At 39.6% G+C, this 72089-nt stretch overlaps 1 protein-coding gene across 1 annotated transcript; it reads left to right on the forward strand.

Annotated features, from left to right (window-relative positions):
* The first annotated feature begins 7926 nt into the window (after nt 1–7926).
* Nucleotides 7927–49540, forward strand: LOC117971672 (secreted frizzled-related protein 1-like). The gene is made up of 3 exons (XM_059013637.1): nt 7927–8831; nt 19290–19367; nt 46578–49540. Exons 1-3 carry the CDS (start codon nt 8291–8293, stop codon nt 46901–46903), a joined length of 945 nt encoding a protein of 314 aa, XP_058869620.1. The 5' UTR covers nt 7927–8290; the 3' UTR covers nt 46904–49540.
* Nucleotides 49541–72089: the final 22549 nt, after the last annotated feature.

Here is a 72089-nt window from a genome sequence, read left to right on the forward strand (position 1 = left end):
GCGGAGACAAATGGAACTTGGTAAAGCCCTTCATTTTTAAAATGCCCCTGGTTATAAATATTTAATCTTTGTCCATTGTTAAAGTAGAACATTATCTTCTACTGAACTGAACCCCGGCCTTTAAAAGGCTATGTTCTGAATGGCCAGCATAAGCTAGATAGACATATGCTATTGTTATGGTTGTATGTGTTCCTGAGATTTATAAACATTTAAACACAGAACGTCATATGTTAGGGATCTGTGCGCACAGACTGGGATTTCCTTGCTGTGTTCCCTTGGCTTTGGAATATCACAATTGCATACAATTTGCAGAAGACTATTTCAAACACACTTCATTCTGTCCTGCTATTAGTTTGAATCCATCTGCAAAATGTTCGCCTGGCGCCTGCACTGTGGAATTAAAACACTTCTGGGCGCTCGATCTAGCACCAAATATTTGCAAACTTTGTTTTAGTAACCATATTTGACATCCTATCCATGGCACTTGATAACGATCTTGTGAGTGTGTGGGATGTGTTTTCTCATTCTTTTTTCTTTTTTTTTTAACTACATAACAATGGGAATATAATAATTCTCAATGTGGTTAGATGTTTTTGCCTTCATTATGCAGTTTCTGGAACGTCCATACCAAGTGTCACCCAAAGTGACAGAATCCAATCGTTGAATTGTTTAAATTCTGCCACACTAACTCAGTGGCCTGGTTTGCAACTGGACTCACATACTTGTTAGCAGATTAGAATTTCCACCCAGTAAAGTATACAGACAAGCCTTGGTTTGGTGTCTTTACTGCACTGAAGTATCGCTCACTCAGCACCCATGCGTTTTAATAAGGTCTACACCCCAGCTGCTGATGGTTTCAGTCACTCAGCATCAGCAGAACTGTTCTCCTCTCCTAAAGCCAATTCTTCAGAAAGAGAAACACATTAAAGTAGCATATATTATAATGGTGTAAAAGTGACGGTTTACTACAGAGATGTGTTATCGGTAGGACCTCGTTTTCAATGCGTCTTAGCATTTTAATTCAGGTTGATTTTCTGCAATCCATGGTACAGAAAACACTGCCCATATTTAGTTCTTTATTCATATACATACAAGACAGCACAATGATTTTATACATTAGACACATTTAAATTATAAACCCTGATCACACTACATGAATCATGCACGATCGATGCACATTGAAACCACATGATTGCCATTTAGTTAATTGGAAATCACATTTTTAGCATGATATGGTTGTGTAATTCTGTACAGGCATACATGTATCCATACATCCATACATACATACATACATTCCTAAAGGACACTAGCAATGGCAACACAATGGGTTTCAACAAATATTGTAGCAATGCCATTTCAATACCATGTCATGCTAAGCTTCCAAGGATGGAAATAAGACTCCCATTGCACAGCAGTTTGAGCCATTCCTGGTTTTATTAGAAGTTTAATAAGACACACCCCAGAGCGTGTTACCTATACACTGTGGCTAATAAAGCTGGTAGCAACATCTGGAATGGGTGACACTGCTTTCCAATAGGAGTCTCATTTCCATCCCTGACTGCATTTGTTTTTCAACCATGGGATTTAAAATACAAAATGCTGTAGGTAAGCCAAGTAACACGTAAAGTGAATAGAAGAGGCCGGAAGTGACAAGCTTTGGCACCCCTTTGGCACTTGCGGATGGGAATGGTCCCTCATAGTGTGAAAACTCAAGCCCATTGGGTGTTAGCTGCCCAAATGGGTGCAGAGCATGCATGCTTGATGGTGAAAGGAGCTTTTGCATTCTGCTACAAACACATCAGAGCTCCTGTGCTAAACTCAGCTTAGAACATAAGAAACGTTTGGGAATGGGAAAAGGCGTTAAGCTATTCCATGCATTTATAATTCTGTGTAAAAAGGTGCTTCTTACTGTACTTTGTGCTCTAAATTTACTTTTACTCAGCCCTTCCCTGTACCTTCTCTAGTGCAATAATGTCTTTTTTGGCAGTGCAGTGTCCACAACAGCACACAGTATTCTAGGTGGGGTCTACCTGGGGTATTGATTTGAATATTTTTTAACAGTGAAGTCCACTTCCAGCTCAGTTGAATGGCACTGACTAGTACTGCTAGTCACATGTGTCACTTCATATATTCCTATTTATACAGTGTCGACATTTAACCTTTAACCCCTGAAGGTACACAAGGAATTGAGCGGGAGTTTTCAAACGGTTTCTTCTTAAAATACATTTGACAGTGACTCAAGCATCAAAAGGAAACTGGCGATTTGGATGACCAGATCCAACCTGTCAGTACGTTTTAAACCCTGTTTCGTGCCCCTTGTTGCAAAAATAAGAAAGTTAGCATCATTTTATTTGTGGGACACAGATGTTCCTTCTACCTTAAAGGGTTAAGGCTGCTTTTCGCTAATCTTTCAAATATGTTGCAGCTTTTGAAAGAATCCTACAATTACCCTCTAAAGAACCTAGGAATGCGGTGGGGTGTTTGGTTTGCTAAAGAATTTTGTTGCAGTCAGATTTAGGAGTCTGTTGCCCCAGTGGTGCAAAGCTAACATATATTTTTTATTTCCTGAGAGGAACACTGCTAGGGATTCCAAGCTAGTTAACACTGCAGACGGCGTTAGAAGTACATGCTGACTTGTTTATTTCTAGTTCTGAAACTTAAGTAGTGTTTTATGTGCTTTAGAAATGTGCATGGGAGACAATAATTCTGTAGCGGCTTCAGATAAACAGGATTTTAAGTGGTGCAAGAAAACTGCTTAATAGATTTAATGGAACTGCATTTCCTTTGCCATTCAACCAAGAAAAAACCTACTGCTTTACAGAATATAGCAATGGTGAGATATGATCACAGTATTACTGTATTCTAGTTAAGAAAGTCCTGAAAAAAATGACTATTACACTTGTAGTCTTTCCTCCACGCTTCAGTAGTCTTTCACATTGCTTGAATGTGGTTTTTTATACTTAAAACCACAATACGCTGTCAACTTTTACAACAGAGAACAATACATGGGTGAATACATAAAGCAAATGTTATTGAAAGGGGTTACACAGAAAACTACTGCTCTGGCGACAATAAACAAGAGGGGTCTGTAACCTTTGATAGCAGTGATAGCAGATAGCATACTGTACTTCAAAACTAACCAGTGGTAATACAAAAAGGATATCCACTCATTTAAGCTGTGCCACACATTTTAAAACACTGCAGAGTTAATATTTGAAAAGCCGGATTTAAACTTGACTGTTAATTTGTTTCCACGTGCCAAATCAAACAGACAGCCGGGGTAAAGCAAACAGCTACACAATCAAGTAATTTGATGTCTACAAACGGAGATTCTGGGTTTTTCAACCAGGCTCAAACTACAAAACCCCAATCTGTGCATTGATTCAACTTCAGTGTCTTCTGTTCAATATGTGACACTTAGACCTTTTGACTTCACATTTACCTGTGTTTTTCTGCCCCATTTAAAATTCCTAATTTGGAAGTGGCGAATTATTATAAAGCAACATGGTATGGGTATGAAATATAAGCAATAGCTTGTTCTTCTTGTTGTTTATAATTAATTTGTGTAAGATTTTCTGTTTCATCCTACGGACTCTGTTTAGAGCACCCACGTGGCCTCTATAGAGCTCTCTAACACGTCTTCTTTGTAAGTACAGCTGGTACACCAGAGTGTAATCATTAGCAAACAACAAATGTGGTATTTTTTAAAGCCTTGGGGCATAGTGTTACAGGGGGGCAGGTTACTGCCAGTCGATTTGCTTCTTTTCACCCACTGAACCTAAGCAATGGGTGTTACCAAAGTACTGGAAGCAAGGGCTCAGCTTAGGCAGTTTCCACCCAGCCTGTAGTGGGTACTGAAGCGCATTGAGATGAACTAGCTCAAGCCTACTTTCCTTCCTCACCCTGCGGCAGGGCAGCCTTCCCTGCAGGCCCCCTGCCAACTTGGCACGACTGGGATTCAAAGCAAGCGTGCATGACTGACCCAAAAGGGGCAGTGCTTTTACTACGTGAGCCTCCAGGGATCCAACACTGCCTGACTCTTGTGTACCAAGTTTGTTTTGATGTTTTTATCCAAACCAAAAAAGTATGTGTAAAACATTGATTGAAATCATACATTACTTTCTCAACACAGAGCCAGCAGTTGTACTTCTCCAACAGAGCTAAATATCTGGTATGCACTGTGATGGCCCTTCGAAATCCTTCACATGTGCAACAATAAATTGTAGTATCATATAACGGGAAGAGGTTGTGCAAGGCTCCTGGGGCATTGGTCTTGAGTTGCGGTTCTCAGAAATGTTTAAAGCAGTTACACACTTGGAGAGCTATCAACAGCGTTGAAAATTATAGTTATTTTACTTAACTTTTCGCTGTAGGAAAGGAAAGAGCTGGCCTCTCCTTTGATCGATGGTATTATTTCTGACAGGTGGTATGATGTGGTCATTCATTTTGCATTTCTGTGTTTTGCACACAGATTGATGACATATAAAGTGTTCAGTTGGGTATGGTTTTTATACACAGCTGCCTGTGCGATGCAACGGGTATCCTCCACGCACTTGAAGATGAACTCCCCTCAAATACAAACACACAACTAGCTTCCAAAGAACTGTTTTTGTATCGACCATGTCTGTCCATCCATCTGTAACTCAACATTGTAAACATGGTAACTGCCGTGATTATGCACCAAAGTTCCCAAACGCTTATCAATCACTCCTAGTCTCCAGCAGAACAAACGCTCAATTTTTGTACATCTTTATACATTTTCTTTATTCTACACTCGCACGGTTTTATTCCAAAAAACAACATTACACAACAGCATTATATGTTTTTAATTATTTGATCTGCCTTTTCCTATCTGGATAACATAAATTTGCATAAATCCAGTTACTATATTTTACAGAAAAAAAAAGTAGATCATACAATTACACCATTTACAGCCTGCGGAATCAAATGCACGTTGCCAAGGAAACAAATGTGCGCAGGCCCGCTCAATATCGACTAGGCCTTTGTACGACCTTATGGATATTAAGAACCCCCAGAAATAACTAAATGGTTCCGGATTGAAGGTACGGACCTAAAGGCCAAAATGTCTGGCAAAAATGTTAGAAGTCGTAAGAGAAGGCTGAAAACTGTTATAAACAGTCTGGGGAAAAAATAAAAACGCTTATCCACACTTAACGGTCACGCTCTGCAAACTCCAAGGATAGATAGTGTTCATAGTAACAGCTGTATCTGTCAATACAGAGAAACAACGCGGCAAGGCTTTATTTTGGACACTGTGTAGTATTAATAAAGGTTACAGAACACTATATATGTTAATAATCCTTCGTGATAACTATGAAAACCCATATAACATGCATGTACTCATCACATCAGATACAACCCAATAAATGTACTCCATATAATGAGGGCATCTGGCATTAAGCTATTGTAGCCCACTTCAAATCACCCAAGTGGACCTTCGTTCCGCTGGTCAAATGTTAAAACCCACAGACCTGTGACAGTCATTATACAACCTGCAAAAATAAAACTTATATGTAAGCTCACTATTTGGGTGATGTAAAAAAAACCCTGCAGTTTGTCATTATCAACGTATGATTGTCTATGCACGTGATTGTCTGTACGCAAACGCTATCATTTTAAATGAACCAAATGTTTCTTTTTCTTCTATTGATTTCGAAATGTAATTAACGATTTAGGTCAGATGAATCGTTGCTATTACTAAACAACATCATTTCCAGTAATAACTATTCCCACACAGCCAGGCATTCTTCTGTGTAATTTATTTATTGAGTTAAAGATAAGCACTGCTGCTTTAAAAGTTGTCAGACTGTGGAATGCTTCAATCACCCTGCAAACACATTAAAACACACGCACCCTATTTTCTTCCCTGAACAATTAAATCCCTTCCTTCTTTGACTGAAGAAAGCACTTTACATAATCCCAACCCATTGCCCTCCCGCTGGTAAGGTAATTAGCGCCCCAGAATTAACACAGTATAAAAGAGGGGGGGGTGGTTCTTTAAGTGTATTACATAATATGACTAATTGTGTCAGTTTAATTAGATAACTAGTTTAATTAGATAACTAGTTCAGAAAACACAATGGGAACAAATCAATTAAAAAAACCTCACCTCTGTTTTGCAACACGCCCGAAAACGAAAGTGTAAAATTACTGATCTCCAGCTATGGGCAAAAGTTTAGCATCACCCCTATAGAATGAACTAATTTCACAGTTCACCAGTTTGTAGGTTTCCCATATACTTAACGAAAAACAGACTACTTTAAAAAATGTGACATTTCAAAATCTAACAAGAAATATACTCTACTACTATTATAGACTTTTGCAATATAATTTTGTAGTTTATTTGATTACATAGCTATATATATTTTTTCTTTTAAATGATGTCTAAATCTTAAAATTCTAGGTGGTGCTAAACTTTTGGCCATAGCTGTGTAGGCCTGTAGAAAACAAAATCTTTGTTTGTCATTTGATTAAGAAAACTATTCTTAATTAAGGCTGTAAAGCATCCATTCGCACATTCTTAATAAAAGGCTGTTTGTAAGACCTATTGGAAACCCAATTAAAAGAAGATTAAGTAAAACTTTAACAATAGTAAAACATGAAAACAATTGTAAGTCGCCCTGGATAAGGGCGTCTGCTAAGAAATAAATAATAATAATAATAATGAAAATGCAACTCCTGTTTTCTTCCTTCTTTTAGGTAACATGTTCCTCTTTGAGAAAAAAAAAAAAGTTCTGCCTCATTCAAATGAACACACATTATTCTTCATTAACTGCCTCATTAAGGTCTGAGCAGTTGGAATTCAGAAATACATCCATGCATAAACAAGGAAGTGGAGTGGGGAGAAGTGCAGCCTTTATACTGAATCCAGTTTCATTAAACACCCATCAGCTACTGATTATACGAAATTGTGTGTTAAATTTATTTGCTTTAAAAAAAAAAAACCTGATCTGTGGTTCCCAGCTTTTTCATATAGAGAATACGCTGACAAAAATCCTAATACATAGCTATACCCCCCAGGGTCGTATTTCATAGGGTTTCCTGTGCTAGTTTAGCTTGGTTACAGTAGTGAAAGTATAAGATATCAACTACTCTTTAAATGTTGATTGACATTTTCTTTAACTATATATTAGCAAAAGATAGAGATTAAAGTAGAAAAATACATATTTTCCCTGTCCTGTTTTTCATATTCATACCCATTCATATTGTAGTTACAAATTCTTTGCATCTTTTTTTTTTTTTTTTTCGGTTTTAAGATGGAAACAATTAGGTGCTCCCTGTTTTTTCAATACCTTCCAAGAAGCGGTGGTAAGTCATTTCCTTTTCATTTTGCCTCTTACCAGCCGAAACCAATCATAAGCCATTCAAAATCTCCAGGAGGTCTTTAAATCAAGGGTTATGAGTTTTAAATGTATAATGTGCAACAGAATGATACAGCTTAACAGAGCTCTTTACCATTGAATTTATAAAGTTTCTTTTAGTATTTCTATATTCAGCACTATTGAGTAATCGTTTTTGGATGTTGTAATAGTAACTAAAAAGTAATTTTGGGAGCTTTAAAGGTAATTCCCTTTAATTTTCCAGGCATTTACTTTCAATTCAGTACAGACCTGGAGAGCAAGCATGCTGCGAGTTAAGCAGCCTTGAGCCTTGTATGTATTGCTCTTAGAAGGACTTTAGGCTTGGCGCATAAGAGGAGAATGAAACAAAAGCACCTTTTAAAAAACTCACATCTCCCACAGGAATCAGGTAATTCATTTGGAAAGAAAGTAGAGTGGGTTGGAACATTATGTTGCCATTGTCAAGCCCCAACATGCCGATTGGCTAATTGAGGTTCATGATTGGCATTTGAGTGCTAAAAGGGACAGCTGTTCTCTGATTGGCTGCTCTGCACTTCACATTCTCCACTCAAACTTGAAGAGTGTGCATTCTCAGTAATGCTAGCTGGTGTGGTAGTAGTATGACTCAGTAGCAGCAGTAGCAGCAGCAGCAGCAGTGGTAAAACAGCCTTAGCTTGAATGCTATGGACTTTTAGGAAGAGTTAGTGCTAAGTGCAAAGCTGTGTATGGGAGGAAATTAGGCTATTTATATAAATTATATATCTGTATATATTCATATGAAAGTACATCAACAGAGTTCAGCAACTGGAGTCTGACCTTTTTGTTTTGGGCAACTGAAATTAATTTTATAGAGCTTTGTAACATTTAAAAAAGATAGAAGACAACTTTTCTTTTTCTAAGTTAGAAGGAAGCTGGACTTTAACCGCAGAATGAGGAGGCTGCTGTGCTTTACCCCCAGGTGCCTCTGGAGTTCCATGCCAGCACTCTTTGCTTTAACCCTCGCCCTGCTTTCTTGCTGTCGGGCCACAGAGTACGAGTACCTCAGCTGGCAGTCTGACCTGTACACCGGCGGGCGCATCTATGGCAAGCAGCCACAGTGCGTGGACATCCCAGACGACCTGAGGCTGTGCCACAACGTGGGCTACCAGCAGATGCTGCTGCCCAACCTTCTGGAGCACGAGACCATGGCTGAGGTGAGGCAGCAGGCAGGCAGCTGGGTGCCCCTGGTCCACAAGAACTGCCACCCGGGCACCCAGGTGTTCCTGTGCTCCCTGTTTGCGCCAGTCTGCCTGGATCGGCCCATCTACCCGTGCCGCTGGCTGTGCGAGGCAGTGCGAGACGGGTGCACCCCAATTATGGAGGCGTTTGGCTTCCCCTGGCCCGAGATGCTCACCTGCGAGAAGTTCCCACAGGACGACGTCTGCATCGCCATGAGCCCCGCCAATGCCACGGAGACCACCAAGACGCAAGGTACGGAAGAGTTTTTTAAATTGGAAAAAGTCAGTCAGTTTGTAATTCTGTCTTGTTTAGAGATGCAGTCAATTTCTGAGCAGTGTTTTTTTTTTACCATATTAAAGTTAACCATTTGCACAGTCATTGTGCATGCTTATACCATATTTATATTGTACTGTACATTTATCCTAATATAATTATTACAGTTAACCATTTTGCAATGATTTACCACGCTTCAGTATTTACATTGCTTGCCTGTCCAATTTTTACTATGCTTTACTACTCTTGGCTATGGTATACCTCATAAACTTTGTTATAACATTCCTGCCCTGAGTAAGCTTATAATGAATGATCAGTCCTGTGGTGGATGCGTAGTGCTGTATTGCTAAGTTGTTAGTTTTAGCACCTACATCATGATTTTTTTTAAAGCAGTTTTGAGGTCTGGTTTAGGTCAGGAACAGCATGCCTTTGGTATGTGACCACTTTTTGCCCCCTGACATGGGAGTCATTTAGTTGCCTAAATAAAGTCGTAAACCCATTTTGTAGCCAAGCTCTTGCTTTTTTTCTCTCTCTTTTACACACGCTTGAAACCTAGATACGTCTGCTTTACAGCCCAAGGCAAACAGAGTTTAAAGAGTTACCGGTATTGTTTCCAAAAGACCGTTTAAGTCCTGAGTCCGGCAATAGGTTGTCTCTTACTAAGTAGTATTAAACAAGTCCTTTCTCAACACTACCGTTAGGAAATTTAAAGCATGCATTGTCTTTAAAAAAATGACTTTAGTGTATACCCATGGAGGCTTTCTGAATCTTCTGATGTTGCATCCCTAATTTTGATCCCGTTGATACGCTCCTTGTGTTCCTTGATTAGCCTCCTGGGAGTGGTGAAAGAACCCAAGAACCACAATCCCCTCGTTGCAATCTCTTTTTACATGTTTACCAAAATGCATCACTTCTGGGGTGTTTTTTTTTCTGCCTTGGCAGCTTGCTTTTTTATTATCATTTTTTTATTTCTTGTAAAAGTAATTTTCTGTGGGCTAAAAGTCTTCGCCAAGTAAAATGATCCTGTATTGGCAACGCAACACTGCACATCAGTTTTGTATGATAAGCCTGTTCATTAGCATTGCAAACCTGGCAGAGTTTCAGTGTGTGTTTGTTTATCAATCCTAGAATAGTAATTCATTTGATTTCAATGCTGGCAGATGACCCTGTAGCAATAGCATGAATTTGGAAGATTTTTTTTTTCTTCCAGATTTTAGATGTGCATTTTTTAACAACACATTGTTAAAACGACCCAGTCCAGCTGGGAAACTTCATGTAGAAATACAGTATATTAGCTGGGAGTTAAGACTGAAGCCTAAACTCTCGTTTCAGGTATTTTACTGCATGTGGACTGGTTTAGATTAGGTTGCAATTGTGGTGGTTTAGTGTCTTATTTTTTTAGTAGTTGGCCATCTTTTTCATTTGACTGTTTACCTGTATACTGTAATCGAATTTTTATACATAACAACCACTTATTTGTTTGAACTTGAAATCCTTGCTTGTGAGAACAATAATCTACTGTTTTATTTCCAATACATGTTTGACCCCCTGCTGTAAGTGAGAGTGTACTGTAGTTTAAAATCTAAAAGGGGGTAGAGGGGATGTGGGGGAGTGTAACTGATAGGGTAGGCTGTATGTATCAGTGCAGATTGAAAGAATTAGGTTCAAACATGCATGGGTTGCATTGAATTGGAACTCGGAGATGCCTAAATCAGGGGAAAACTACTGAAGCAGAAAGCTAAACACAAAGCTGCAATTAATGCTTCCACTGTAAAGGATTTGTCACAGGTCAGAAGCTCTTAAACAGTACGTTCCGCTGTTTATCCAGGATACAACAAAAAAAAAAATAGTTGAATACGCTGCAATCGAAAATCGCTCAAACAGGATCAAGATCAGGGGAGGTTTTGTTTCAAAATCGTATCTTTTTTTCAGCAAAGGTGGAAAAATCCGGTAGATTAGCTGCGGTGGATAAGAATTTCCGTTTCTGAATCCCGGTCTGAAGAGGGTTGTTACAGTAACATTTGATTCATAAAAATATGAACAACATCTTTATCCATTGAAAGGCAGAGGAGTGTATTAACTGCCCTTAAAAAAAAAAAAAAACCCAAAAGTTGAATTACTTTAGGAGATTTAAAGATTGTCTTCCAGCTTGACTAGCAGATATTGTTACTGGAGCCAAAGGCATCTAATGAGTGCTGGCACCACACTATGGTTTCAGGTCATACCTAACTTACTTACTCACTGGTTATAAAAGAGGTGAACGAAATAGTGTATTGTAGTAAACGTGTTTGATACGCCCACTGGGGATTAACTTTTCACATGCTATTCCTGGGTTAGATTTTAGTTTGTCCAATAAAAGATGGATTTAATGCAAAATACACTATTGGGGTCTATTTTAATGATCTAAACAGTGGCAAGTCTAAATTATTATTTTATTATTATGATTTATTTCTTAGAAGACGCCCTTATCCAGGGCGACTTACAATTGTTACAAGATATCACATTATTTTTACATACAATTATCCACTTGGGTTTTTACTGGAGCAATCTAGGTAAAGCACCTTGCTCAAGGGTACAGCAGCAGTGTCCCAGACCTGGGATTGAACCCTCAACCCTCTGGTCAAGAGTACAAGAGTACAAGAGCCCTAACCACTACTCCACACTGCTGCCCAATACTGCCAACCCTAATTTGATCCTGCTGATGATTTTGTGACCCACTTATTAACATTACTTGAAAAAAAAAAGACACCAGATTTTGTAAATTTCTGGGGGAATTTGGATGGCTGTCTTAATATCTGCCTCTGTTTAGAAAAAAATAGACCCTTTTATCTTTTGACTCAAGTTTAACGTAACTTTAACATAACCATCTCAAACTGTTTAACACAACAAATGAAAGATTAAAAATATATATTTTTGTACTCGATTCCAGTCTAGTCATGTTGCCTTTTCCACTATATCTGACTCTCATTCCCGTTCAATGCCAGGAAGACTATTAAAGAGACTTTGGTACTGACAGCTAGCCTTGTGAATGTGGATGACAGCGACTAACATGCAGCTCTCATATCACAGGGCTTGGAAAAAGTACAAATCGCTGTTTCACTCCCCCTCCCTGACAGTAACAAGATCCTTTGTAAGTGAAAAGGCATACTTTTATAAATCAGGGAAGCTTCCCTTCAAGATAACCGGGGTGAAATATGGTTGACCTTTCTGCACAGACAAACAGGAGCAGTGTCAGTTCCTGACTCAAGTAGTGCTCATTTCCAGAGTCCCTCACAAGATGAGGTCTTTGCAGTTTGCATCTGTAATCCTGCCAGCAGCCACAACTCACAGCTTAATCTGTGCACTGCCATTGTGAGCTGCTGCCTGTCAGGATTGCATTTTCGCCATTTCCCAATAACTGTTATCAGTGATTAGGCAAAGGCTGGGTCTAAGTCTAGAGTTAAATCAATAGAATGAAATTACTTGGTAGCGTTTTATAAGAATCATGTTAATTTGGCCCGGTTCACATAAAGGACTCCCTGTGAACTTAGTTTGGTGCTTAAATGGAAGATTCAATTTTGTGGAAATGTGTAGCGATCTCGGTTAACGCAGGCAGGCGCATCACACAGGGCGAGGCGATCCAGACACAGGCGGAAGGCGGGCGTGAACCCGGGACCTCTCTCACTAAAGAACTGGCTCCTTTGCAAGGAGCATATATCAGGCTTATGTCTTCGTGTGTGATTATGTCACCTACAAACCCTGTTGCTGCCTTCATCCGCGCACGCTACAAATGCTGTATATTCAGGTTTTATTAAGCTTTAAAGATCTACTCTACCACAATCACAGTCAGTTTTACTGGCTCTTCCAGGGGTGCCTGTGACATTCTTCCATAGTTTAGCTGTTTCACAGGTAGATTTAGTTCAAGGGCCACAAGGACTGTCTGGCTGCATAGGTAAGATATTAAAAATAAATATTTAAAGCCATATAAATAAATAAGTAAAACATTCCATTGATTTCTATTAATAACATTTACAGGAAAGACCAAAAAACCAAACAAACAAACAAAAAACAAAACAAAACATGGATCTCTTCAAATTTCACTGTGTCACCATCTGTACCATTCTTAAGCTTGTATCCAGTACCAAGTCTGTTGATACAAAGTTCGAAAGGGGGTAGCTCTGAAATATCAATAAGGTTTGGTCCTAAAATTGTGAGAAAGGAAGTGCTGGAACTTGATGCCATTTCATGGATAGGAAAACCCCTTTTACAGGAAGAAAATCTCTCTTCTGTCTCTTAAAGCACTGTAGTAATCATATTCCAGCAGCCTTTTCCCGAGCTTTCCTGGAGATTGCCACACCGGACCGCCCGCATGCTGTCCCTGCTATCCGTTCAAACCTGTTATTGCATGTTGCTAACCATTAAAGTGAAAAAGTTTTGCCACGAGCAAAGTTCTGTCAACCGTGGAATGATAGCTTGCCCCCTCGGACCGTAAAACCACGAGCCCACCTGTGTCTGTACATCTGGAAGATTTATCCTGAAACAAGATCAGACCCTTTTTAGAACTTCTACAACTGCAGCGATGGCGAAAAGTTTTGCATCACCTAGAATTTTAGGATTGAGACATAATAATAAAATAATAATAATAATTAAATATATATAAACATAATTTAGATATTTTTTTTTAACATCATGTAATCCAAGAAACTGCAAAATGATATCGCAAAAGTCCACCGGAAGGAAGCCAAAATAGTAGTACAATATATTTCATGTTAGATTTTGAAATGCCACATTTTTCAATTTGTGTCAAGTAAATTTCGTTAAGTAAACGGAAAACTCCAAAGCGGTGTGTAGTTCAATATGTTAACGTAACATTATTCAAGCAGGTTCCATTCGACTTTATGAAGCAAAATGAGTTAATTCTATAGGGTGGTGCAAAACGTTTGGCCATCGCTGTATGTATTCAAATGATACGCTTGGAAAACATGGCTGGATATTATAAAAGCTTCAAACACATGTGCTGATTGCTAAGCTGCAGCTGAAGAAAATAATACATTTCGACTCCCCTCAAAACTGAGCGTTATTATTATTATTTATTTCTTCTTCTTCTTATTATTTATTTATTTTCAAAAGCAATTGTAGTCAACACAAGAAAACGAGAAACAGACATTCAAGCATTCGGAATTCTAAAAGGTATTGACAATGTCGACCCAGGGGATTTTTTCAACCTGAAAAAAAGAAACAAGGACCAGGGGTCACAAATGGAGATTTTCACTAAAATTAATAGATCTCTTCTGATTTCTTTTTTTTTTTCCCTTGCAAATTAAAACCAAATCAAAATCACAATTTGTATAAACCTGTCCGGACACACATAAATCAGTTGTCCAGTGCCACCAAGTCCAGGTGGATTTGTGGATTTCATGATTTCATTCCTCCTTTTCTGGAAAAGATCACACCCACTTTTTGGATTAGTGCAACAAACAAGCCGTTCTCCAGCAAAGGTTTTAAAAAAAAAAAAAAAAAATATATATATATATATATATATATATATATATATATATATATATATAGAAGCAAACCCTTTATAATGAGTGCTAGTAACTTGACTATCGCATGCTTTTTTCCTTTTAAATTATTATTTATTTCTTAGCAGACACCCTTATCCAGGGCGACTTACAATTGTTACAAGATATCACATTATTTTTACATACAATTATCCACTTGGGTTTTTACTGGAGCAATCTAGGTAAAGCACCTTGCTCAAGGGTACAGTAGCAGTGTCCCCCACCTGGGATTGAACCCATGACCCTCTGGTCAGGAATCCAGAGCCCTAACCACTACTCCACACTGCTGCCCTAAATTAATCCGTTCAGTAATTGTGGGTCCCAATTTGTAATTGGATAGTTCAAACATATGACAGTGGTAGCATATGATTATTTGATTGCTTAAGAACCTTGAGCCTTGAGCCAGCTTTATGTTGGGTCATATTCTGCAAGGTTCTTCTTTCCCACAACCATCAGCTATTAATTCCAGAGGAGTCCATATTTCAATAATAACGAGGTGAATGCCACCTAGATGAGCCTCCCTCTCCGTGATCTTCTAAAGGTATCTTGCCTCCTTTGAATTCCTTGTGTGATACCAGTAGGAAACAGTAGCATAGTAAACACATGCTTTTGAGCAACATGTTGTTCTTTCCAATGGAGAAAAAGTTGAAAACGACTGTGCCCTAACAGCGTATACCTATTGGCAGCATGCAACTGTGCAACGTGAGTATGTTTGTCTTTGTTTAAACTAGTCGAGCACATGTTAAACCTATTCATAAAACATTATGCATGTAATTGCTTGCAGCCCATGTTAAATAATAGGCTGAATTCATAATAATTTATGGCAGTGACGCTGTTGGTAAAACACAAATAAAACAGACTGACCAAGTTTTTCATAAGGAGTAATAGAACCCTTACCATCAGACAGAGGAGCCTGTCTTCGACTTGCGAGGCTGACATTGATTAATGAGATCTGGTATCAGGTAATACCAAATGAATTCATGCATTTTAAAATTCTAAGTAAATCATCCTTTATATACAATATAAACACTTATCTGTCTGAGCAGATGCCGTCATGCCAAATCACTTCAAACTGCATCTCCGTTTGATGGAATTCTTTGTTGAAATTGCCTACTAAGAATGTGTGAAGAAAAAGCCTGGGGGGGAGCAGATTAAATAACTCTCATAGAAAATGATTTTGGTTTATCACAGTTTATTGAGCTTTAAAACTCAGGCTTGAATTGCATGCTGCATACACAACGCACTATAACACATGTTTTGTTTTTGTTTTTAAAAACACAGATTGCCAGTACTACCAAGTAATTCTTTGTCATTAACTGACGTTGTATCTATTACATTGGAGGTACCAGATGAGTTAGTAAGTAATTCTCTTCTGCTGTGGTTGATCAACAGTGGTACTTCGATAACCCCGATGCCACTGTGTAGCAGCATGGGGTATAGGGCCAGCTGGGGAAATTTGGTGCTATGAACATTAATTAGCAGATTTGAGATAATTGCGAGGAAGATTGTTTTCCCGAATTATTATTATTTTTTGTACCCAAGGCATTATTTGTTTATTTTTATTTTTTGTTTTATTGATGCCTTCAATAATTATTTGTTCGTATGAACCCGTTTTAGTGCACCTGGGAGATTTTTTAACCTAAAAAAAAAACAAAAGCACAGTCAAAACTGTGTCAGTGTAAACCCGTTTCTTCAGAACCCAAGCTGACTTTGGGGGACGCTGGTAGCTGTATTTTGGTATCTCCAGACTGCAACAGGTTACTATAGAAACTTTTGTTTGGAGTTGATGGGGGGAGGGTACAACCTTTGGCAAAAAAAAAAAAACATGTTGGTTTTGTATTTTCGTGGGGGAAAGTATCAAATTTGCTTTTTCCAAAAACAGACATGGAATGAAAGCCTTAAGTTTTAACCCTTACTTACATTTGTTGTAGACAGCCGAATTGTAACTCAAGGCTACTTGGCTGAGCTGGGATTTAAAAACTGGCATCTCTTCTCTGCTTAATCCCCGGACTACAAGGACAATGTGCTCTTGCTAATGATCGTGATTGTGCCTAAATAGTTCAATTCTTTCCCTTAAAGCTTCTGATTGTTAGTTACCCACATCACAATGCAACCAGAATCCGTGACAATTACAGCCCCTAATAACCCGTTTAACAAACTCACACTGCTTGCTAAGCCCTCCATTGAACTGTAGCTCATCTCGGTATTTTACATTGTGTTTCTTTGTAAACCCTGATTGTAGGAGCCGGAGGGGGGCTAAAGGGAGGCCTCCTTTCTTTAGTCGAGTGAATCAGCTGTATCTCAGCAAGACTGGTCTGGCAATTCTCTGCAGACAGCTGTTCAGGCAAACGCCAGCATTGTAGATCCTAACCGGTTCCTCTTGGTTATATCAAAAGCATTGAAACGCGGTCACCTGCAGGGACTCAGTAAAGCATTCGCATTAAAAACTGATGCATTGCTTTCCAGCTGAATAATCAAAAAGGTTTTCTCTTTGTTTTTGAAAGATGCATTTATTTATTGGATCCTTTGCCAGAATTTATTTTTTAGATGAAGTTTGCCAAATAGTAGGCCTGAACTTGATAGAAGACAGATCTTAGGCAATGGTGCCAAATTTTCTTTTTCTCTTTTTTTAATGTTCGACATTTATTTATTTTTGATTTATTGCATTAGAGAATAATGAAACTTTATGAAACCCATTTCGGCTCTACAAAATTCTTTATCTCCCATGTTTACAGTTTAAAGTATATTTTGTGGAAACCTTGTTTACTTGTTAGGAACACAATCATCAGTAGATAGGTCTCTGCCTTGGACAGTGCAACTCTCTTACATAACATTAAGCTGCAAATTGAGAGATCAGACTTTGAAACTCCTCTCTGTACTTACTTTCTAATATTTTATTAATTTGAGGTTTGTGAGTGAAAATACCCAAACTAAATTATTTAAAAGAAACAGCTATTTTTGATTGTACACTTGTAAAATTAGTTTACAGGCTCAGTGGGGAGTCAACATTAAGAACTATAAAAACAGCATATTTGTTGGTTTTAAAAGTTATTTAAAAAAAAAAGAGAGAACCTGCAAAAAATGACACAAAAAAGTGGAGCCACATCCACAGACAATGATGGCTTGTCAAACCACCCCTCTAATCCTTCTGACAAGGGGCTTTTTCGGAGAGAAGTGTCAGGGTTATTGCAGGAGTGCGGTTCATCCCGCGAGATAAACAGAGCGTGCGCAGACCAATGGCTAACCAGCTAGACAGCATACAGCACTGTTTTATTTATTTATCGTTTTGTTTACTGTGGGCAGGAATTATAGTTAATTATAATGAACGATCAAGAAAGGCACCTTCCAGAGCAAGGTCAGGTCACAGGATCTTTGACCGTTCACACATTTATTAACGTGTATCTATGGCAATATGATTTAAAGTTCCTCTGTTTGTACAGGGAGATTTGTAAGAGCACAGGCGTGCATGGGAGGTTTGTTAACTTCATTAGGATCATTTTAAAACTGTTTTCACCTTTTTGTTTGGCTAATATGGAGTTGCTGCTTTAGCTAATTGGCAGAGTAAGGTTGGCCTGAAAACTGAGTAATGTTCCAGAACGTTGCAATATAATATTAAAATGATCACAGTATTCATTTATTGTAATCCAAAACTGCAGCAGCAATAATAAGAACTACAAATCACATACTGCAGTGTTGTGTAATGCTTAGATGTCACTGATAATAAAAACTGAAGCGACTTGCAGTACAAAACAGTTACAGTTCTCTTTGGGGGGGTCAAGGGAAAGTAATAGCAGTAAAAGTAATTTTCTTGTCGAAATTCAAACCACCATATGCTTCCACAGAAAACCTTATTATTTATTTATTTTTTTTTTTTATTTTTTTTTTTTTAAGAGTGAAGTGCTACAGTTTTGCTAGCGTTAAGCACAGCACAACCCTTTCTTAAGTGCAAGTTGACCAGGTGGCAGTCTGTCTTGTATTCGAATCTTGTTTTGGTGAGGAATGTAATTTTATTGTCAAGTTCGTAAATTATGAAACATCATGTTCCCATTTCCTTTTTTTTTCAGATTGCTTTTGATGTTAATGTGATATTGGCAACTGTGGGCAAAAAAACAAACAAAAATAAACAGTTCAAATTACTTAGGGGTTTAAGGCATTTTTGTGCATGCAGATTTAACACTTCAGCACTAGTTTGTAAACTGAATATTGAATCCTTAACTGAAAACTCAAAGAGCAAAGAAACATCTGAATAAATATGTTCCTAAAGTAGGACCCTCCTTGACAACAGTTGGTATAGCAAACGTTTAGAGGTTTATGTAACGGGCAGTGTTGTGCCAATACAGATTATGTCCAGTCCCCTGTTGGTGAGATGAGATTATTATTATTATTATTATTTATTTCTTAGCAGACGCCCTTATCCAGGGCGACTTACAATTGTTACAAGATAACACATTATTTTTACATACAATTACCCATTTATACAGTTGGGTTTTTTACTGGAGCAATCTAGGTAAAGTACCTTGCTCAAGGGTACAACAGCAGTGTCCCCGACCGGGGATTGAACCCATGACCCTCCGGTCAAGAGTCCAGAGCTCTAACCACTACTCCACACTGCTGAGATGAGGTTAAAAGCTCAAAAACTATGGCTGCAGATGAGCCCGCTCGTTTGCATTGCAGTTTAGACACACATTGTGGGTCGCTGGTTCACGCCCAGCCTCTGCCTTGTTACATTTAGATACACCAAAATACAACTTCCAGGATCGCTGACCCTGGAGGGGTTGAATTGTACCGTGTTGGGTTTCATCCAGGGATCCAGTCCCAGTGGTGTTGCACAGACCTGGGGTGGGATAACACCTGCTTCTGGTCTTTATTTTCCTAACTCTCCTCTTTCTGTTTGCAGACTCTGGCATCTGCCCGCCATGTGACAACGAAATGCAAACAGACGTCATCCTGGAGCACATGTGTGCCAGCGAGTTCGGTAAGGCAATCTCGATAAATCTTCTCATTTACTCCACTTGCATTCCACTCAGTTCTTTATTTTCAGAAGGATCCCTGGCCAGCAGTGAAATGACCTTCATATGCTGTATGATACTTGGTCACTTTTTGGCCCATATTTAAAATAACAAAGAAAAAAATATTATATACTGTATATATATATATATATATATATATATATATATATATATATATATATATATATATATATATATATATATTTATATATAAATTCCTGTCTAGGGCAGAGGCAAATACCCTAAGTTAAGCAACTACATCAAACTAATTCTTTTTTTTTTTTACACAAGAAATGTTTGTTGAAGCTTTTGGAAACCATACAAGCTATAATGGTGTACGGTTATGACTTCCATTTTTCCCTCAATGCATACTTTTATTCTGCATAACTACTTGAAACAAAAAAGGCCCCAGTTTAAAACCGAAGGGATTTAATACAATTCAAACTTTTAATGAACCTTACTTTGGCAAGAACACGATGAATTCCAGTCACATGGTCCCCATATCTGACAGCTTTGAAAAATATTGATCTGATTCGGACGAAGGAAAAATATGACTTTAAGCTGGATTTTTCTGCCTGGCACACACAACTGTGTAAAAATATTTATTTGAATTGATTTGACCGTGATTTAAACCCTTAGTGTTGCAACAGGAGAGGGGTGAACCTTGAAACACTGGGAGGATTCTGTACCGAGCTGTGATTTTTAACAGCCGGATCAAACAGAGCTTTGTTCTGAACTCCCAACACTCTCTCTTTCTCCCTCTCTTTCCCACACTTTCGTTAACCCCTGTACCTCTGGAATCGCCTATTTCCGATTCCCCCGGTATGTCCCTCCTGGATATAAAACGTACCGTTTCCGGCAACTCTTCTAAAACTTCGTTAAGAATGCAAAACTATCATTAATCTGTACGGTAAATGGTGAAGGCTTTGTAGATTGATGACATTTTGCAGTTGAGGTTTTTTTTTTTTTTTTTTTTTTTTACTGCTGGGTTCTGGGACGGACAGCGCTGCAGGGGTTAAGGGGTTAATTCCTTGTAACAGATTAATTCCAAATAGCACTTGCGGCTTTTTCCTCTTTTGAAACAGGCTGGCGATTGTTATCTGTGCACTGGGTGGCTCACGGTGGAAATGTCATTGCTCAGGTCACCAGTCTTCTCCACAGTGATTTGGTCTAAGCCCAGCTCTGGCTGTCCATTGCAACAAAAAAAGAATCATCCCAAACTAGTCCTGAAATCCAAACAGGCTAGACAGTTGCACTTGTTGACAGCTGTGTGAACGGAGAGTGTTGCTATGTGCACGGTTGGCCTACTGTAGTCTCAGCACCTTTTGACTTCTTTACTCCTTCTGTCATTTCCCAAGGCTGATAAAGCACTTTGATATGTGCTGTATTAATATGACTTTAGATTAAGTGGGAGTGTGCTTTGGTAACCCTCAGCTACAGCATGTTTTAATAATTTTTATTTTTACATTTTAACCAAATTTTTAAATTGCATTCCCTGCCTCAAGATGGCTTCACATGTACCCGCATGGACCTCTCAGAACTACATTTCCCATCATCCTCCTGCACACATGTAACCGAGAAGGATTTACCAGTGAGCAGGAGGATGATAGGAAATGTAGTTCTGAGAGGTCCATGCAGGTACATGTGAAGCCATCTTGAGGCAGGGAATTCAATTAATTTTTTTTTTTTTTTAAAAGTGGTCAAAATGTAAAAAAAATAAAATAAAACAATACACACACCTTACTTAAACAGTTGTAGCAGCACATGGGAACATGTAACACAATAAAATAAAAAGGACCTTATCTACCCTTTAATCTCAGAGAGTTGGGGAATCCACTTGCTGTGACCCGAGGCCCTGTTGTTCTTGTCACCGTCCTGAGATGTATAGCTTACAGTCCTTCCGAGAATTGAATTCTGTTTTGTGTAAATGTACTGAACAAATGTGTCCTAACTGGTTATAAATTAAGTTCTAAGGAGACATCAGTTCAGCAAAGCGGTGGTTCAGATAAGGGAATTCACTTTTAAAGACGTAAACATCAAGCATATTAGGCGCCTCCGTTACCAGACATCGTCAGTCATGTGGCTTGTATCTCATTCGATTAGCAACACGTCCAATGATCAGCTAGAACGGAGTTTATTTCTTACCTCCATCCATTCATCCCTGCTGTGTGTCTCCTCCTCCCCAGCCTCCACCTGTTTTTTGGCTTCGTCTAAGGGGGAGGGCAGGTCTCCTGCCCCCCTGCCCATGGCTTGCCTACAGTCAGCCTCTCCACTATCAGCAAAATAAATTATGGGTGAAGGGCGAGGCCAAAGATGTAATGAAAATATGTATAACGTAGTATTATCTTGTCTAAGCTTTAATAAATATCGTTCGTTCTATTGGATTAATTTTTCTGACTGAAAATCTGTCCCTTATGCGCTCCTAGACTAAACTAACTTCTAATTTTGGAACACATTGGCAGCATCCTGTTTATCTTTTCAAACCCAGCGGTATATCCTGGCCTCAAACAAGAATTTATCTTCCCTGTGCTATACTGGCGGTCTGCAGTGCTATTACAGAGATTGAAATAAGATCCCAATTGCATAGCAGTTTGATCCATTCCTGGTTTTTACTAGAAGTTTAGTAAGACACATCTGAGCTTGTTTTTTTTATCCATTTTCCATTAAAATGCCTTTAAAAACACGTCTCTCATTTGTTGTTTTAATTTATATATTGTTGTAACAGCACACTTGTTTAATTAAGACATGTGTTCTGTCTTGATTTTCTGTCATTAACACCCAGGAGCCTAAACAAATCCAGGCAGGTTTAGCTTTCTGATTCGGGTGTCCAATTCGGAGAAGCAGTCCGCGGTTATTCAGGAATCATTTTCATTATTTTTGTGATACTTAGCTGTCTTCTTTTTGCTAATGATTTTGACAAATAAAGCTCGGTTATCAGAGGCTTTTTTATTTTTTGCTTTTTTGGAAAGCGTTTCTGACCCACTTCTTAAGGATTCCGATTCGATAAGCCTTTGGCACCAGAAAGATGGTTGGCGCTTGATGCCAACAAAACCATCTTTTGCAAAACCACTGAGATTGTGGTGTACCATTTTCCAGATTCTTTCTGACAGTTTCATTGGCATCGGGCCAGAGTATCCAGCCAGCACAAGATTTAGCTCAGTGCGTACGGGTTGAAGGAACGTAGGTCTGGTACGTTTTCTTACTAAAAGGGTAAAGGGTAGAAGCAGGGTCCAAGCAGCTGTATATTCAAGGACGGGTAAACGCACAGGTCCAGAGTGGACGTGAATCTCAGACATGGCATTTCTGTTCTCCTTGCTTTCATTTTTGTTTTATACAGTATATCTTTTTTTTTTTAGATCCTATTAAACTTTCTTGACATCTGTGTACTCATGTTTTGATATTATTTTCCTGTTAGTGCACAGCATGCAGCAATACATTTACACAGTTGCAAACGCTTTTCTGCACCACAGCTGAACCCTTCATGCAAATACGAAAACCGAGAGTTTACATATTTCACATTTTTTGATGAGGTTTTAACAGCCCTTATGCAAACTGTTTCCAGAAACTTTCCAGCTTTTATTCATTTATTTCAAATGGATTTGAAGCTTGGTTGCCCAAATGTTTAAAAATGTTTCATGCAAATTTGTCAAGTGATAAGAGTGAGTAGCATAAACAGATCATTGGACTGGAAGTTACCATTTTGTGAAGAAGAAAATAAAAATGTTGTTGGGATTCAGTCTGTTTTCATGGTTTTGGATGAGGAATCGCTAAAAACAAGTTTAACTTGCGAGGGTTTAGGACAGAATCTAATGGGGGTCAATCTGGATTTGTCACCTGAATAGTCTTCTTGAACCACACTTAGTTACCAGTCTCTAATTTGTGATCATGAAAGACACCATCATTACAATATATATATATATATATAGAGAGAGAGAGAGAGAGAGAGAGAGAGAGAGAGAGAGAGAGAGAGAGAGAGAGCATACATTTTGAATGTTCATGGGGCACTGTAGTTATTCCACAGGTGAGCATGGCAAAACCAATATACACTTGTATATTTTATTAATATTTGTTTATTTAGCAGACGCCTTTCTCTAAGGCGACTTACAGAGTCTAGGGTGTGTGAACTATGCATCAGCTGCAGAGTCACGTAGAACTACGTCTCACCCGAAAGGCAGAGCACAAGTGACTTTTACAACGGGAAGCCCTTGCGTTATAACTTGCATTTCACAATCTTCATAACTTATCAAGCATCTGGCGTCCGACACGGCCTATTGACATTATCCTCTATAAAAACCATTTCAGCAGCTTTAATGCTTTAACATGTTTATATTTCTCTTGTCTAAGCTGAAATAATTTGAATGCCAGGGAAAATCTTTTGCTTTCAATTAACTTGTGGAAGCTGCAGGGTAACACATCTTGCACAGATTTAAGCTGGAAATTAATTTATTTTTCTTAAAATAACCAGCCATTTGCAGTTCAGTATAGTATCCAGTGATTTTATTTTGTTGTTGTTGTCGTTGATTAAAATGTATTTGGAGCATTCCCCTTGACCTTCTGTTAATGCCAGTTGATTTAACTGGAATTTATTTAGTGTTGTGTCTTGAAGCAGCCGTTTCTGGTGCATCTTTCTTTTGTTATAGGGATGTGGAAGCTGCTGCTCCAGTGTTGAGAGGAAATCGGAATTAAAGACACCCCACACTGAGTTAAACCATTACGTGCTTTGCACCAGCAACATGAAATGGGGTTACTTCAAAGAAAATGTCATATGCTTGTTAAAACACAATGGAGAGCTTGATTTATCAAGCTTATGTAACAGCCGCATGTCTGAAGTTACAAAAACATTTGAAACAACTTGCAGCAAGTGCAGTGGGCGCCCTGCACTCAAGGGGAAACCTGTATTCATTTCTGAAATTCATATTATTTCATGATGTGTTTACATCTTAGATCATTAGCAAAACGTGCATTCGTTTTTGTAAATTGAGACCATAGGCTAGGCACTGACAAGGCATCGCATTAGCTTATAGCTACCCCCACATTGTCCTGATTGTCCTAGAAATTAAAGCAGCTGGGAAGTAGACCAGCAGCAATGTCCAGCATATTGCTGCTAGATGGTCAGTGTCCACAAATATTTAACCCTTTAAGGTACCAGGGACATAGGTGATGTGTCCCCACAAATAAAAATGATGCAAACTTTCTTATTTTTGCAACAAGGTGTACGGAACAGGGTTTAAAATGTACTGACGGGTTAGATCTGGTCGTCCAGATTGTCCGTTTTCCTCATGTTACTTCAGCCACTCAAGTGCTAAGAAGAAACAGTTTGAACAGCTACTCAATTCCTTGTCTACCTTGAGGGGTTAAAACACACGTTGCTGTCTGGAATCTGCTCAGCTGAATAATGTGTTTGGGATTTTGATCCCTACATTTTCTTTGTTTTATTCGTGAGCGTCTTTTCTTTTGCTGAATTGTGTGAGGGCTCTCTGACACGTTGTCCTCACAGGCCGCAGAGACCACCGGGCTTGTTTTTCTCAGTCCGGAGCCAGGTTCGATGCTTAGGCAACGTGGGAGACAACAAGCGTGTAGAAATGAACAGGCAAGCTAACACGGTGTGGGGCGAGCGCGTGTTGACAGCTGCTTTACGTTGTTTTCATTTCTAGATACTGTTCCCACTCCTGTGCCTTTGGATACGTTGCAGAAACTGTCATACGTAACGGCAATATTCCTGAAGTGTTTACACTTTTGGACTGTCCGTGTCTCAGAGCAAGAGACAGCCCAGGATGTTAGAATGACATGTTATGGAAATACACTTAAGGGTCTTTACAAATGGCTGCCATACCAGTGGATTACAAGACTGTGGTTTGTTCCCTGGTTACAATACTGACCCCCCCCCCCCCCCCCCCCCCCCCCCCCCCCCCCAAACACAAGCGCAGTAACATTGAGTGATGGAGATGTGACCCTATTTAGGTAGGGAGTCCATTTGGAGAAACTCGTGGCTGCCTTCTGATTGGTTTTCAAGTTCAATGATCCTTGTATTTCAGTATTTCTGTTTTTTTGTTAATGGCAACTTGATCATTTACTATTAATACCAATCTGGCACAAACACAACAGGTGTCGTTTCTATTTGTATTTGTTTTTTTTAAGGGTAACGTCTGCCCCCAAAACTTTTTTTTTCTAAATTATACAATGTAGGAGTAAGTTTAAGAGATGACACATAGATGCGTTAAATTATTGACCACGTCTGCTTAAGAAAATGATCTTGAAGCAAGGCTGTAAAGAGGTGCAGGTTTTTATGTCCCTGCGTACTTGTTCCAAAGAAAGAGATTTAGCTGGTCTCCCTACCGTTGACCTATGTGATCTCACAGTTGAGAGATTTGTTGATACTTGTCAGTCAGACACAAGGTATTATTTTAGGCCATTTCACACACGAGATAGAGAGGTTTTCAGACAAGTGACCTTTAGGAGTTTGAGTTTAAAACCAAAAGTTATAAAAAATGTAACACAAGACCTTTTAAGACGGCAAAATGCTGCATATTGGTGCACTAACTGCTGCAAAATTAAAGTTGCAAATTGCTTGAGTGCTCGCGTCTACCTTTTTACATTTCTAAACTAGATAACTCACTGTGGGTGAACCCTCGGTTTTATCAGCTTTACAAGCACTTTGGATTCCCCACTCTCTTTAAACCACTAAAGCTGGGGTGGCTGTCTAAAGTAAATAAACAGCTAGGAGGAGAAAGTTTGTCTGGCTGGAGACTGTAGGAGTTGAAACATTTCCTCCCACCTCCATCCACAGTGGTCACTGTTTTGACAGCTTCTCCATGTTTAATCTATTTTATCAGCGGGTCGTTATTCTGGACGGTTGGGGGTCTAGCCATTTGGCTCACAGGAGGCCCAGGGCATCAAGGTCTAAAGGACAGTGGTCCTGTCACTTTTAAACATTGGGGGGGGGGGGGCTTCTGTGGTTAAGTCAGATTAATAACATCTAACGACACCCCCCTAGCTGTCCACGAATTGCCCTCCTACTGGTAAAAGTAGCAGGGGTTGAGGAGAAAATGACAGCTGGCTGTTTTTCTTGTATAAATATGCAAAAGCAGTTTGGGACGAGTTCCCAATGGGTGGTTTAAGGAAGCAAAAATCTCCTGTGTGGCATTAAAAATGTGCTTTCTACAGGTTCTGACACTGACTGTAAATGCTTATTATTGTCATTGCAGTGTGGTCCAGTGGTTAAAGGCCAGGGGTTGTAGCCAGAAAGTCACTGGTTCAAATCCCACCTCTGCCACTGACTGACTCACTGTGTGACCCTGAGCATTATTATTATTATTATTATTATTATTATTGCAGTAAATATCGGATCTGTAAAGTGACTTACAGGAGGAGCTGTACTTTATTAGCTCCCCTAAGCCTAAATCTACAACAGAGAGTATTAATGGTACAGTAATTCAAAGTGATCCCCATTTGAAATGGCATGAGTATAATTGCCAATTATTCTTATCTTAAATATCTGTATTATTATTATTATTATTCATTTCTTAGCAGACGCCCTTATCCAGGGCGACTTACAATCGTAAGCAAATACATTTCAAGTGTTACAATTCAAGTAATACAATAAGAGCAAGAAATACAATAACTTTTGTTCAAGCAAAGTACAAGTGTGACAAACCAAAATTCAATAATGCAGCATACAGTTTTTGCAATGTATGTACATTGCAAAAACAAAGCTGTAAAAGTGAATAAGCTAGCCACCCAGCCAGCACTGCAATTAATCCTCAGCATAACCACATTTGCATAAATATCTTTTGGCAAGAACAGGCTGTATCTCTTCTCCTTTTTTATGTTGCTTACATGCTCAGTACTCCCTGCATGCTGACATAGGAAATGATCTGTGTCGAGTTTGTATGAGTCAATGTGTACGAATATACAGCTATGGCAATGCAAGGATTAATTGTAAATTGATACCAAAAATAGCAGAGTGTACTTAAACTGCAGAGGAACATCATTACAGCGTGAGATATAAAGTTACTGCTGTGCCATCAAACTGCAGTGGCAGTAATGTTTTAAATCTAAATTAAATCCCTCAGAAATCTAATATTTGTCCCAGTTTGTTACAGTGTGTGTGTAGACAGCCAGATCTTGATTCCATGATACAGTTCTGTGTGTTAAGAGGCCATGAGTGTGCTACCTGGTTCTGTATTAAGTAAGCTGTCGAGGTGTGGTAAATTTGTGGCAGTGGTTTTCAACTTTTTCATCTCAAGTACCAGTGTTTCCAGCTGGGACCACCAGGTGTACCAGTAACCCTGTGCAATCTTAAACGGCTGCTGTAAAACAGAGACCTACCCCGTTACAAACCGGTTTTCTCACTGAAAATGTGACGGCATCATCTAATAATTTGACAAAAGTTGACCAGAATCAGCAACACAGAGTGCTTTGGTTCCCCATCAGTAAATTTGAAAGTTCATATCTCTCATCGTAATTTCTCATTTCTCTGTGATTCAGGGGTACAGATTGATACATTACGATTAAGGGAGTATAGGGTTGATCATATCTTCATAAAGATCTGCCAGTGTGTACCAGTTGCAAGCATGTCACGTACCAGTACTGGTACAGGTACCACAGGTTCAAATCCACTGGACTAGAGGATCTAAAACTAATATCTCTTGGCACACAGTCCTTGGCTATAACCCCTGGGACACAGTATATGCCTGCTTTGACAGAAACAAGCTTGGCTTGAAATGCCCAACATGTCTAACTTTTAATTAATTTTATGAACGTTAAATGCTTTTGGTAGTGGGTGTGTGTGTTTAACTTGACTGTATGTTTAAAAACAAAAATGAGAGAAGTACTTTTCAGAGCTTTCACGCCACACCCTTCTAATTTCTTAACTTCGGCTTCAGTGGAAGTGTCGGGAGGCAATCGGCAGCCCTTTCAGTGGCCTTGCCAGCTCTTAACGAGAGACGCCAGCGGCCTGCTGACAGAAATATGACATGCACTTCAGCTGCAGCCCATATAAACGCCAACTCAAGCCTGGGGAATAGAGAATAGGTTTCACAGCAGGTGGAGAGCGTGGGCTTGGATTGGCAGACTCTGCAAGGGTGTTCACTGGGAGCCTCCAGCCAGGCCAGCACATTCCACAGGCTGTATTGGAACACTGTGGCTCTCCAGGAGGGTGATCGTGAATGCGTCGCCTGCAGTAACACAGCGCTTCTCATAAACCCATTGCTGCTTATTTGCCAGCAGCACAATTATTTTATAATAACTGCCATGGCCCTAGATGAACTCTCTATTCAGACTGTATGTGCAGAAGCAATGTTTGTTGTTGTTGTTGTTTTTTAATTATAATATCAGGGAAATTAATAATATGTGGACTGAATGATGCGTGTGTGTGTGTGTGTGTGTGTGTGTGTGTGTGTGAAGAAAAAAGATCATGGTAGCTGAGACTTCTTCCCATATTCTTTAGCTTTGATGCTAGTGGCCATCTATTGTAATTGTACTATTTAAAATAGAAATTGACCATGGAAACTTTCTATTACGATTATAAAAAAAAAAAAAGTAAAATAATAATAATAATAATAATAATAATAATAATAATAATAATAATATATGCCTAGTAAAATGCATTAATCAGACAGGGGTATCGGTTGTCTAATTCCACAAGCACAGAGGGACTTACCTTCAACATTTCCTAATGAAATGTGGGGCAGGTGACCCTTTTTTTGGTATAAATGAATTCCCCCATTGCTCTTTTATTCTCCCAAATTAGCAGTAACGGAAGACTGATTTAATTGGCTGTGTCACTGTTTGGTGAACCCAGGGAGTTTCAGGTTACCCAGCATGCTGGCTTTCCACTAGCTTGTGGAAGTAATAAAGCCACAGCCAGCAGCAATACCAGCCGCCTTTTCCAGGCTGGGGTCGCTAATGCTTCAGTGTGCACCCTGAGGTGAAACTTGAACTGTCAGCTATCAGGGGCCTCTTCTTTCTCCAGCACTTTTCAGAACCTTCCCTAAGGGGCAGGCATATGGCCAGCAGGTAAGCAAGATCAAAGACCCCCTTCTTTCACTCTTTTTTCCCCCTGTCTTTGATTCCTCCTTTTCAGCAAACTTGAAACGTTTTTATAACTTGTATTACATCATGTCACGAATCTGTGAAACTTGGTTGCGTTGTGGAATTATATTGCGCTTTGGAAGAAATTCAAAACAGGAGGTAACGCTTTGAAAGCATTCTCCTGCATGTTTATATACAACACAGATGCTGATACACAACTAGCATTGTCATCCACAGGAACATTTAGTAACAGTCTGAAGTGATAAAGACCATGGCAAACCGCACAAGTCACATTCACGTTAACATGTGCTGACAGTAAGATGCACAAAATCGAAACAAAAGTGGACCTTGTTACTTAAGATATTAAACATACCATTGTAATGTGGCGGGGGAGCAGAAGGCATCATATTTAGTTTTCTGTTGTCTTGGCTTCCTTTGCAGTTTTTTTGGTTTTTTTTTTACATTTATTTGTTTGTTTGACACATGCATTTTTTCTTTTATTTTCCTTTTTTTTTTTTTAGAGAGTAAGAACCACATCATTATAATTAGATCATGTTACTCCAGTACCATCTGTTTTCTTTTTTTTGGTCTATTGTGCGGTGTAACTCCACGGCTGTGGTAATATTGTATTGGAATACATACTGATCCCTGTCTGTCAGATTTTTTTTCTTTTTTGGGGGTTGTTTTAGAAGCTTTCAGGCATTGTATTGCACCAAGTATTTCATTCCTGCATATAATTACAGTTGTTCTATTCCACAAACCGCAATGTTAATACCATTTGAAAAAGTCCCAAATGCTGTGCATGAATCTACTTATTTAGTAAATCAGAAGAGTTTAGTAGCGGTGGCACCCACTTTTAAGCTGCAAGAAGCTGGACAAAGAAAGTTCAAGATAAAGCGGATTAAGTTTTTTTTAACCCTCTTTTACGACATCTTAATTAATAAAGCTGCTCATTCCGATTTCATTTACTGCTAATCCAGCTCCAAACCTCTACTGAGAAAACAGAAGTCTGAGAATAACTCAATCCCAGCCATGTGTGCGTTTTAATACTTGAGAAACATCGGTGTCGTTCTGCCTGCTTAATTAACAGGTATGAACAGAGAGAACAAAGCAAGCAGGGAAGTGCTTGGGTGGTTTTTACTTTGCCCTTTGTCAGCTTTTTTTTTTTATTCTTTTAAGAATAATTGTCATCCCAGGCAGGTCTGTGTCGTAGTCTTTCGTGGTAGTTCATTGAAAGCAGAAGTGAGCTTATCTTTGTGTCAGTCAAAGCACATCATTGCAATTGTTTAAACACTATATATTAAATGTATAGTGACCCTTAAAGATATTTATATATTTAAGAAGCTTATTGCCTTATAAGTTGATGTTGAAAATATCAACTAGATGCGATCCTTCTGTGGTCCTTATAACGGCTTGGAGATTTCTATTATAACCTCCTACTGTTGCACTAGTTGCAGGAGCATGCCTGCTTGGCTTGCATAGTAACATAGTGTCAAGCAGGTTTCAAGGGGGGTTGGCTAAAACTACCTTTGGGGAATGCAAACAAACTGTCAGCAATGAAGAATGAAGTAAACAGACACAAAGGAATTATGTTTTAGTGTAAAATTCAACAGGATTGAGGTACGCGGCTGCTTTTAAAATGAAAATCTTTCAACTGAGCTGTCAATGAAGAGTTTCTAACTCAATGCAGCAGCCAATCTGTGATAGCTGTACTTCATGTAGCTAGCCAATCGTTCTTCCTTGACATCTGGAGTTGCAAATAATAACAGCAAGTGCCACATGAAGAATTTTGCACTGATGAATTCTGGGAAATTCAAAGCGTTGTCTGCTGTTTGGGTTCTTATGTAACATATTTGTGGAATTCTAAAAAATACACTTGACAGATCACCGGCGACATGGGTACAAAATTACAATTGATTCTTCTAAATGAAACCTGTGATAACTGCTATTCATGGTGTAACGATCACTCTGCACAACTGAGAAGCAGTTGCACTGTCCTCCCTAAGGAGAGACTACTGGCCCTATTCCTATAGCTAAATAAGTCAGCAAGAGTGACAGACAGCAAAAGCAGGGACGTCAGAGGTGTCAATTTCAAGAACAATCAGTTTATTATTGTGAACAATAAAGTCAACAAATGAAAAAATGAACAAACGAATGAAATGAATAATAAGAAAGGAATTCAAATAATTGCAGGTAACAGGTAAGAAATAAGATGGTACAGATAAGTATGTAGGGACAAACAGAAGGCTAAACAGTATCACCAAACCGAAATTAATGTAGTGTCCGGAGGGTCTCCAATAAACCCACACTCACAAACACAACACACACAGATAGACAAAAGATGGTGGGAGAATGACAGGTAGGCCCAACAAGTCCAGTAATAGCAGGGTAATTGAAATCCATACAAAGTAACAAAATAACAAAAAAATACAGGAAACAAAGTATCAAATTAAAGTAGAAACAATCCAAACAAAAAAGAAATGATCTCACCCACAAATAAGGTAGTCCAGCAAAGTGTCCCGAAATGATGGTGATTGTAGAAAGTTGAAAACATTGAGTACGTTGAAATTGTTGAGACTGTCCAGTAGTGTTGAGTTGAATGGTGAACAGTTGTTTGAAAAAAATCAGGAGGATCAGGAAAAAATTGAGGCTGTCACACATAAAACAACAAACACTAAACAGACCTAGAAAAACAGCTAAACTTAAACAAGTAACAGTGAAAACAAAAAGAGCAGTTTAGACAAAGCGCAGCAACAAAAGAAAATGAACGGATGCACTGGAATTATCTAAGGATGGTAATGGATTCACTGAAATTTAAGTAGAGAAAATGCTGTAGATTAATGGATTCCTGTGAGAAAGGGAGTCTCTCTCAGGCCTGATTAGCCAGCTTTAATACAACTGCTGGCTACTAAGGAGCTCTGAGATTGGAGGGGTGGAAATCTGAATGAGCCAATGGGGAGAGAGGATGAATAGAGGGTGGTTGCAAGGAACTATGGGAAATGAAGTTTTGACCTGGCCAGGCTACTGACCCTAATTAAAGGGACAGGTGGGTGAGACTTACACCCACATTATGTAGCATGGGAATTGCTACATATTCCCCCCCCCCACACTGGAGGTGCAAGGGACGAACGCCATAGTAGCGTTTTAAATTAACAATATTGATGGTATCCTCTTTGAAATAATCTGGCTCCCCCCACTTGAGTTTGTAGTTGTTGGGTCCAAGTCTCTTGGTTACAAGAGCTGGCCCAAACCATTTAGGGGCAAGTTTTGCGGAAAACTTTCCGGAGGCATCAGATAAGGGGTGAGATCTTATCCAGACTAACTCACCTTCTTCATACTGACAGTGTGCTCTCCGGGCATTGTAATTCCGAGCTTGCCGTTTCTGAGCTTTGGCAACGTGATCCCTCACCTCTTCGGCAATCTGCTGCTGGCGATCTAGCAGTTGGTAGGGATCGGTGGATGGAGCAGGAGCAACAGCGATTAATCGGTCCAATGGGCCTCTGATGGTCCTTCCGAGCGCTAGTACTGCAGGAGAGAAGCCTGTGGTTTCATGTTTGGCGGTGTTGAGGGCGAAACGAAACTCGGGTAGCCACTGATCCCACAGCTGATGGTTTTTCCCGACAAAAGATGCAACCATGGTCTTTAAGGTGCGGTTCACGCGTTCTGTCAGGTTGGTCTGTGGGTGGTAGCTGGTGGTGAGTTTTTGTACTACTCCCCAGGTCTTGCACACCTCTGCGAGTAGCTGGCTCGTGAACTGAGGTCCACGGTCTGAAAGAATGTGTTGCGGTGTTCCCCATCGAGTGAATATTTCCTGCGTCAAAATGTTCACAATTTTGGTGGTCTTACTGTCCCGCAATGGAAACAGCTCAACCCACTTTGTGAAGTAATCAACAATGACCAGGATGTAAGTGTTACCTTTTTTACTTCTTGGGAAAGGTCCCATTAGGTCCAGACCCAGCATCTCTCCGGGCTCCTTCACAGTAGTGGACTGGAGTTGACCTGCAGGTTTGGTGTTGGATGGTTTGTACTTCTGGCAGGTTTGACACTCCTTTATGTGGTGCCATGTATCTTTACGGATGGAGGGCCACCATGCAACCTCCAACATGCGCAACAAGGTCTTCATCCTGCCCAGGTGACCTCCCAAAGGGTTGTCATGGTAATGGTGGAGGAAGGAATTCGTCAGCTGTTCCGGAATAACCAGCTGGTATCGGAATCCTTGTTTAGGAATAGGCACCCGGCGATACACAAGTCCCTGCTGTTGGATGAAGGAGATGCGGTTATCATTGGCAGTATTGGAAGCAATGTCATTGATGATGTCAGAGATAGCTGGGTCTTTGGACTGAGCGGCCGCAATCTGGTCCATGGTGGTGGGAAGATCCATGCTACTCGCAGGGGCATTGCTAGCACACACTGACGCAGAAGGAGTTGAAGGTGGTACAAGTGGAGCTCTGGAGAGTGCATCAGGTACAAGATTCAGACTACCTTTCCTGTAAATAACGGTAAAAGTGAATTGTTGTAGGCGAAGAGTCCAGCGGGTCAGTCTGGAAGAGGTTTTTGGGTTGTTGAATGCCCAGGAGAGTGCAGCGTGGTCAGTGACAACCTCAAACTCCACCCCCTCCAGATAATGCCGCCATTTTTCTACTGCCCACACAACAGCGAAACACTCCTTTTCGGATGTGGAGTAGTTTTTTTCGGCAGAGTTCAGTAATTTGGAGGCGTAGGCTATTACCTTCTCATCATCTCCTTCTAGCTGAGTCAGAACCGCTCCAAGTCCTACATCGCTGGCATCAGTAAAGACTCGGAACGTCTTGTTGATGTCCGGGTGAGCGAGGACTGGAGGACTGATCAAAGCTTCTTGGAGGAGTTTGAAACTCTTCTGGCACTCTCCTGTCCATTTCCAGGGGACATCTTTCTTTTTCAAGTTGTTAAGTGGGGCAGCAATATCCGCAAACCTGGGGATGTACTTGTGGTACCACCCTGCCAAACCTAGGAACCGTTGAACCTCCTTCAAGTTGGTAGGAATGGGATATTCCTGGATGGCTTGGAGCTTGTGGGGATCAGCAGCTACACCCTCACCTGAAACCACATGACCAAGGAAATGGAGAGTGTGTTTAAAGAAGTGGCATTTTTTGACCCAAATGGCATTACATTAAATTGATAAAAACCAAAGGGTGTGGTAAACGCAGTCTTCGCTCTACTTCCTGAGTCCATCGCCACTTGCCAGTAACCCGAGCGTAGATCAAGGGAACTGAATACCGCAGCACCACTCAGGGACTCCAGGATGTCATGAATGAGGGGCATGGGATATGCATCAAAGACAGTCTTTGCATTCAGCTTTCTGTAGTCCACACAGAACCTGTAACCACCATCTTTCTTCTCTGTGAGCACCACTGGAGAGGACCATGGGGAGTTAGATGGTTCTATAACTCCGTCCAGCAGCATGTCTTGGACGTGTTCCTTGATTAAAGCCTTCTTCAGTGGAGACGCTCTATACAGTCGACCCCGAACAGGGACTTCGTCCTCAGTGGAGATGGAGTGACGGGTGACTGTTGTCATTCCCAACTTATCAGTGCAGACTGAAGACCACTTTTGCTGGAGGTTCTGGAGTTGTTGCTCGACAGGAGATGGTTCAGCTGAAGTGATGGTCATGGTCACCTTCGCCGGTTGGCATGGCTTTGGATCAGAGGTGGTAGGTGGCTGGCAAGATGTATGGAAGTAGAGGCTGACACTCGATAAGGACCTATCCCAGGAAGCTTCCCCCTCATACCGTGGCAAAAAAGGATGGTAGGAGAAATCCTTCTGATGTTTGACACCATACTGCCTATTGACAATGTCAATCTGGGTATGAGTTTTCTCCAGGAAATCCAAGCCTAGAACCAGGGGAAACGTCAGGTGATGATCCTGTAGGATATATGTGCCTAGAAACCAGATCTCTCCGTGGAGAAGGTAAGTGAGGCGAACTTGACCTTTGGCCTGGTGTGACTGTCCATCCGCCAACATGAAATACTGGTCCTGTGCAGACTCCAGCTCTTCCCCTGAATGAGCTATCTTCCTCCAGAGACTCTCTCTCATCAGAGTGAAGGTGCTCCCAGTGTCCAGGACTGCAGGCCCTTGGAGCCCTCGAACGCCTACATCCACGATCAGCAGAGTCAGGCTTGCAGCAGGAACTATATTCTTCTTCTCCTGGCTTCTCACCATGCTGACCTCTGCCGGCTTCTTCGTAGCTCCTTTATGGCTCCTCTTGTCCTGAACGGCTTTGCTGGAGTTTGACTTGACCCAGTATTCCCGCTGGGCAGCGTTGTCTCTCTCCACCTGGGTCCCGATGCGCACCAGTTCTGCCACTGTCTTCACTGTTCCCCTAAGGGAGCTTGCCAGTTTGGGATTACAGCTGTTGAGAATGCGACAAACCAACTCAGTCTCCTCCAAGTCTGGCTTCCAGCGCAGACATAGGGCACGGTAGTCATAGGCGAAGTCAAGGATTCGCTCGTCAGGAAGTTGGAATCTGGAGCGAAGTCGGTCTTCCACTTCGGTCTGGAAGTCAGACGGCAGAAAGGCTTGACGGAAGACAGTCTTGAACTGTTCCCAGGACTGGATTCCCTTGCGCTCCGCGACCCACCAGCTCTTTGCTGAGCCTTTCAGCACACTGGACATGGTTGCCAGGATCTGATTTGGTGTCATGGGTCGTAGCGCTAGGAATTCATCGCATTTGTCCAGGAAGTCAATGGCATCACTGCTGGCCTCCCCGCCAAACTCTGGGAAGTTGATTTTAATGGGCAGCTTTGCTTGGGAAAGACTTCCTTCAGTTCTGGAGCCATGGTAATCAGCAGACCCACCGTCAAAGGAGAATTGTTGTGATGCAGACCGCTTTCTAGAGGAGCGAGACGGCAAAGAAAGTGGTAGACGAGGGGTGCTGGTCTTTTTGAAGAGTTTCTTCAGCTCTTCTCCCCACAGCACATCGCGGCGTTTCAGGCACTTCACCACTTCCATATCCATTTCGTCAAGGGCCTCTTGCCTTCGATTCTCCATATCTGCGAAGCGTCCTTCGATGTAACGTCGCAGGACCTGTTCACGATTAATGCTGCTCTCCTGTAACTCGGACAGCTGTGTTTCCAGTTGCTCAACACGGTCAGTGAGATGGGAACAGTGCTCAGTCAATTGCCCTATCGCAACACTGTCAGTAAGATTCCCTTCATCATCATCGCCTCCAGAAAGATCTGCCCCTTCCTGGGTAATGTACAGGTCACTAATGCGGGTGGTTCTCTCTGTGATAGGCTCTCTGATAGTCACATGGGGTCTATCCCCATTCTCAGAGAAGTTTAGCGAAGTCAAGGTCTGATTTTCCATTTCTGACATTAAGTTCCCAACAATTTAAACTGATGAATTTAGATATGAATTTAATGACACAAAGGGTCCCCGTACGGGCCACCAATTCTGTAACGATCACTCTGCACAACTGAGAAGCAGTTGCACTGTCCTCCCTAAGGAGAGACTACTGGCCCTATTCCTATAGCTAAATAAGTCAGCAAGAGTGACAGACAGCAAAAGCAGGGACGTCAGAGGTGTCAATTTCAAGAACAATCAGTTTATTATTGTGAACAATAAAGTCAACAAATGAAAAAATGAACAAACGAATGAAATGAATAATAAGAAAGGAATTCAAATAATTGCAGGTAACAGGTAAGAAATAAGATGGTACAGATAAGTATGTAGGGACAAACAGAAGGCTAAACAGTATCACCAAACCGAAATTAATGTAGTGTCCGGAGGGTCTCCAATAAACCCACACTCACAAACACAACACACACAGATAGACAAAAGATGGTGGGAGAATGACAGGTAGGCCCAACAAGTCCAGTAATAGCAGGGTAATTGAAATCCATACAAAGTAACAAAATAACAAAAAAATACAGGAAACAAAGTATCAAATTAAAGTAGAAACAATCCAAACAAAAAAGAAATGATCTCACCCACAAATAAGGTAGTCCAGCAAAGTGTCCCGAAATGATGGTGATTGTAGAAAGTTGAAAACATTGAGTACGTTGAAATTGTTGAGACTGTCCAGTAGTGTTGAGTTGAATGGTGAACAGTTGTTTGAAAAAAATCAGGAGGATCAGGAAAAAATTGAGGCTGTCACACATAAAACAACAAACACTAAACAGACCTAGAAAAACAGCTAAACTTAAACAAGTAACAGTGAAAACAAAAAGAGCAGTTTAGACAAAGCGCAGCAATAAAAGAAAATGAACGGATGCACTGGAATTATCTAAGGATGGTAATGGATTCACTGAAATTTAAGTAGAGAAAATGCTGTAGATTAATGGATTCCTGTGAGAAAGGGAGTCTCTCTCAGGCCTGATTAGCCAGCTTTAATACAACTGCTGGCTACTAAGGAGCTCTGAGATTGGAGGGGTGGAAATCTGAATGAGCCAATGGGGAGAGAGGATGAATAGAGGGTGGTTGCAAGGAACTATGGGAAATGAAGTTTTGACCTGGCCAGGCTACTGACCCTAATTAAAGGGACAGGTGGGTGAGACTTACACCCACATTATGTAGCATGGGAATTGCTACAATGGTGCCTGGGATTATTTAACCTAGCATGTTTTACAAAGGTCACTGGTAAAAGTTCTTAAATACGTTAAGCCCTCTGTTCTATGGAATGTAAAATGGATGTACAGTTAGCCAACGTACATTTTCCTGCTTTCTGTAGCCCTAACATGATTTGAGGTGCGAAACACTGGCAAGACTGCTTTAGCAGATCAAATTTAATAAGCGTAAACCACACTTAATCGCATTTCAAATGCTTCAAATCTGTTGTCAGTCCTTCGTTAGGAGGGTTAATTAGACAAAATTCCTAGGAGCTGAGGGGTCAACGAAGGGTTCAATTCACAGTCAAAAGCAGTAATGAACAGAGATTAATATTCAGGGAAAAAAAAAAAAAGATTGCAGCTGAAGGTTAAATTTGGCTTGAAAGCCTGGCTTTGTTGTGAACTTTTCATCTGACGCTTGGGTGAGCCACATAGTTTTATTCAAATGAGAGCTGGTATTTCAGGACAAATGAATAAACCTACATGTTATTATTCGGATTAAGCTGTCCACAGAATTCAGGCGCTGACAATAAGGTGAGGGTCCCTGGTACTGATTGGGCTGATATACCATTCAAAGTAAAACAAGTGCAGCAACAGTTGCTTGGGTTCCTAATGATTGCTGCTCTGGAGAACAGCAGTCCACACAAACCCAAGCAGCTGTTTCTTCAGCAAACGATTCTCACCTGTGGATAGCGTGATCCAAATAATGGAAATATTGGTTTGTACAGCGCTACTAAATGTACAACTTTTAAACAAATCTGGTGTAATATAAATAAACCGTAGATAGAAATGGACCCGAGGTTTTGCAACTTGCCCATTCATGGGATTTTTCTGGTTCTGGACTCTCTGATGGTAACCATTTTACTAGGTTTCTAACATTGTATATTAGAATGAAGAATAAACTTTCTATACAGTGAAAATCCACACTTTACCCCAGACATGCTTAACAGCAAAATTGTACAGAGACATCCACAATACGTTTGGCAAAGTAATGTGAACAGCTGTGCTGTTTTCAGAGCTAGGTAGTTGTTTTTTTTTTTGTTTGTTTGTTTTTGTCAGTAACCAATTTTGGTGAAAATCCATGCAGACTACTGAGTTATCATTTAAAAAAAAAACAACAACTTTTGACAAGGTTCAGCAAAGCATGGAGAATGAAAGTAAACTAAAAGGCACTCAGGGAAATAAAAAGCAATTTAAAGAAAAAAAAAAGAAGGAAAAGCAGACAAAAAGCAATTTGAAACATTCCAAAGGAGAGAAATACCAAAGTGGGAGACGGAGGACAGATCACTTACATGTTAGTTTTGGGCTGGTTTACCTGCCTTCACCTTGATGCTTGTGTTGTCAGACATCTACACACAGAACCGGGAGGGAGGAAACCAGACACCCTCCTAATGTAATCTCAAATCTCCTTAAACAGCCTGTCTTAGCTCTTGTTACTGATACCCTACAAGCCTGCCACTTAAGGACTGACAGCCTTGTGTCCTGCTTCGGTCTGACAGATGTGGGCTTCTCCAGTCAAGATCCTGTAACTAATCATGTTATTAGCCACCCAGGGAACATGCTTGACTGACAAGCAGAACAAATAGCTTTCATAATCATCCTGGGCTTGACAGCCAAGACTTTGCCGGATAGCCTTGTAATAAAAGTGTTGCCATTCAGAAATCACCATGGTTATTAACCCAAAGCGGTATGTAATTCAATATGTTAACGTCAAGTTATTCAGCAGGTTTCATTCGACTTTATGAAGCAAAACGAGTTCATTCTATAGGGTGATGCAAACCTTTTGGCAATAGCTGTTTGTCACAGCTACATGTTTAGATAAATCGATAGAAAATGGTGTATGTATCCTTATCCTACATCCTAAAGCTCTTCAGAGAAGTGATCTAAAGACAACCAATAAAACCAGTATTTTTTTTAATTTAGTAGTCGCCAATTTAGTTTTTTTGTTATTTTCTCCCCAATTTAGTAGTGTCCAATTATTTTTTTTATCTCAGCTCACCGCTACCACCCCCGCGCTGACTCGGGAGCGGTGAAGACGAACACATGCTGTCCTCCGAAGCGTGTGCCTTTAGCCGCCTGCTTTTTTCACATGCTGCAGACTCACCATGCAGCCACCCAGAGCTACAGTGTCGGAGGACAACGCAGCCCTGGGCAGCTTACAGGCAAGCCTGCACGGTGAGCCGAGGACACCCTGGCCGACCTAACCCTCCCTCCCCCCGGGCGGCGCTCGGCCCATTGTGCACTGCCCCCTGGGAGCTCCCGTCCTCAGTCGGCAAAGGAATAGCCTGGACTCGAACCGATGACGTCCAGACTATAGGACGCATCCTGCACTCTACGCGAGTGCTTTTACTGGATGCGCCACTCAGGGGCCCCATAAAACCAATATTTGTATGTTTTGGGGTTTATATACTTGGATATCTGCAAACCAAAACATCTCTGACATATTCAAATACTGTTAAATAAAACCCTTAGTCTGCCTAGTATGATTCAGTGATTATCTATAGTCTATCTATAGTCTTCTAAAAATTAATTAAGATAATCTTCATTACTGCTGGGAAAGCAATGACTGTAGCAAAAATGCGTATTGGAATGTAACTCTTTTAAGAGGTCGCCCCCTGGTGGTGGGGGTTATGCTATCCCATTTTGGGGTTCCACTTCCTACAGGGAACAAAATGTCTTAGAACCCTGCAACGGATGACTGGATCTGCTAAGCTGTAGCCTGCAAAAACAAGGCCACGTTCATAAACCATGCCGATTTAAATCCATAAAACCGATCACATTGTTGCTTATCTAGTGAAGCTACTGATATATTTGCGTTTGTTTTCCACAATACGCTTGTGTTATATTTACTGCAAGCTTTATTTTTTTTTTTTTTTTCTTGCTTAATGTTTCCCGAAACTGTCAGAATTTCTACGGCACCAGGATTGAGAAATCGCTGCATTACATCGCCTCCAGTGAGACAGTCAATCCCTTGTCTGTTGCTGACTCCTCTTACTTACCTAATGTGTCCTCTGGCAGGATTTCTGGTCTCCAGAGTGCTCTTGAAGAGGAAAGAACAGCATGCTTTCAGAAGGATTCTTTTTCAGTCGCAGGCTCTTGTTTTTAGCAGAGAATGCGGAGTGCCAGGGTTAGAAACAGAATAGTTTGAAATCCACTGGGAGCCCATAAGCTTTTCACCCAGGGACCTCATGAAGGCAACTGTATGCTAAAAGTCATTAGTGGTGTCTAAAATCGGAGCAGTGAAACTTGCTTTGGTTACAAGAATTTTACCAGCAACTACAGCCACGTTTGATATACAGCCGAGTGTCTTTTTAATAGATCTAAAATGTGACACACTTTAGATTTTCAGTCCTTCTTATAGCAGAGTTCTTTTTTAATGAATTTACCTCATAAAAGGAACTCTATTGTATCTTTCTAAGCCACCTGGTTATCTAAAAGTGAACCATACAGGAGAGATCAGCATTTACTGTGCATACTATATTATTTTTTTTTTTTTTAGCAGATGCCCTTATCCAGGGCGACTTACAATTGTTACAAGATATCACATTATTTTTTACATACAATTACATTATTTTTTACACTTTTTTTTTTTTTTTTTTACATACAATTACCCATTTATACAGTTGGGTTTTTTTACTGGGACAATCTAGGTAAAGTACCTTGCTCAAGGGTACAGCAGCAGTGTCCCCCCACCTGGGATTGAACCCACGACCCTCCGGTCAAGATTCCAGAGCCCTAACCACTACTCCACACTGCTGCCCCTATTAAAAGCATTGTGCCTCTGAATATGTAGGACTAGCAACAACATCTGGAAAAGAGCCTCTCGGAGGTGGGGGTGGGGGAAGAAATACTGGCTAAACTTAAAAAGTGTACTCATTTTTTTTAACCTGATTAAAATAAGCATGCGGGTAGGGTAGGCAGTATTCTGATTAGTAGGCTCGGGCTGTTATGTGGACAGCTGCACTGCAGACTGGGACATGCTTGGCTCAATGTTGCGGTTACTGGAACAGTGCTGGGTGGTTGTTCTCATCTACTGTATGTGTTTGCATGTTGCCATGAAGAACATGTATGGAAGAACTTTAGACAGAGCAGTCCCTGGAGCATTGCAGCTTGTCTGACAAGACTTACTGGAAATCTGAAACTACTGGCGTGCAAACTTTTAGTATTCATAGACTGCAATGTGATTCATTCCGTACCAGCAGGTTTTAATTCCACTTAGAAAAAAAAAAAAAAAAAATGCATGCTTTGTACTAGAGCAAACGATTCGTGAATCTGGCTGACATCTGCGTACACAGCTATGGCCAAATAGAATGAACTCATTTTGCTCCATAAAGTCGAATGGAACTTGCTGAAAAATGTTACCTTGACATTAAATTACATACCGCTTTGTAGCTTTCCATATCATTGAAAAATGTGACAAACTATGTCTCAATCTTAAAATGCTAGGTGATGCAAAACTTTTTGGCCATAGCTGTACATCATTTATTATGTCTGTAACTTAACACAAGAGTAGTGCTTCTGAGCGCTAAAGCAAACCTCCATGTGCTGGACCTCCGTGTCAGCATCAATGAGCATTAACATCTCAATAAAATCACATGATAAATCCACAAACAAAATGATTTGAACTGCCCCCGATTAAGGAGAAGGTTTTGAAGCATGTTCTCCAATAACACTGCTGGTGTTTCAGAGCATTGACAGAGAGCTGGACTGAGTACAAGTCAGTCTAAAGCAATAAAGCCAAAAAGAGCAGCCAGCTAGTTAATGGGTATCAATAGATTTTGCTGGGTAGGACAGGGACTGTGTTACAATGGATTTCTTGTGGCTCGGTTGTGTGTTTTATTTTGATGAAAAAGAATAGCCCAACCCCACTACAAGCAGGACTGTGTTGTACAAATAGCCCCCACCCTCCTAATTGGGGGTCTCTCTCTCTCTCTCTCTCTCTCTCTCTCTCTCTCTCTCTCTCTCTCTCTCTCTCTCTCTCAGGGAGTGACTCTCAGCCTGGGTTTCTCATCCTACACCTTCATTAAAAGTGCAGTTTATTTTTATTTATCTTTATTTATCTTTATTGATTTGATTTATTGATGTTTCACTGCAAATGAAATTGAAATGTACTCAAGGCTGTTTTTGCCAGGACCTATCTGCAGTGCCTCAGTTCCCACGTGCTCTTCGGGTTGTATTTTATTTTAATTGAGCAAAGGCATGACGACAAGCAGGGTAGAAGGGCATAATAAAAAAAAAATTAAAACGTACATACAGATCACATGGGCAACGGGGAATTCTTGTGGTCGGACATCCGGGACCTCTTGCACTGTTCCCATAGCAACCAGTGTCTGGGTTGAAAACAGTTGAGTTACCCCCGTATAATCACTGTGTGAAGTTCTGCTGCTGTCAGTGTTTTTTTTTTTTGTAAAACAAAATGTGAAGCAGTTGGGTGAAGCAATCATATGTTGATGAAGGGCAGCAAGCCTTCATTCCACCGTTTTCCAAAGGACAAAGTTCAAAAGGAAAGGTGGATAAATGCTTTGAAAAAGCTGAGGAGAGATGGGTCCCAATGGGACGTTATATGATTTGTGGTTGAATCGGTTATTTTCTTTATATTAGTGGGTGTGTCTGCCTCTTCTCTGATCCAGCACACTGGGAGGTTATATTTCATTGACTACTTAATCTACTATCTGGTTTTGAGAGCGCTAATTCTCCTGTTTAATAAACAATGAGCCTTGACTGGTGTTTTTTAATATGATTTTATAGTAAATGTATATGAATTGATTCTGGACCCTCCGGTTACAAAGGTGGTGGCCGCTGCATGCTATCGATTAATTAATCCAGTCGCCGATAAACATGATTACAGAATTCAAGACATTTCAGCTTCCAAAAAATCTCCCTTCTTTTGGAAGCTCAATCTATTATACCTAACACACCTGGTGTCTCAATGAGGTAGATGTAGATACCTGGAAACTGCACCTCGGCCCATTTCGTTGGGTCATTTACCCAAACATCGACTGGGAGCTTGTAGGGACAGTTTTTGAGATTTGCAGCCAATAACTTCCCTGCATCTCTTTCCTTAGCTGTCCACATAATTGTACATGTCTCAAGTTGATTTTTAAATTATAATAATAATAATTGATTAATTAATAATAGTTGTATATATATATTGACCAGAGGGAAGACTATTGTTACCGACAGGGGGCTATAATGCCCGAAGCCGCACCCTGGAGGTAACAACAGCTTTCCTGAGAGGCATTTCATTTTCCACTATTAGCTGAGTCTGCAGTGCATATTTAATATATGAGTCAGTCAAAATAATGAGCGAGGCAAGGTTGGGTAGTAAATATGATTTTATATACTGTAAAGCCATAAACATTTGCAAGACTTTTATTATACGTTTTTTGCATGTGAAAAAAAAAGAACGTAAACATTTTTGCCACAGATATCTTAGTGCTGTTCATATAATGAGGTAATATACTACCAGTGCAACAGGGCGCCAACATTTCTGGAGCAAAACAGGTTTTATGAGTGTGATTCGCCAAATATGGTCGTAAATATGTATGGCTTTACAGTATTTAAATATAGCTGATACAGCATAAATAAGTACTTAAATAACAGAAAAGGTTTTTTTTCTTTCTTTTGTAGTTTTGCAATTTATTTTCTGTCACAGAATCGCCGTTCAGCAGTTTTTTTTTTCATTTAGACATTTTTATCTTGCACACAAGGCAGCCCTGAAGAGCTCTTCTCTTTACAAACCAGAGCAGTCATTAACCCAGAACTGTAATGCAAACATGTATAAACACTGGGAACTGTAGGAGCTTATTTAAAAGAAAGAAAGAAATAAACCCATCAGCTAGGTGCCATGCACAAGGTTATAGTTCTTACTCATGCTGTTTGCTGAGCATTTCAGAATTCCAGTGAGACTGAAAGACACTTGGGTAGATAAATGTGGATTTGAAATGCGTCATAACTGGGGTTTGGGATTTGAACAGGGGTGCAACACGTGAAACCCAAACCAAAAAAAAAAAGAGAGATTTAAAATAAATAAATAAATAAACACAGGAAAGGGAAATATAATTCTGTTTGGTCTTATATAAGATTATATTTTAAAAAGAAATCCTAATAAATTGAAGCATAGTAATTAAGAGCTGAAGGATCATATACAGCTGAAAGCAAGAAGGGAAACGATTCCAACTGCACTCCCCTGCAGGTAGTATAATTACTGGTATAATTACTGGTATAATTTATCAGTTATTATTTTGATTATAGAGTATAGTATATACACACCCTTCTGTGATAAAGCCAATAACAAACAAGCATAATTGTCTAAACACTCATAAAAATATATATACATGACTTCCAGACAACCCGAGCCTGATTGCCTTGATATGTGATATAGAAAGAAGGGTCTGATGCATGCATGTTAAAGCATTATTTATTGATTTATGTATTGCTGCGTGTCATTTTAAAGGTTAGTGTCTTGTGATTTAATACACTTTTACAATGCTGCTTACAGCATCTGCCTTAACACAGTCGGGAGCATTTATACAGTTGATGCTGTCAAGAAAGGATTGGTTTATATTGACAGGGCGCATTAATTAAATGGATCATGTTGATTGGAGGTTAAGTGACTTGCTCAGGGTCACATAGAGTGAGTCAGTGGCTGAGCCGAGATTTGGACCTGGAATCTCCTGGTAGCAAGCTCTTTTCTTTACTGGACCACCAAGCCTACATTCTCTATGAGTTATCCACTGATGTTACACAGTAGTCTGAGAATATTTACCCAGTCTTTTTAAAGGTTTAGGCCACTCTGTTATTCGCAATATTACCGGTATTTTAAATGAGCGTGCAGGCTTGATTGAAACACATTATTGGCGGATTCCTGCTCTGTGTCACAAGCACTGCCCTGCTAATAAAAACACAAGAGCCCTTGCAAGTTTGCACAACGTGTTTGCAATTTTGTGCCATGTGCTTTTACTGAGTGGTTCTTGAACCTCCGCCAGCTTGAAATGAAGCTATATTTCTAATAAACAACACATTCTTCATCTTATATGTAAACACAATTCAGTCGCTGCACCGTGACCACAGTAGATTAATTTCTGTTGTCCGTCACAAGTAAATAAATGCCTCTGCAGATTAAAAACAAGGCATGCATTTAAAACGTGAACATGCCTATTTTATAAAAGTATAGTAAAGTACAAATCCCCTTAAATAGCTGCTGGACTGGCACTAATTTCCATTCAGAAAGGGAATGCTAGTTTCTAAAGTTTTTATATGTTTCCACAGCCAAAATGTTGTCAAATGTCTACCAGGTACATGTGGAAGCATTTTATTTAACTAAATGCATGCTGGCCTTCATGTTTGAGACCTGCTTTGATTCTAGCAGGGGTTAAAATAAGTTCAGATTTTTTTTGCCTCTTTGATCACTTTAAAAAAAAATAAAAGGCTTAAAAATTACTACAGAAACAAATTTGTTTCTGAGTGTGAGATGTAACGGGTGCACAAATTCTGTTATGATTCTGCTTTTGAAGTGCTTTCTGTGCACAGATATTAAAATCCCTCCTTCTGTTTCAGCCATCAAGACGAAAATCAAGGAGGTGAAGAGGGAAAACTCAGACCGTAAAGTGATCCTGCAGAAGAAGAAGAAAGCCTTGAAGCTGGGAAGCCTCAAGAAGAAGGACCTGAAGAAGCTGGTGCTGTACCTGAAGAACGGAGCAGACTGCCCCTGCCAGCAGCTGGACAACCTGGGCAACATGTACCTCATCATGGGCCGCAAAGTGGACAAGCAGTACCTGCTAACAGGCATCCACAAGTGGGACAAGTCCAGCAAGGAGTTCAAAAAGGCCATGAAGAAAGTCAAGAGCCATAAGTGCCCAGCCTTTGAGACTGTCTTCAAATGATCAGCAATGCTTTTGCATCTCATGAACTTGCACAAAACCCCCTAACTTTTTTTTTCATATATATATATATATATATATATATATATATATATATATATATATATATATATATATATATATATATACTGATTTTACGATAGTAGAGCATCGCTGTATCTGTAAAACAAACAAACAAGCTAAATCTAAAACCTCTTAATTGTTTCTTTCCCCGCATACTTTCCCTGGAGATTTCTCATTCTTTTGTTGTATACTGTATCTTTCCCCTAAATGTATTTTAAATCATTGCCTGAACAAGTTTTGGTTTTTGTTCACAATATGGATCTGAGAAGTGAATTCTTTTGAGCTGAAATACAATTACCATTCTGATATATCATGGTAAATATTTACAAGTGCCAATTTTAATAAGGCTCTGCATGGCTGCATTGGGTTTTAATAGTAATACAGTAATATTTGAACCTCTTGCCTTGCATTAAACAAGTGAAATGGGGGAATCGTATCAAGCAACAATCATTTTAATTAATGTATAACAAAGAGAAAACAAAAACGGTCAAAGCCACAGGCTAGTCTGCTCAGGTCCAAGGTATATATTTTTTAAATCCATGAAATAACACGCAATAAAAAAGGGTGTACTATGGTACAAACCAAATAGCTTTTGCAATTTGCTGACATATCGGCTTGCATGCTGTCTGATTGAGCTGCGTTTCAGGGTCTTCTTGTTGTCCAGCTTTCAATACAAAAACACTAAACACTTCACATAGTCTACAGCAGGGTTTCCCAATCCTGGTCCTGGGGACCCCCTGTGTCTGCTGGTTTTCATTCCAGTTGAGCTCTGAATGACTTAATTGAACCCTTAAAAGAACTGATATTTTGCTTAATTTGACCCTTTTACTTGTTTTCAGCTCTTAAACAGTTGCAGATTTCAAGTTAGCTAGAACATGTTATAAATAACTTGAACTATGCAACTGTTTAAGAGTTGAAAACAAGTAAAAAGGTCTAATTAGCAAATTATCATTATCAATCATTTCAATTAAGGGTCTAGTTAAGTAATTGAGAGGTCGGTTGGAATGAAAACCAGCAGACACAGGGGGTCCCCAGGACCAGGGTTGGGAAACCCTGGTCTACAGCACAGAGCCCTGATCCACAAAACTGTCTTCATCATCTTCTTCTTCATCTTCTTCTTCTTCTGAATTGCTAGGTAATACTGGGAAACACTGTTAACAAACCTTGTATTGATGAAAACCAAAAAACTAATCTTAGATCCTCCATATATGTACATTTTACCGTGATTACATTTCTAAATTACAGATATTTTTGGGGGGGATATTTACTGGCTTTTTTTTTTTTTATTTCCATGTATATAAAGGCCTCCACCCGTATATTTTTGGGACGAACAGCACAATCATTAGGCTATCCTGGCTATAGAGCTGCTTCAGCTATAGAGACGCTTTTTGACCGTGAAAATAATCGCACACGCTGTAATCCAGGACACAAAGAAAGCACTGTAGGCTTCAAGCCTGATTTGGCACACGATATTTGACCCCCAACAGTCTGAATTCGGCTAGTCAGACTGACTGATGCATATTTATGACCTGACAGCATTTTGTTCAGTCATTTTACATCACAGTTCATAAAGGATGTAGGAACTAGGAGTAGAAAACAGACTTCACCTATAATGACTACCAAAGAGTCTATACTGTACTCTGGCCCTCGAGATCTATTCTAGTCCTGGTCTTTATTCCAAGCAGGTCCTGAATTAGTGCCTCTTAACAGCTTCAATTAACTACATTAGAACCTGCTTGGAGTAAAAACCTGGACTGGACTTGATCTCCAGGGCCAGAGCTGAGTACCACTGCTGTACAGCTATGGCCAAAGGTTTTGCATCACCCTATAGAATTAATACATTTTTCTTCATTAAGTCGAATGAAACCTGAATAATGTAAAGTTACCATATTGAATTACATACCGCTTTGTAGTTTCCCATATACTTAACGGAAATTGAAATCTAACATGAAATACTGTACTGCTATTATGGCTTCCGGTAGACTTTTGCGATAGCATTTTGTAGTTTTTTTTTAAATTTTTTTATTACACAATGTTAAATAAAATATCTAAATTATGTTCATATCGTTTTTTTTTTTCCTCAATCTGAAAATTCTAGGTGATGCAAAACTTTAGGCCATAGCTGTATACTGTACTGATGGCTTTGCTGATAACATGCATAAACGCTCCCTATTACAATATGTTCAGCCATCTTTTCCGTACTAAGTGACTGTCTGTCATGTTCCAGAGGGACAGCTAGTACAATGGAAACTGAAAAGAAGGAAGAGGCAGTGCCAGTCTTGTTTTGTCTATTGTCGCCCTGTGCTTTATATCCATTGAGCTGCATAGTACAGAACTGTTTAAAACCATCATGTTATCCAAAATCATGTGATCAGTGTCATGTGTTTGCCCCTGGATATCACTGTAGTTGAAACTGGTATTTTATGAATGTATAATTTCTGCTTTAAGGAAAAACGAGTTGTGTTAAAGGTAGATAACTCCATACCAACTGTAAGGGTAATCAGAGGAAAAGTAAACCTGTTTTCACTCATTTGAATTAAATCAAAGAAAGAAAGACCAGACTGCTGCCTGGGGGGGGGGGGGGGGGGAGAAAATAGTTTCTGTAACTTGTGTGATCTTATGGAGACGGTGGAACAACTGACTGCTATATACATGAAGCAATTGTAATGCATTAAGGTACACAGAAACACATTCGAACCACCCAGTGTAGCCATGTATTTATTACTGTGTATTTTATTGCAGTTCCCATTGGATTACCATGTTTAAAAATATGTTTTTTTTATATTGCATCCGCTGTTCAAATCATTTGAAAACATTGTTGCATTGCTACCAGCTATTATGTACATAACAAATTTAACACAAATATAAAACAAAATACAGTGAAATCATTTCCCCCAATGTCCTTGTGTTTTTTTTTTTTGTTTGTTTTTTTTCTCTTAAGAAATGCATTAAGTTATTTACAAAATGATGATGGTCTAATGATATTGACTTCTTGCATACAAGTCTATTATTTTCCAAGCAGGGGAATGCGCACAAGTGAAAATACAGATCAAGATTCAAATGCTGTTAAATGACTTCATATAGCACATATGCTAGCAATAAATAATATACTATATATATATATATATATATATATATATATATATATATATATATATATATATATATATATATATATATACGCTGAACATGAGCTCTGAACAGCAGGGACATCAATAAAGTTCTTGTAGTAACAAATAATAGGTTCCAGTTCTGTGCAAACACAAATCTCTGATAGCAGTGTATGCAAACGCTCCACATTCCACTGCACCTTACCAGATAACCTGCCCCGAAGCATCCAAAATAATTACTTGGACTGTACGGTACCATAAAATAAGTTACAGCCCAACAGGGCAGGTGTTACTGGTTGTCTTATATTACCACGTTATGGCAAATAATTACTGGAATAAACCTTGGCTAAAGGCAAAGACCCATGCTATCATTCAGCAGGAGCAGATACTCCCAAGGGACAGCATTAAGCTTTCTATGCAAAAAAGATTGGAACTCAGTATTCTGCAATTTACAGCTATGAACAAAGGTTTTGCATCACCTAGAATTTTAGGATCGAGAATTTATATTAAAAAAAAAACTATATGAACATAATTGAGATCTTTTATTTAACATCATGTAATCAAAGAAACTGCAAAATGTTGCAAAAGTCAACCGGACTAATAGTAGTTATCATGTTAGATTTCTAAATGTCACATTTTTCAATGTTTGACAGTTTTTCTTTAAGTATATGGGAAACTTCAAATCAATTGTATTGAAACATTATTCAGCAGGTCTCAACCGACTTTATGAAGCAAAATGTGTTAATTCTATAGAGTGATGCAAAACTTCCTAAAATTCTAGGTGATGCAAACGTTTGGGCCATAGCTGTAAGCAACCATACTTATCAAGGATTTGACAGACTTTCCTGGACACAAACAAACAGCGTTCCAAATAGGTCATTGAGTAATTTATTCTCCAATTTAGACACTAAGGGCTTGATTTTTCAAAAGGCGCATTATTAGAGGTCGCAATGAGAGTTGCTAAATTTAATATACGAAGGATATAACCGAAGAAAAATAAACGGCACCTCTTCCATAAAAAGGTCAAATAAAGAATAAGAATAATAATAATAATAATAATAATAATAATAATAATAATAATAATAATAATACAGCGTGCCGATAGAAAAAAACGATTCTTAATTTATTTAAATATAAAAATGTATTCTCTGATGCAATATTAACATTCATGTTCTTTACATGCAATATCTAAATGTTTCTGTATGCTTGTGAAAAATCATAATACAAATGATAAACATTAATATGCGTTTTTGTTACATATGTGTTGGGATGGTCATATTAAGTATTTAATATATTCTAAAATTAGCCAGCCTCCACTTAGAAGCCCCCGTTTGAATTTTCCTAACAAGGCGCTGTTCTCCACGATAAATGAGTCGTGGCATGAGCCAGGATACTTGGCAACTACATCCTTTAAAGAATGATGATGTTTTAATTCCTTCAGTCTGGGGATATCGCAACATGTGTGCAATCTATTACACCTACGGGAAGCCAGACAACCAATACAATTTGTGTTCGGTTCTATTTTGTTCCACATCCCCAATAGGAAATAAGATATACTCCCTTGCCCTACGGAAAGTGCCTCTGTGACATCAGTCAGTATCTTTGACATAGACGATGCTGACCCGTTGCATGACAATGAAGGGCTGCTGTAACCTTTCCAGGTACAGGTATGGCGTGACTGCGGGCTGTTTGTAAATCAGACAAGCAGATCACACAGCTCTGTTATAGTGCCTATAAATCCAATCTGTATCTACATATAACCTACGTATTGGAGTTAGACCTCGAAATGTCTGACGGGGACGAACTATTGTGGGTTTAGTGTAGGGTCGTTTTTCCTCCGTTCCCTCCCGTGATGCAGTCGAAGAATTGGAAGCACTTCGATATTCTCTATTGCCAGCCCAGTAGTCCTGTCACGTGTCAGCGGTCGCAGTTCAAATAAGACACGAGTGGGGTCGTGTCTTAATTAGGGAGTGTATTTTGGTGTACTAAGTGGGCACATCAGTGTTTTGCACCTTTTGAAACTAAGACGTTATCAGGCTGTGAGTAAAATGCAACATTTCCTTGAAGTCATATACTTTCAATAAGTACTGTACATGGTTTAATGCTAGCTTATGGGGTATGCATTAGCCTTACATTTTAACTGTAATGTTACTTTGAACGACTGCACAAAAACTTGGTCTTTCAATAAAAACCAAAACAATTATTCATACTTGCTTTGCTGACCATAAACAACACGGCTGTGAAGCAAATAAACACAGAAACACAACTCAAGCTGTGCAGCAACATTGCTATGAGCATTCGTTACTAATAATAATAAATTACATTTAAATATCATAAGTAATTCATATTTTTTCAATGTGATTACGCAGCTTATCTGGAGCGCTACTATAAGTAAAACTGTATACACTTCCGCCCTGTATTGGATTTTGAACACATTACACGTCACTCAATATAACTAGCCAGACTGACTCTTGGAAATCTGTGCTGCTAAATCGAGGTTGCAAATGATCAATTTACTGGACTTGGACCACGTCGGACCCCATAGTAGACCTGGCTCTTACAGTAACATCTGCATGTTATCTAGACAGAAACGAACTTGTGCCATAAACAAGGAGGAAACAATTTCAAGTCATCAGCCCTGTCTATTCATTTTAATGGCGGAGTGATAAAAAAAAGGGCTGCCTCCTATGACAGCAGTGATAAAGGAAAGTTAGTTTCTCGTTTGTTTTAATCACACTCTGTTAACTGTCTTGTCTGCCCTGGCTACTGCTCCCGAACTGTGTCAGGGATTACTGAGCTGTGCACAAGGACCTCCCGTGGGGAGCCTGTAGGGTTTAACATGAACAAGAACATTGAAAAGGAACTCAAAAGGAAGATCTTATGTTTATGCATCCATGATGACGTTTGCACGACTCACGGTTATTAAAAAGTGTTAATCAAAGTCAAACTGTTGTGGTCTAGGAAAGGGTCAGGATGTTATTTCTTTGATTGAACGACTACCCCATTACCCAGCCAATTGCCGAACTCTGTCTGGCGACCTCTACTGCTTATGGATCACTGACTCCCCTTCAGCAAGGCTGATCCACTGTGTAGAACAAGCAGGGATCCTGTGCCATGCAAAACTCGTGACTCCAATCAACGCCACTAATCTAGCTGCTAACTGGAGTTCAGGGTACACAGACTGTGTTTAGCAATTTGGTTTTAAATTAGAGGCACGTTCATATTCATTGTAGTGGGAGAGGGCTGTTATTATTCTGGTGTTCCACTTTGATTTGTTGTGAAGCTTTGTTTAATCTTCAGAACTAGAAAATGCATTTTAAAAATAACTGCAAAATGCCGGCTCTATGAAATCCCAGGGATGGAACTAAGACTCCTATTGTATTGCTGTTTCACCCATTACAGGTTTTAATACAAGCGTGATTAGCCCCAGTATAAGTATATGGAAAACTACAAAGTGGCAAAATAACCTAACCTAACCTTATTACATATTTTTCATTCAACTTTATGAATTAGTTAATTCTATAGGGTGATGCAAAACTTTTGGCCAGAGCTGTACGTGCTGCTATTGTGTGGCTGCTATGCTTACAGCTATTGCTGAACTGAATGCTGAGTGATAAATTGTCCTGCCGATGACAGAGGTTCAAGTGGCTCGCACCTGGCAGATAATGCAAGCGTTGCTCGACAGTGAAGGTCTTTTAAGAACCTACAGTGTGGTAAAGAATTACAGAACTTGCCTCGACCAGACTTCAACACGGGCACCGTGCCCACTTCAACATATCAGACACACGCTGTCTATTTGTGTGTTCTCAGGAACATCAGCTATAACTCAAGGGCTTTTTATTTGTATTGTGCTTGTCTGCTGTCGTTATTTGTGTGTTAACTGACAGCTGGAGCAATTTGTTCCCAATACTTGATTGATCGTCAAATATCAACCTTTTTTTTTTTTAATCAAATGTTTATCAATTTTTTATTTATTTATTTTAATGCCATTTAAAAAAATTAAAAATGAAATAGGCTAATAACCATTATTAGAGAGGTATAGTGGTACACTTTGTATAATACCCATATCCGCATTATATTATCAAATAGCATCAATTTACAGTGCAGACTGGGTGTGACATAAGGTCTTTATTTTGGCCCCCATTATGTTTTTCTGCAATGGCAATTGCCAAGGTTTTGTCACAGGAGTTAACTAATTATTTTTAAAACAAGGGCTTTATTTGATCAGCTTGATCTGGTATCCGAGACACAGCTCGGTTCTTTGAGAATTTTACAGCACAAGGAAATCCAGTTATTTTGAATCGCCTGGTAATGTAAAATGCTCTAACAATTCTGTAAAATGCTCTAAGAATCCATCTAGGCATCATAAAACACTACTACCTGGATGTATTTTCAAAGCTTAGGGTTTCTAAGCCACTTACTTCCAAGACAAGCTAACATGAGATTTGTACTAATGCTTTAAATGTTTTTGTTTTAAAGGAAAAACTATAATTTTTTTTTTTTTTTTTTTACAAAATTGTTAAGGTTGGCAACAAGCAGGGTTATGATTCAAATCTTTAAAAAAAAATATGCAGGAACCAAAAAAAAAAAAAAAACCAAAAATCTCCCCACTTTCTAAAATGAATTGGCAATAACAATGTTGTTGATACCTGGATTTGAATAGTAAGATTAATGCATAACACCATCAAAATAAAAAGCTGTCTAATCCCTTGCTGGTAAAATCCCAGATATTATTTTGTGTGAACTTCTACTAACCAGCTTTCTTTTTTCCAGAGAAGCTGGTGTTGAAAGTGGGGGGCCATCAGTCTTCAGCTGAAGTGACCTAGGAACTGCAGTACTACATGAAAATACATGTTTGCTGTGAGCTTCTTTCCAAGCTGCTCACAGCTATGTACCTAATGGAAGTGCAAAGGAGGTCGGATGGAATATTTGGTTACTGATCTCTTTAATGGCAGAAGGTGAATTGACCTCATCTCTCTGAGCGGATCTGCCATTCCTTCATCACATGTTGGCAGTGACCCCGCTGGAAACGATCTTTCTCTAGCGGATCTGTTACATTCCGCGGAATGCCAGTAATCAGTTCCTGCTCCACGCTACCCCCCCCCCCCCCCCCCCCCCGTTAAAATGATACAGTCAAACACAAACAGCAAGCATTGACACAAATGGTTGTCCAAATCTCTCCTCTTGGCAGATCCTTCTCAGGCCCTTTTCTTCCGTCAGGCACGTTGGCTATTTTAAATGTTCCAGACAGGACTTTTATTTCCACTCAGTCTGTGGTCGTGACTTCCCAGTAGGTGATGGTGTAATGAAAACCCTTTCACCACCCGCTTTTTGTTTTAAATGTATTTGCGGTTCTCCTTTGAATTTTCTGTTTTTACAGGTACCGCGATTCCTGTTGAAGGCTTATTATGAAGAGCCTTATAAAAGTGATGTATGACCTAAGTGTAGTAAAGCACAGGCAAGGCATAGAAAAACATGTTTCAGGAGTGCTAACCAAGATTACAAATCCATTTTCTCACCTAATCGGGCAGCAGTGTGGAGTAGTGGTTAGGGCTCTGGACTCCTAACCAGAGGGTCGTGGGTTCAATCCCCAGTGAGGGACACTGCTGTTGTTGCTCCAGTAAAAACCCAACTGTTTAAATGGGTAATTGTATGTAAAAATAATGTGATATCTGTATAATGTGATGTCTTGTAGCAATTGTAAGTCGCCCTGGATAAGGGCGTCTGCTAATAAATAATAATCATAGCTCTAGCAAAATGATCACTGCTCCTCCATTAAAGGAGTGCGAACCACTTTTTTTTCTTACCTTAGACAACCCCTATATACATGGTATCTGCAAAATGACCATGTTAAACTTTTATAAGGGAAGAACAGTGAACGCAGCCTCATTGTGAAGCCCAACAGGAACTGTAAAGTAGATTCCTGCTACATGAGTCAACTCACAGCTTGCCACATGTGGCGTGCCCTTCTCTGTGTCATACATCTGTACACACGCCTCAGCTAATTGAAAGCAGCTGGGCCAAAAATAAGACGGGATCGTGATACACCTTTACTGGGCTGCTGTTTAACAACACTGTCCAGCACTGCTTGTCATTTTGCCCTCGTGTGATAGTCCTTGGGAGAGGAATTTCTCTCCCCCCCCAAAAAAAAACCATCCACTAGCCCTACTGATCTGTCATCCCTGCTTTAGTCGTGTACTCCATCTTGATTACTGTCCGCTGCTAACTCGGATCAGATGCCGCGGTTCCTGGGGTATGCTTCTCAATGCATTCCATTCGGCTGTTATGCATCCATTGTCCAGCAGGGGGCGATGACATGCAGGGTGCAGAATTTGAAACACCTACCATAACACTGTCATAAGGATTGGGGCCTCCATTGGCAGCCGGGACGGCGCTGGTTCAAATTGATAAGCCTGTGTATGTGAGGGCGATGAAAGATAACTCCACTCAACGCTGCAGACCACTGTCTCTAGTAACTGTGTATTTACATAGTAGTTACTTAGTAAATGCATGCGTGTCTACACATCATTACAATGTTATTATGCATAGTTACAATTATATGAACCTAACCCTTTTCAGATACAATTGTGTACTTACATATATTGTGCAAAAAGATTTACACATTAAATACATTGTAACTATGCATAATAACATTGGTGTTTACTAAGTAACTACTATGTAAATAAACATGTAAGTAGAGACACGCCTGATTTTTAAAAGGGGCAGAGGTTAAAACAGGTCGCAAAACACCTTTGCGACTCCAGATAAGTTGCAAAATGTATTTTCAAAAGTCGTAGAAGTCAGTGGCGCAATGCAATTTTAGGCTTTGCACTTTTTTGAAAATACACTCGCATTACAGCTTGTAATAATTGGCTCTATTTTGCAAATAACTCCTTATTTTCAAAAGGTGCAAAACACCAGAAATACACTTGCTAATTAAGACATGCGCCCCCTCTCGTGTCTTATTGAAACTGCGACCACTGACAGAGCTACTGCAGTGTATAATCTATACAACGGAGGATATCAAATCGATTCCATTTCTTCAACTGCAGCACAAGAGGGAAGGGAGGAGGAAAGAACAAACCCTACACTAAACCCAGAATATTTCATCCCCGTCAGACATTACCAGACCTAAGTGTAAAACAAGTTATGTGTAGATACAGATTGCATATATACACTGTAACAAAGCTGTGTGATCTGCTTAAGTTTGATTTAGAATCACAAACAGCCCGCAGCCACTCTATACAGTAGCCATTCATTTTCATGCAACGGGTGCCAGCCAGACAACAGCTGGGCACAGATCAGGCATCTGTCAGTCTTTTATGTCAAAGATACTGACTGATGTCACAGATGCACTTTTCCGTAGGGTAAGGATGTATACTATTTCCAATTGGGGATGTGGAACAAAGTAGAACCTAACACAAATATTATCAGTTGTCTGGCTTCCCAAACGTAGGTGTAATATATTGCACACATGTTTCAATATTCCCAGATTCAAGGACTGAAAACATCATCATTCTTCAACTGCTCAGTGTATTATCACGGATGTAGTTGCTAAGTACCCTGGCTCATGCCACGACTCATTTATCATGGAGAACAGTGCCTTGTTCAGAAAATTCAAACAGGGGCTTATAAGTGGAGGCTATATATTAAAAACATAATTAACATATGACCATTCGAAAACATATGTAACACACGCATATTAATGTTTAACATTTTTATTATGATTTTACACAAACATACAGAAACATTCAGATAGTGCATGCAAGAGAATACATTGTTATATTTAAATAAATTAAGGATTTTTTTCTATAGGCACGCTGTATTATTATTATTATTATTATTAATAATAGTATTATTATTATTATCATTATTATTATTATTATTATTATTATTATTATTATTATTATTATTATTATTAATAGTATTATTGTTATTATTATTATTAATATTAATATTAATATTATTAATATTATTATTATCATTATTATTATTATTATTTAGTCATTTAGCAGATGCTTTTATACAGTGTGACTTACAGAGACTAAGGGCTGCATCACAACTTTAGGTCGTAGAATCTTTTTTTGACTTCTTTATTTGACCTTTTTATGGAAGAGGTTGCGTTTATTTTTTCCCTTATATCCTTCCTTATTTTAAATTTAGCAGTGGCTCTGGACCTTTTGCCAAAAATAACAGTTTTATGTGCTAAAATATCAAATAGCAGTTTTATGTGCTAAAATATCATTGAGCAAAAGCCCAGCTTGGGTTCCTTTTTTCCAATTGTTGCGACGACATGTGTGCTGCCTTTTTGTTTTCCAGTTAAATGGAAGTCCAGACTATTGAAATGTAACTAATTGGTTTGTTAATGAACCTGAAAATCAATTGTTGTTTCAATTAAATCAGTCATAAGCAGGAGTCGCAAAGGGCGAGTAGGAGAAATTAACCTGCCCCTGTTTAAAATCGAGACGTATAATTAGTGACAAAAAAAAACAAACCTCACAGTGCAGATGCATTGCCACCTCTGTTTTCTCTCTAAAAATGCGTCTTCTGAAAATCAGGCTGTTTATGTAAAGTTACCATAACTACATGCATTTTTCAGAATCACTTTGCATGTAAGAATTCATAGCATGCTGTCGTAGCATTCATTAAAAAAACATCTTTGACAACTCAAATGAATTAAGCATGTAATTGGGCTTTGTGATGCAGCCTCAGGTGCTGACTTTAACACCCATGTACATCCTTAGTTATCCTTAATTATTAGGTATGTGATGCCACTGGCTATATTTCAGCCATACAAAAGCCGAATTCAGCAAGTAAATCCACACCCACGAAAAACACACAATTACCTGGCACTGTGCGCATTATCACAGGTGGGCTTTGTTAAAGAACCTGTTTCTAATAAACATTGTATATGTTTTTGCCACTCAATTACATTTGGACAATGACACACAGCATCCAGCATATCAACCCGCGGTAGTGGCACCATTATAATTATGAAGCTGTGTAAATGGAGTGAACTCCGCTCAGCTCAGTTTAGCCCATGGTAGACACGAGTTCATATCACATGATTTCCATTACACGAGAGTAGATGTTAAAACTTCATGCTGATTTGAACTCGGCTCTCGCCAAGATAAGCACCAACTAAGACGTAGCTTTACAGTAAACTAATGTGATCCATCTGTGTCTCCATCCATTTGCACTTCCTTCCATATGATGATGTAGATATCCTTCTGTCTGGTGTTGATGGCTGAAGTGTAATGCTGGCTCCAGGGATCAGCTTATTGCCTCCCTGGTGCATCAGCACACACAACGGCTGCGGTGCTGGCTCCGGGGATCAACCACAGTGCGGTCTCCCCAGCGCATCAGCATGACAACCGTCTGGATTGAGCTAAGTAGGGTACATCTCTGGGGTCTTCAAGTGGGCACCTTTCATCCTCAGTGTTTCGTCGACTAGCCCACGACACCTCAAGAGGGCTCGACGGTGATTCTGGCGTCCCAGCATCACCCCCCTCCATCCCCCACTCAACTCAGCCCAGCTTACTTACCCATACATCAGCGTTTCTTTCTTTCTATTGTGCTTGAGATCCCCAACCTGAATCTTTCCGTCTCAACCACAGCCAATTGCTGCTCCTCTCTGCTGCTTTACCACACTGTCCTGCCTTACTGTTAGAGAGACCCAGGACTGAACGGCAAGCAGGGTTATCTACTCCTGATATGTAGGAAAGCTCTCAGGATATCTTCCAAAAAAAGCACAACATTCACATTAGAAAATATATACAAAATCAGGTAACACTTTACATTAAGTCTCTCTAATTACTGTGTATTTACATAGTAGTTACATAGTAAATACATGTGTACATACACATAATTACAATTTATTGTGCATAGTTTACAATGCTTAAAGTGTAAATCTATAACCCTAAACCTAACCCTTTTCTGATACAATTGTGTACTTACATATATCTTAGCTACAATCCGAATAGGAAGCAATGGGTTCTAAAGCTTTAAGATTAAGCAGTGCATTGAAAATTGAGAATAAACTACTAAAGTATCTCTTAAACAGTTGAAAAGGGAAGTCCAGGTACAGGACCTTGGTTTCTTGGTGTAACTTCTCAACCGATGGACAGAACCTCCTGCAGCACAGTGCCCCCAATAGGACAACTGGTTGAGTGCTTTTTGAGCAGCACTTCTCACCCTCGGGAATTTCTTCAGTTAGTTTATTATAAAACAGAAAGGGATTCCTGTGCCTGTGGAACAGCTTCTACCGACCAGTCCCAGGACTAGCGCAGGAATAACAAATCTGTCGGCAAGAGCATTCTTGATCTCGAACTACTGTGAGGATAGAGGTGTGGTGAGCAGCCTACTAAGAACCTACAAATCAATTCATATATTAATGAACCTTAGTGGAAATGTATACACACCCCTAAACTATGCCCTCCCCGCCCCAAAATAAAATAATTTCCTGTACATATTTTTACGCATTATTTACTTCCTCATAGAATTTTTCTTTCTTTCTTTCTTTCTTTCTTTCTTTCTTTCTTTCTGCGAACCCTAAATCCAGATTTACAGTACTTTCATGTAAAAAAAGAAAATAATAATAATAGTTTAATTCCAGTTGAGTAAACAACTGGGGATATGCATAATTTTCAGATTTAGGAGCCAATTTAAAATCCAGATGTCTACCTGAATAGATTGTGTTCAGAGATTCCCAGCAGCCGCTACAGTGGCTGTCCCTTTTAAGGTACTGTATAGCTTTGTGGACTGCAAAACAGAGCTGAGCTTCATTTGTCTATCTGGGGTAAGAGAATGGGGGCCAAACACCACATCCCTTGACACCTAAACCACAGCCTTTAAATACCTTGGCAAGGGTTGTAAAGTGCACAAGAATCCGCTCAGAAATAACATTGGAAGGTGATGTTATTGTAGTGAGATGTTTTATGACAAGTTATATAAATTATTTATTTCTTTATTATTTATTTCTTAGCAGACGCCCTTATCCAGGGCGACTTACAATTGTTACAAGATATCACATTATTTCACATTATACAGATATCACATTATTTTACATACAATTACCCATTTATACAGTTGGGTTTTTACTGGAGCAATCTAGGTAAAGTACCTTGCTCAAGGGTACAACAGCAGTGTCCCCCACTGGGGATTGAACCCACAACCCTCCGGTCAAGAGCTCTCTTGATTTGACATCTTTTAGGAATATTTTCCATCTTATTTAGTTATTTAAGGAACAGTAGGGTCCTAGCTGTGGTTCTTGCAGGGACTACAAAGTGAACCTTAGCCAATGAAAAATCTCTGCTTCCTGTCTGATTTTACAACTATTATAAGATTATAATAGTTGTAAAATCAGACAGGATTTCATCATAGTACAAAACTGACATGTATGTAGTCTGTAGCAGTTTTATTTGTGTACTTTATGAAAGCTATAAAACACCAAAATAATAATAATAATAATAATAATAATAATAATAATAATAATAATAATAATAATAATAATAATAATAATAATGTACCCAACTGTACATAATTAGGCCGTTGATTTTCCACTTTGGTTTCACTATTCTGAGGTCGTTGTCAGGTGAAATGGTAGCCGTATCAGTCCAGCATTATGTGATGAATTGCTTTTCTCTGCTTTCACCTGAGGTCTTGAAAGCTTGTGATTAATTATTGTTTAGTTAGTCCAATAAAAAGGTATCACCTCTCCTTTGACTATTCTGAGGCAAGGACATGTGTGTTCATTAAGTAGAGATAGCTTGTGCAGTCTTATTATCTTCCTGGAGTTTATACAACACATGTTTTAAAAAGAAACTGGATGGGAAACCTGAACCAAAATCAACAAAAGTACAATTAAACTGAAAGGGAAAAGGAATGGGTCTGATTAGCAGGACTGTAGAGAATGGCAAAATCAAGCAGAATTCACAACACAGGCATTGCAGATGCACTGCAAGCACACAGATACGCTGCAGTGCACAGAGATACACTGCAGTGCACACAGATACGCTGCAGTGCACACAGATACGCTGCAGTGCACAGAGATACACTGCATTGCACACAGATACACTGTGGTGCACACAGATACACTGCATTGCACACAGATACGCTGCAGTGCACACAGATACGCTGCAGTGCACACAGATACGCTGCAGTGCACACAGATACGCTGCAGTGCACACAGATACGCTGCAGTGCACACAGATACGCTGCAGTGCACACAGATACGCTGCAGTGCACAGAGATACACTGCATTGCACACAGATACGCTGCAGTGCACAGAGATACGCTGCAGTGCACACAGATACGCTGCAGTGCACAGAGATACACTGCATTGCACACAGATACGCTGCAGTGCACACAGATACGCTGCAGTGCACAGAGATACACTGCATTGCACACAGATACGCTGCAGTGCACACAGATACGCTGCAGTGCACAGAGATACACTGCATTGCACACAGATACGCTGCAGTGCACACAGATACGCTGCAGTGCACACAGATACGCTGCAGTGCACAGAGATACACTGCATTGCACACAGATACGCTGCAGTGCACAGAGATACACTGCATTGCACACAGATACGCTGCAGTGCACAGAGATACACTGCATTGCACACAGATACGCTGCAGTGCACACAGATACGCTGCAGTGCACACAGATACGCTGCAGTGCACACTGTTACACTGCATTGCACACAGATACGCTGCAGTGCACACAGATACGCTGCAGTGCACACAGATAAATAAGGTAAGGGTGGCTTGCTTGTCAGTTGTAGAGTAGAGCGCATCTATGACTGTTTCACAGTGTTTCTGTTTGCTCTTCAGTGTGCTGTTCGCCATCCTCCTTGGGTGGAGTCTGAAGCTCTACACTGACAAGAAGAGCTGTCTTAACCTTTACGATGGCCCAGGGAGTCTTTCACCTAGATTTCAACCCAAGAAAAGCAACACAACGGACACTTGTCTTTGCCTGTCCAGGGCTTGATGACAGTCAGGCTTCAGGTCAGGGTTGAGGTTCTCCCATTCTCCACCTCTTTTTCAACTTCTGGGAAATGAATTTGCCTGCAATTCAGATTTACTATTTGGTATTTCCATCTTGAGGTGATCTTTGTGTTTTTGGAGGACAGTTGCCAAAATTATCTCATAAACCTGGTCTGAAAACGAATGACAGCCTGCAGATGGAATACGCTGGTCTGTGAAATCATCTCCTCTTTTAAAATATGCAAGATAATTTAAGGAGCAGTCTCTCCCACAAGTGCTGTGGTACCCCAAATATGATCCACTTACTACCAAAGCAGAATGACTGGGTGACATTTTCTCTTCATTTTACCCTCAGAAATAGGTTTCTGGCTCAGGGCTACCCAGGACAACAGTACATCAGTCTTGACATTCATCATTCAAGAAAATCAGTATAGGAGAGACTGTTCATTTGCATATTTTTTTAAAGACAAGACGATTATCTATTCAGGGACTGCAAGATATTTAGTCAGCTTTCCCGGAAAAAGGAGAACATTTCGGGGTACCATTCTACTTGTGAGATGTCTTGCTCATTAAAATATGTTGCATTTTTTTAAAAAAGGAGACGGTTATCTATTCAGGGATACCAAGATATTTAATAAGGGGTCTGAGTGAGGGAAAATGGGCAATACAATCCCAACCCCTAGTCTTGCTGTAAATCATTTGCTGTTGCCATAATTTGTGCAAGTACTTTAGATATTCAGCTGATCTTATTAAAAGCTGCTCTACCAGCACAGCTTAAAAAAAAAAAAAAGAAAATAACCACAGGTAGTGGCTGGCCGCTGTCCTTTTTAAAACTTTTTTTGCGTACGCGGTTGGGTTTCCCAAGATCCGATATGTTTATTTTGGATGGAGACAAGGGCATGGAATTTTTCTCCATTTATTTTTTAACTGGAACCACATGCCTAGAAAGGTTTGAACATCTCTGGGAGGGAAGCATGATAAATACGTGGCACTCAGGCCATCTCGGTAGCGCTGACGAGCCGAGGGAGGTGGGGTTCACACTCTGTGCCTCGCCCCTTTCAACGCGCTGTCACTGGCAGACCCAGGCACGGTTTCGCTAGAAAACCGCTGACCACTGCAATAGCCAACACATAGCCCAGCCAAACCAAACAGGCTTCTGGTTTTTCTAACTACGTTTAGTAGGCCTTTTTTTCATGCAGCACTAAAATGGCACATCGGATTCGGCCAAGGTACTTTGAGATGTAAACCCAGTTAGATACTGTATGGTAAAGATGCATGATTATATGATAAAATCAGGTAAACAGATAGACAGGCTGCTCTATGAACCTTTTGAATGGCGCAGGGGTTCATTCTGGGTTGGAAATATGCTATGTATTTACTTTAATTTAATTGGCTTTTTAATTATAATTCCCTTTCAAGGAAAACTGAGTTTCAGATAAGAATTCTGTTTAGTTTGGCAGGGGGTTTCACTGATAAACATCTGAAGAAATTGAAATAGTTCTGTTTTATTGGCCTTTGAGAAAGGGCAAGGGGTAGAAACAGTTCATAAGACGAGGGTAAGAAAATATCTCAACATAAGAAATACCAGGAGCTTCCCAGACATTTTTTTTGTTTTGGTTACTGAGTTAATATTCCTGGAGCATTGCTAGGAAAGATTTGTCATCATCTTGAGTGGTTCTTATTGCCATGAGTTTTGCTGGCAATATACTGGTGTGCTATAGATGGCGCTAGCGTATACTAATATAAAGACACTCTGGCTAATCTAGCCTACATTACACAGATCTACGGCAGAACTAAAGAGCAGCTCCTGAACTTATAGTCTAAGCACGTTGACACAGACATCAAAAAATTCAAAAATCCAGTATTTGTGTAATTGCAGTAAGAACAACTAGCGAATTTCAATCATAGCTACGGACACATTTGCACCACCTAGAATTTTAGGATTGAGACATAACTTAAAAAGAAGGAAAAAAAAAACTATATGAACATAATTTAGATCTTTTATTTAACATCATGTAATTAAAGAAACTGTACCGGAAGCCACACTAGTAGTACAGTATTACTACAAAGTGATATGTCATTCAACATGTCAACGTAACATTATACAGCAGGTTTCATTTGACTTTATGAAGCAAAATTAGTTAATTCTATAGGTTGATACAAAACTTTTGGCCATAGCTATACTCTATTAAAACAAGTTACCATAGCAACATTTAAGTGACATTTTTCCGAGGCAGCAAGCGCACCTCCAAAGTAATTTGCTCCGACTGTGTGAATACACTTGGCTGGGAAACAAGAAATATAATTGCTTCCAGTATTACTGCTGTGGCTTTTTCCTGGTTGTTTGGGAAAGAATGGCTCCTTTATGCTCCTTACTCCTTTTGTTCTGAATCAAACTGGGGCCTGTGCTTTGACACACTGTGGATAATTGGCCCGTCATACTTCGATGCATCATCAAGTTTAAACGATCTGTCTTCATCATGCAAGACGAGACTGGTAATCTTTGTCATTAGCGACGCCTTCTCTCTCTCAACAGTCAAAGCATCCTGATCCCCAGGTAGTTACAATGTCACAATAAAATGAATGGCCGTTGTTGGGATGGCTCCATAGGAGATTAAAGTGTCTCTTTTAATCGCCTTGGGAAAGATGCTGATTACTGCAGATAAATATCATAATTAGAAGTGAGATTGATGGAAGCAGTCAAGAGACAGCCGTACTGGATTACCTTCAGACAAAACACGGAGGCAAGTGATTGCCATGTGTCGATACTGTGGCATGCGTGTGGAAAGTCTTGCAAAAGATGCTTGCATTTGGAGAGCTGAGTGGAGCAGTGAGCAAATTCAGTGTAAACTTTAACTTCTGGAGTTTGAACCTAGCTCAGACCACACCCTTATGGAACAAACACAGATTTTTAATATATGGTAGAAAAGTATGATCCTTATTATTATTATTTATTTCTTAGCAGACGCCCTTATTCAGGGAGACTTACAATTGTTCCAAGACATCACATTTTTTTTTTACACATTATTTTTTACATACAATTACCCATTTATACAGTTGGGTTTTTACTGGAGCAATCTAGGTAAAATACCTTGCTCAAGGGTACAGCAGCAGTGTCCCCCACCTGGGATTGAACCCACGACCCTCCGGTCAAGAGTCCAGAGCCCTAACCACTACTCCACACTGCTGCCCCTTATACTTTCCATATATAGAAATTGGCCCCTTTTTTATATATTTAAAATATGTGGGATATATTTAAAATATATTTTAGTCTGTAATCCATATTTATTTTGTATGGATTACAGACGAATGAAAATATATATTTTCAACATATCAAATAAATATATGGATTACAGACTAAAATATATTTAAAATATATCCCATATATTTTAAATATATATATATAAAAGGGGCCAATTTCTATATATGAAAAATATAATGATCATACTTTTCTAACATATATTAAAAATATATGTTTTTTCCTTAAGGGGAATAGGAGAGTTTAAAGCTTTCAATAGCCTCAACGGTTTCAGTAACCCTTTATATGAAGTGTCTCTAATTACTGTGCATTTACATAGTAGTTAATAAATACCTGTGTACTTATACATAATTACAATGTTATTATGCATAGTTACAATGTACTTAACGTGTACATCTTTTTGCATGATATAACCCCAAACGCAACCCTAACTCTATCCCTAACCCTAACACTAGCCCCCCAATCCTAACCCTAACTCTCCTAATCCTAACCCTAACCCTTCATGCAAAAAGATGTATGTGTAATAACCTTGTAATTATGTGTAATTACACATGTATTTACTAAGTCACTGCTATGTAAATACACTGCAGCTCTCTTGGCATGTGCCCGCCTGACTGGATCCAGTACCATTGCCCCTCATCTTCCATTAGCACTACATTCCCCACATTTCAAATAAAGACCAGAAAATGCCTGCTGCCCTAATCGTCCCTTATACTATGTTTGCTGTATTATTTTAAATACGTATTAGTTCTAGATTATCATAGCTATGTACTCTAAACTCATCATGCGCACCAACAATTGAATTGTCAGGCATTCCATTTTGGAATGTTTATTCATTTTTGAATTCTAAGAAAACCGTGACGATTATATAAGCTATTTATTGATGGGACTTGTGTATAAGACTGCTAGCATTGTTACCTGTACTACGACGACAATGACTAATAATAATAATAATAATAGTCGCTTTCGTTATCAACGTGATATTATTTGTACAATCTGGTTTCCAAAAAAATGTAAAACCCGGTAATTTTGATCATTGATATATATAGCCTTTGCACACCTTCGTTCACCTACTTTCATTCTAATTAAAAATTCCTTTGGCATAACTCACGCCAAACTGTCGGACAAAGTGTCAGAAAGCTTGTGTCAAGTTCATCTATCTATCTATCTTTCTATCTATCTATCTATCTACACTGCCTGGCCTCTTTATTAGGACCTGTCTACCCAACTGGTCACCCTGGTGTGGGGCATGTTCTCCTGGTATACCCTGACTCCCTTGATTACTCTGGAATGCAAAATGAATGCCATAGTTTACTGCTGTGGATCCAATAACTTGTATCCTGATGGTGATGGCTACTTTCAAGATGTGCATTATCATCTTGAAAACAGTCATCAGGGTACAGCATTGTTGGGTGATTTGATCCGCAATGATGCTTGAGTAAACAAAGATATTCAAGCGACCCAGGGAATAGCAGGAGAAGATGCCCCACGCCAGGATGCTGTCTATAAAGATCAGCTCAGCTGCTTCTGGTAGTCGTTAGCTGGTTTGATTGTGTGTGAGAATTTCCCCTTGCGAAGGACTGTGCTGATCGTAGATTGTCTTGTCTGGTCTTGTAGATTCCAACCCCCCCCCCCCCCTGAGTGGTTTTGTTTACATTTGGAGAAGAAGTAGAGCATTTTTAATACTTGCCAAAGCACGCTTCTTCAAACAAACGTCAGACAGTGACAAGCCAGTTTCTAAACAATGGTGATGTATTATCCCAACAATAAAGGCTGAAAATAATAAATAAATAAAACCAATACCTTACCGTATCGAGTTTTACATTCTTTTGACATATTACACTTTTTAATTAGTTAGAACGCAACAACTTTTGGGACAAAAATCACAAATTTATGAACCAAAAAAATTCCCCCCAGGTTTCCTCTGAAGTAAGTGCCAGGACATTTTTTTTAAAATGTAAATGAATATTTGTTGTTTTGGAAATTATGAAGAATGGAACAAAAATGCCATATCTTAAGCATAAGCATAATTTAACTTTTTTTATTTGGCTGTAATGCAAGTTAGTGGGAGTAGATTCATTCCCATCTGCACTGTAAAACTAGCCTGTAAAACTTACTCTCATTGCATTGCTCCACATACAGTCTACAAGCCAATCTGCAACAGGACATTGCACAAAAGTCAAAGATCATCTCTGCTGTATGTATCACTTTTTTGTAGTTAGTTGGAGATAACCGCAGTGGAAGCCAGTTTATTAATTTTACATTTAGAGTACACAATTATTTTACCCCCAATTTTCTCCCAATTTAGAATGTCCAATAATTTCTTCCCCTCACCACAGCAACTCCTCAGACAGCTCGGGAAAACTGAAGGTTCACTGGGCGTCCTCCGATCCCACGATCAAGCCAGTTTCCTCTTCAGGAACTTGAGAGCAGACGTCAGCAAACTACCGGCCTCTGGAGAACAAAGACCAGCCCTGCAGGTGTCCACCTGAGCTCACTGGGCATCTGGCCAGGAGGGTCTGCTGTAGCGCAATGAGGAGAAACATTCCCTGCCGGTTTGCCTCCTTAGCCCACAGGAGCGCCAGAGCCAATGCAATGCTCCCTCCAGAATCCCCTGCAAAGACCGGTGACTTTGCACTGCCAGGACGTGAACTTGCACTGCCCTGACTGTATGACTCACCCTGCACACCACGCGGCGTGAGCCAATCAGGCTCCCCCTAGGGATAACCTCATTAACCCCACCCCGTGAATAAGGTCAGCTTTCTGATAAAGTCGGTTGCACTTAAGGATAACTGTAATAGCACTTACGTAATTACACGGAAATGGGCTTGTGAACAACATTTTGCTACCTGATGTAATTACCTGGATAACTGCACCATCTACTAGATTACACTTTCAGATTCATTTCTGTAATTTCTTTCAACAGCCGCTTCAGAGACAGAGTTAAGAAGCCTGATTAGAGGACTCTCCTGTATCACTAGATGATGCAGTTAAGGGATAAGGGAGGGTATTGTACAGCAAGCGGACCGTAAATATTGTCGATCCTCAGCCCACTCAAGTCCAGCCCAATCTGATTACAGGAATGTCATGTCGGAGCAGGCATTCTCCTGCCCAGTCTTTGGCTTGATCTTCCATTGGATATCCACTCTGCTGATTCTCAACTCCTGAAAGCTCTAATCTTCTAACACTAGATGGGTGTATGCAGTTAATCTAAACAGCAACGGATCATAATACCTTCATTTAAAATCATTACGATATGAACCTGACCATTTCTAAATTAAAATAAAATTGCAAGTAACTGTTTTTTAATGTTTTTTTGTTTTTGTTTTTTTTTATAACTAGTTTAGATCGGTTGAATAGTTGAAGAGTCTTTTAAGGAACAACTTAGTATGAAGAATCAGATTATCTTAACCATTGTATTGTCTTAAGGTACACAAGGAATGGAGCGGTGGTGCAAACGGTTTCTTCTTAAAAATACATTTGAGGGTGACTCAAGCATCACGAGGAGGAGACAACCTGTCACTAAATTTCAAACCCCGATTCGTGCACCTCATTGCAAAATTGTGGGACATTTTATTTGTGGGACACACATGTGACCCTTGTAACTTAAAGTGTTAAAACACCCCTATGGACTCAAGAGAGCTCTCAGAATCATGTCTTTATCTGATGCACCAAAGTGCAACCATTAACCCGTCCCCCCTGCAACGCAGCCCCTAGTGAATGAAAGACCATGGATTTTTTTTTATATAACATACAGCTCTGGACAAAAGTTCTGCATCACCAAGAATTTTAGGATTGAGACATAATTAAAACAAACAAACAAACAAAAAACTATATGAACATAATTTGGATCTTTTATTTAAGATCATGTAATCAAATAAACTACAAAATTGCATTGCAAAAGTCTACCGGAAGCCATAACAGCAGAATAGTATTTAATGTTAGATTTCAAAATGTCACATTTTCCAGTTTTTCGTTAAGTATGTGGGAAGCGGTATGTAATTCAATATGTTAACGAAACATTATTCAGCAGGTTTAATTCGACTTTATGAAGTTAAATTAGTTAATTCTATAGGACGATGCAAAACTTGCAAGCTGAAAGGGTTATAACAAATACTGTAATAACACGGCACAAAATGCCATCATAGTTGTTGTTTATTTTTATTATTTGGTACTTAATAATGCTAGAAGGATAACGGCACCGTAATTAAAATCGAATCCTGGGTTTTGTAGCAATGATTTTCACGGCTGTTTGGTTGTTCGGAGGAAGAAAAAAAAATGATAGGTGCAATGCGTGGCAAAGGGCCGATGCAAAAATGTAATTATCAGATTATTAAAGAAAAAATTAGGATTTTAGACATAAAACTGGCACCGTCAACAGATACATAAATCATAAAATAGGAGAACTGACACAGGAACAACTGGGAAACCCCGGAGTAGTTCAACAAGAGAAAGCTGTTTTTGTATGTTCTGTTAATTACCACTGTCCGCACAATTCAGACGATCAAAGCAGGGGATTCAGTTCAATCTGTATGTTTTTATCTTACTATCAATCTCTTTTTAATTTTTTTTTATTCTCTGTTTCTTTTCTTTTTTTAACATACATACATTTTTCTTAGACAGAAGTACTGTGCGTTTGAACTAAAGGAATTAAAAAAATAAAATAATAAATACAAAGAAATGGGGGGGGCAGGATAGCTGCCCTTCTCGTTAGACAAAGCCAAAAAGCAGGTGAAGGATGGGGAGCAGGAGGCATACTCTGGCTCACAACAGGAACGTAATGGATTGAGGTACAATATAAATCATTTCCTTGCCAATCATTGGACATATTGATACTAGCAATGAATAAGATACTAGCTATTGGATTGACGATTTGATCTGGTATTGGAAGCGCCTCAGATACGATGTTTATGTGATTTGATATAAGGTTAAAAAGTCAGTTCCCTGCAAGAGCCACCACTTTGCTTAATTTTCGGACAGGACATCAGAAAGCTGTCGTAACGCTCTCCCTCTTTCTGGCCTGGTGAAGCCCTGCTTTGATCTTGAAGCTTAACATTTTGTGAAGATGATTTTACAGCAATCTACGCCTAAAACAGTAAATAGAACCCTTAAAAATGCATGCAGAAATCATCTTTCATGCCATGTGTTAAATACAGATAAGAGATCAGGATTTGACAGTGGTGTAGCTGAAATCACATCCAGAAATCTACATTCACTACACCAGGAGTGTTTTCTCTAGATTACATTAAAAAAAATAAAATGTTGTGTGCTTGGCCAGCAATATGTGATTTTGCCAAGATATGTTTAGCCATACCAGCCCTATGCGGGGGCATTGATTGTGATCTGAATCATCAGCACCAGCACTGCTGAAGATCTTCCATACACTTCCTAGTAAAGTCTGCATGAGCTAGCTTGGCTACGTTTGCTTCCACAACTACAGCATGCATGAAATCAGGGTCTCGCAAGCTAAGCACACCTAATACCTTTCAGAAGGATAAGGTGTCCAATCACGGTCCTGGAGGGGCATTCCACTTCAGGTTTACTTCAGGGTCTGGATGGAGGTTTAATTGGTTCAATTAAACAAAAACAGGGTTGGAACAAAGACCAGGGCTGGAAGGACCAACTCTGGCCGCCCCGGGATAAGACATTTCTATCAGTGAATGTTGGCAGGATCACTTGCTGACGATCAGTGTTCTACGCATCTTTTGCTTCCATGCTTGACTACGACTCATCTGTGCTGTTAAAAGACGCGCTTTGGTGTTAGTTGC

The sequence above is a fragment of the Acipenser ruthenus genome, chromosome 46 (assembly GCF_902713425.1).
Source record: "Acipenser ruthenus chromosome 46, fAciRut3.2 maternal haplotype, whole genome shotgun sequence".
Taxonomy (NCBI): Eukaryota; Metazoa; Chordata; class Actinopteri; order Acipenseriformes; family Acipenseridae; genus Acipenser; species Acipenser ruthenus.

Excerpts from the sequence above, each read along its gene's own strand:
- LOC117971672 (XM_059013637.1), top strand. The coding sequence starts at position 8,291 with ATGAGGAGGCTGCTGTGCTTTACCCCCAGGTGCCTCTGGAGTTCCATG. Across the intron at positions 8,832-19,289 it reads GGAGACCACCAAGACGCAAG|ACTCTGGCATCTGCCCGCCA; the intron begins GTACGGAAGAGT and ends TTCTGTTTGCAG. Across the intron at positions 19,368-46,577 it reads CATGTGTGCCAGCGAGTTCG|CCATCAAGACGAAAATCAAG; the intron begins GTAAGGCAATCT and ends CTTCTGTTTCAG.